Below are 72,089 nucleotides of genomic sequence, written 5' to 3' on the forward strand. Positions count from 1 at the left end.
AGGTAAGTTGTGAGGGATAAGTTAGTTCCAAAATTGCTTGGGCTGGTTAGTTCCCTAAAGAGGAATCCCTTTACCAGTCTTAGCAAACTAGAGAATCCTGTACCACTTGCAATGCCCCTGTTTTGCACTTATCTCTCTGCTGAAGAACCTGGCTTGTCATATATTCCTACTGCCTGACCACTTCCTTATTCTGCACACCACTGCCCACACTGACCTAACCAGGATAGAACTTCTCACTCAAGACCAGCCAATCCATTGGATGATTAAAACCAACTAACTGGATTCTTTCTCTTGAACATAGGAACTAGAGACCCAAAACTGTAGTCAATGCTAAACTGCTAAAGAACATAAAACTGACAGTGATCACCACAGTGGACTCTGTGCAAGCACAGCTCCTGTGTCTTTTCAATTTGCCTTTTTCCCTTGAGAGGGTATATGTTTCTTCCAACAAAGACACTTGATCACGATATCTCTTACCTATAGAAAAGAAATGCTGTGTGGTTGATTGGTCATAGTTATTATCATCCACTGTGAAACCTGCCCAAACTATTGACTTGCCCATACTATTATTCTGTTTTGGCAGCTGCATATAAATAAATTTATATCTGTGTTCAATTTTTTTTTTTAATTTCCCAAATTTGGTAGCACTCTATTTTATTCCAATACTGAACGCTTGGAGTTCTTTTGCAATTGCTTCTGATTCCCAGAGAAACTAGTGCAAATTGCTTTGTAAATCAACAACCAAAAAATCAATATCAGTAATGTCCTTTTAAAGAATTCAAAGATCAATAGTCCCCTTAAGCCATTGTCACTGTATTCTAAGGTTCAAAAGGAAATATCCTGAAAATGAAAGCAAAGGAAATCATACATTACCAAAACGTTTATGTGATAGTGAATAAATGCCAGAATATGATTTGAAACGTGAACACATTTGTTCTGAGAACAATATTAACATAATAGGAAGGTCATGATCAAGCTTTACTTTTCCAGGTCATGATTACTGATTTAAGAATTGATGCAAATAAATATTGTTATAAGAGAGCTGTTTGCAGAGATATTTTAAATCCAACATGTCTTCTTCTCATGATATACAACTGTACAATATAACAGTATGGGAGAGACTATTGAAATACATAGGTCATCTAACCAGTTATGCACTTCATGCTTGACTTCCTTCTATCTCCCTAAAGAAATGACAGCCACATGACCTTGGCAGTAAATTCACACACACACACACAAAAAAAAAGACTAAATGCATTTTGAAACACAAGGTAGGATGCTACTTTGAAATATGACTATTGTAAATGTTTGGAAAAGGAGTGCTTTTTTTTTTTTTACCCCCTACCATTTCTGAGGGAAAGGGTGTTAAGCATTGTGACAGACCTTGATTATTGTTCCCAGAATCAATTCCCCTTAATCTGCAAATGTTTACTTGGCACATGAGTACCCATAATGAAGATTACATTCTCAAGCTTTCCTTACAGCCAGGTGTTACAGTTAATATTGCCGTGTAACACATTACCCCGAAACTTGGGAGGCTTAACACAACCTTTCTATTATGCTCACAGATTATCCTGTGGGTCAGGATTTCAGCCAGGGAATGACAGGACTTTGACTGCAACTACGTCACGGAATGAAAACATTTTCGCTGTTTCTGTCACACTTGGAGGACTTCTGTCTAAGTAGTCACACGCCCATCCCAATTCACAGGGGGGTGGGAAATAAGACTTCAACTATTGATAGGGGAGTGGCAGTGACACTGTAGAAGAGCACATGATACAGGAGATAGATATGTTTGCAGCCATTTTTTGGAAGATGCAATTTGTCGCACCATAGATGTGTCCATCTGGAGTGAGTTCTATGGGGTGTGTGTGGGATCAAGGGCAAGTTCCCTTCTCTTTTCCAGTTTCCTCTTGGCTGAAATGTGGACGAGATGACTGAAAATGGAGTGGTAATTTTGGACCACAAACTGAGAATTACAGAGTAGGGGGCTGGAAAGAGCCTCGGCGCCTGATGATCATGGAACCATAGCATTCCTGAACTGCTCACAGTTTACATTATAGAGTAAGTTCTATCTTGTTTAAGCCACTGTATTTTGTGTTTTCTGCTATGTGCGAACAATGCTAATCTTAATAAAAACATCATGAATAAACACAGATAATGCAAGTTTGTCTTAAATTACTACATGTATAAAGATAATAAGGCTTATATGGTTAGAGTTTGGTTAGTATTGTAAGCCATGCAAGTGAGATCATGGTATTTATTAAAAGCTTGCCTCTTGAAATGCTTAATACTCACATTACCACATTTAAAATCACATGAGCTTGAAAAGAAATGAAAATAGAGAAAACTTTCACTTATGGAGTGAATTCACATTGGATTACTAAAAAAGGTTAGTATCAAGATATATTTTTTATAAAAGTGACTTTTTTGTTACATCTCAATTTTTAGTCTCTGAATTTCCTGAGTCCTGTATTTACTCTTTTTTGTGGGTAGAAAGATAACTCAGAATAATTAAGTGAGCTTGCCCTTGAAATACTTTATTCTATATAATAAAAGCCTAATATGCAAATCGACCAAACAGTGCAACAACCGGTCACTCTGATGTGCACTGACCACCAGAGGGCTGACACTCAACGCAGGAGCTGCTCCCAGCACGCCAAGGCAGGTGCCAGCAGGCCACCCCTCCCCCCCTCATCACCCCACTGCTCGCCCTACAGATAGGCCAGGTCTTGAGACCTGCCAGCCAGGTCTAGGGACCCTACTCATGCAGGAATTTTGTGCACTGGGCCTCTAGTTTACAAAAATATGATGGTCATTGTGGAAAATGAACTATGTGTTTTTAAATAGCACTTAACTGGTAAAAGACAATTGTATAATTCAAAATTGTAAACATTTGCGGAACTAGCCTCATTTAAAAAAATCAAGATTTCTACTTTGAAAACACACATCTCTAACTCTGTTCTCCTTATATTGAAGCATTCAAAATTAGTCAAGGCCTAAGGGAAAGTCTTAAAATGAAGAATAAGAGTCCAAGCAAGCAAAGTTTTCCTTGCTTTGGGACCATCTGTCCTAACTAGGACATTTTATTCTAGTGTCTGCCTTGTCCTATTTGAAGGGTATGAACTAACTTCGACAAGTGCCTCACAATAAATGGTGCATTTGTTTCAATAAATATTGTAGTAGTCAATGAATAGGGTGGAAATGGAATACTAGTATCATGAGAGCAAAACATAATAGACCAAACGGATAGAGAAAAACTGGATAAAATGTGGTTGGGGGGAAAAAGAAGGCGTGACAAAGATGGGAGTGGGGTGGGGGGGAATATTTCTTTGTCCACCTGAGAACCAGTGCCACTCTATGACTTTTAAATATATATATATATATATATATATATATATATATATATATATATATATATATATATATATATAATTATTTTTTACAGAGAGGAAGAGAGAGGGACAGTGTTAGAAACATCAATGAGAATCATCGACCAGCTGCCTCTTGCACACCCCCTACTGGGGATGTGCCCACAACCAAGGTACACGCCCTTGACCCGAATGGAACCCTTGACCAGAATGGAACCTGGGACCAGAATGGAACCTGGGACCGGAATGGAACCCGGGACCAGGGAGCAGGCCCATGTTCTATCCACTGAGCCAAACCGGTTTCGGCTGACTTCAAACAAAAGACGTCGCCAACCCTTATCAAGGCAACTAGATTCTCGGGAGAAGATAAAACGCCGCCGCCGCCAGCACGGAGGTGGCGACAGAAGTTTCCCGGCGGGAACGTGGCCCCGCGGCTCCCGCCCACTCCGGGGCGCGCGGACGGACAGGTGGCCGGCGAGCGCCGCCGGTGGAGCGGGAGGGACGGGCACCGCCCCGCGCCAAGGCCGCGCGCCGGAGCCGGGCTCCCAGCGAACCCGCCAGCGCCCGCCGACGGCCGCGAGCCCCGCAGCCACCGGACCGGGGGACGCGCGGCGCCCGCCGGCGCGGTTGCCATGGTTTCCGGGGTCACGTGGGCGCCGGCGGGCGCTCCCGGCCGCGCGCCTTGGAGGGCCGGGGGCGGGGCGCCGGGCGGGGGCGGGGGAGAGAGAGGAGCGGCCGCGGCGGCAGCGGGAGGAGCCGGAGATGCAGCCAGCCCTCCGCGGGCCGCGCTCGCTCCGCCGCCGCCGCCGCCGCTGCCCCGAGGAGGAGCCGCGCGCCGGGCCAGCCGGGCCGCCGGGCCCACCGCGCCGCGCCTGCCGCCGGTAGCGCCGCCGGCACCGTCCGCCGCCGCAGGGCCGGACGCCTGTCCGGGGAGGGGGCGAGGGCGGCGCGCCGGCGCCCGCCGCCCGCCAGGCCGGCAGGATGAGCATCGAGATCCCGGCGGGGCTGACGGAGCTGCTGCAGGGCTTCACGGTGGAGGTGCTGCGGCACCAGCCGCCGGACCTGCTGGAGTTCGCGCTGCAGCACTTCACGCGCCTGCGGCGGGAGAGCGAGCGCAAGGGCGCCGCGCGGGGCTCCGGCCATGAGGGCAAAGCCGCCGCCGCCGCCGCCGGGGGCGGCACCCCCAGCAAGGGCGTCAACTTCGCCGAGGAGCCCATGCACACCGACTCCGAGAACGGGGAGCCGGAGCCGGAGCCGGAGGAGGAGGACGAGGCCGCCGCGGACACGGTGGCGTTCAACGGTGAGGACCGCGGGCCCCCCGATCGCCCCCTCTCCCTGCCGCCTCCATCCCCGGGGCCCCGGATCCGCAGCTCTCCCCCCCTCCCCCCATCCCTCTGCCCGCGCTCCCCACCTTCCTGCCCACCGCGCCCACCCCCTCAGCATCCATTTCTGTCTTCCCCGCTCGCCCACCTTTCTACCCCGCTCTCCTGCCATGCTTCCCCCCCTCCGTCCCCTCCCTTGCAGGTGGGAGCTGAAAGCTACCGGTTCTCAGCCCGCCTGTCTGTCCCCTCTCCCTCCGGTGCTGGGCTGGGAGCCCGGGGGAGGCCGGCGTGGGGTGGGCATCCCTCTGCAGGACCGCTCTCCCGGCGGCTGGAGGACGGGGACCATGATGCATAAAGGAAACGGGTCCGCTTAGAGCGTCCTCGTCCAGCCCTTACATGTTTATTAACGGAGTGTCCAGAGCGAAAAGGCCAGGGGGTGTCCAGTTGCATTGGCTTTGTGGTGAGGAGAGCACCTTCTCCGAGAGGGGCGTGAAATTGCAGAACAGAATGTATGGTGACAGCGTGGACATTGTCGGAAACAAAGTAACCTATTATTTTCCCATGTGCCAATACCCAAGCGTTGTGTTCATATTGGACACACTTACAAGAGGATCCCTTTTGTAAGCCTGGGACACACAGGGTCTTTGGGATGAGGAAACTGGCTCATAATTTGCAGTTGTTGTTTTGTATAAAACAAATATTGAATGGTTCGGTGCCTTAGTGGGGGGAAAGAGTGTGTGAAAACACGTTAGGAAGTTTTCGAGAGCTTGTTAGTTGTCTTCAGAATGAAAAGCCAAGGAGGAACTGTAAGGACTGTGCCAGGCATTGAATCTGGAAAGAATGAATGGGAAAGAAAAAGGGATTTTTCTCAAAGAGCTGCTCCTGTCAAGTTCCACCCCTCCTGCTTACAACCCTCTTTTCCTAACACACACACACACACACACACACACACACACACACAGTCTCCTGCCTCTATTTACACAAACGCCTAATACCCGTCTTCGTGGCATCCCAAGCTGAAACAACATGGTGTGCGCTGTGCAGGGGTTTCTCTTTGTGGTGGAAGGCAAAGATGCGTTCAGCAGCGCGCCAGCTTGTATTTATTTACACTGCTTGTGGTTTGTGCCGGCAGCACGTCTCATGTAATGAAAACATGTTCGAGTGTAATTTTCTTGTGTACGTGCCTAGGAAGGTGTTTCTTTTCTTTGCAAGATTGTTGCAATATATTGTAAAATGAATATACCTTGAGCTTCTTCAAAACAGTCACAGAATCCCTGGAAATTAGTGCTTTGTGAAGATACAGGGAAAGATTGTTACTTAAATTTTCTTTTTTAAATCAGCCTTAATTGTTCGTTTTTGCGCAAGAATTTAATCAAGTGCTTTATTTCCCAGGAACAAGAAAAGGATAAAAGAATACATATTATAAACAGATGCGACGAAGAAGCCATTAATGGGTGACACAAAGGGCAGAGGCATCTCATACCTTTTCTTATGCTTCCAACATGCACATGCACACATGTGTACATACATATGCACATGCACACACACAAAGGAAAAAGGGACTAGTTTCCAAGGTTGGAGGAAATTAGGTACCAAGGCACTTGTTAAAGAACCTATATATGGTCAATACAATATGTTGTTAGTATAACTAAAATATTTTGCTTGAATAATGCTTTTGAAGTACTTGGCATTGATGACTTCATTTTTCCTTACAGTAATGTATGTTATACACAGCAGATTTCATTTCTATTTTGGAATGAAAAAATTACTTATTAACTTCTAAACATCAGAGATCATTTATATGGTTTTGTATTCTCCAAGGAACCTTTATTGCAAAAATTACTCAGTGTGAGTTTTAATACATAATTGTTAACCATTTGCCCTTTTTAACCCCAGACCTAACCCTGAGGACTTAAAACCTTTAACTGCAACCAAAAACAATTTGATCATCACACACATACACATACACACACACACACACACACACACCCCATCAGAAACTTCGGCAATGGTACTTCCCTCAATTAGGTGCAGTAGAAAATACCTAGTATTTTCTATTATACTCAGGTCTCTCTCTCTCTCTCTCTCTCTAACTAAATTATTTTGAAACCTGGAATTTATAAACAATTACAGGTGCCCTGGCCAAGTGGCTTAGTTGATTAGAATATTGTCCCATGCACCAAAAGGGTTGTGGCTTCGATTCCTGGTCAGGGCACATATCTAGGTTGTGGGTTTGAACCCCAGCCAGGGTGTGTACAGGAGGCATCCGATTGATGTTTCTCTTTCTCTCTCTCTCTCTCTCCCTTTCCTCTCTCTCTAAAATCAGTTTTTTAAAAAGCACACACACATCCTTAGGTAATGATTTAAAAAAACACACACAATAATTACAGGTTACTAAGGGACTGGCAAACTTTTTTGTAAAGGTTCAGACAGTAAATACTTGAGACTTTGTGAGCAACATTTGGTCTCTATCACATTCATTTTTTTCTCATGTTATTTTATTTCTGCTAATTCTCACCCGAGGATATTTTTTCCATTGCTTTTCAGAGAGTGAAAGGGAGAGGGCAGGGGAGAAAGAGACACATTTGGATTGGCCCACATGTGCCCCGGGGGTGGGGAGTGAACCCACAACCCAGGTACATGCCCTTGACCAGGAATTGAACCCTTGATGTTCTAACTACTTAGAACACAGGCCAGGCATATTCTTTTTTTTTTTTTTTAAACAACCCTTTGAACACATATTCCCACTGGAGGTTGGGATTATACAAAATTGGTCACAGACCAAGGCCATAAGTGTGCCAACTTCTGGTCAGAGATGGGGGGAAAAGTCAAAGTGGTGCCATCGGAAAACAAACCGACTGGAGCCTGTCAATTTCATGTCTAGGTCCAAAACAGTGCCAAAATATATTTTTTAAAAATACTGGGTAATTCTACTAGCATGGTAGAGAAGAAGTGCTATCAATAGAAGATAAGTCCTAACTTACTATGACACACACACAAGACCAGCTGGATCAGTTATTCTTAAGTGTTAGTATGCATGTCAAGGAAGTTTGATTCGGAAGTGAATATTTCCAGGTGCCGTTCTTAGAGAGCTTTCTTGGGCTGGGACATGGGATCCCCCTGTCCCCCACAGACATGCCTGATCTTTCTGATATTCACAGTTCCCTGACCTCACTTGGAGAAACATTGATCAGCAGTGATGATGATAATATCTTTCTCATAATAACAGTTAAAAATAGCTGCCATTTATTGGCATTCATTGTGCACTAGGCACTAGCTAAATGCTCCAATTCATTATCCCAGCCTTAGGAGAAGGAGAAGACTGTCACTTGCCCAATATTTCACAGCTAGTATGCTACAAGACCAGGATGGGAACACAGGTAGACTTGGCTCCATCCCTATACTTTTACTCCCAGCTTTTATCTCTGGGAGGGGATGGGGCTGGTGTCATCTGAGGGTTTTTTATTTGTTTGTTTGTTAGTTTTAATGTCAAGCTCTACCTTAATGTGGTTTATCCTTAAAGCTCCGAAAAATTAACTCATCCATGGTCACACACAGAGGGCTAGTAAGTAGCAGAGCCTGGTTTCTTACATCTCTCTGATCCAAGCCTATCAAGGAGTTATTCCTAAATTAAATTCATACAGGTCAGGTTTTCCTGGTTATTTTTCCACTAATGGTGATAAAATTGCATTGATTGGTCCATCTCCATTCTCATGAATCGAGAGAAGGGGCGAATAGGCAAGTTCTTGACTGTGAAACTGGTACCCATTGACTCCCGTAGGGGATCAGGCATATGACAGTGACCTCTCAGTGTGGAGGTTGAATCAAACAAGCCAGCAGGGTCTGTAGCATGGACATTGATGGCACCAGCTCAAATAGAGGGGTGAAAGTGGTCTTTACTTTTCTGCTGGTCGCTTTCCCATACCTCTCCAATTTTGTTCTAATTTTATCACTTCTAATTTCTGTTTTTCAGTTTTCTGTCAATTCTGTTTCAAAGGACAATTTTAGGTGTTAGAATAATGGCATATGGAGATCCCCCTTTTAGGGAACTGTTGAGGTCCTAAAAAAAGCTATTGCAATATAATGAAGACTCTGCCTCCCTCTGTCGCAGTGTAGAAAGTGACTAGAGCTTGACCTGTCACTTCTGAAAGGGTAGTGTCCCCAGACTTAGAATTTATTAGAAGGGTTTAGAGCTTACAGGCCAAACAGTTGGATTAAACCAATTTGTAGAGGAATCTATGGTAATTACAGGTTCCCCCCATCCGAAAGTAGAGCATTCCTATGAAATCTTTTGAAAAGTGAAAAAGCAATTACAATTGAACCTGGAACAACAGGAAGGGGGGCGGTTAGGAGTGCCAACCTCCCATGCAGTCGGAAATCCATGCATAATTTTTGAGTACCCCCAAAACTTAACCACTGATAGCCTTCTGTCGAGTGGGAGCCTTACTGGTAACATAAACAGTTTATAACACACACATTTTGTATTTTATGTGTGTTATGTACTGTATCCTTACAATAAAATAAGCTATAGAAAAGAAATTTATTAAGGAAATCATAAAGAAGAGAAAATGTTTCTACATTATTTATGGGGGGAAAAATCTTCATAGAAGTAGATTCACATACTTCAAACCCGTGGTGTTCAAGCGTCAACTGTATCATTAATTAGTATGGAAAATGTATTGACCCAAAAGGTAACCTACCAAATCATGCCAAGTAGCACATAAAACCTAAAATAACACTAACTTATAATGAAAGCAGTGCCATTCTTGCTACTCAGGGTGTGCACTACCTCTATAATGGCTTGCTGAACTGTTTTTGCTTTTCGCCTTTTTTTTTTTCTTTTTTTCTTTTTTCATGAAAACAAAAATCCTCTTTGTATTTTTTTCAGTTAGTGAAAACAGATAAGAACTAATTGCAGGTGTTTTGTAAAAGCAAAGTGGCATAAACATTAACTTTTGAAAAGAAGAGGATACCTGTAGTGGTTTTATATAGGCATCATTGTAAGATATTGCGTTGCTCAATAATTTCTTCAGTGAAATTGCTGAATTTATAAAAATTAAATAAAATTCGAAAATACTCTGATAAATTGACAAGTGGCCAGAACATAATGAATAATATATGGGTATATGAAAAGCAATCAACCTGGGAGAAAACCAAACAAATATAAAATATGGAAGTGATTTCCTATATCATGGAAGAAAAAGAGCTACAATCCCAAATGGATACACAAGCAAAAAAAATATAGAACCATACATAAGAAGCAAAGTATATAAATAGGATTTTACCATGTAAAACCTATGACTCAGACCTATATCAAATATTTGTTGGAAGATCTTACTTTTAATTTTTTATGATTTAAGGGATCCTTCAGAATCATACAGAATATTGGAAAGTTGGAGCTTGTGATGGTGGTGGAAGTGGTGGGGGTGGTGGAGGAGGAGGAGGGAGTGGTGGAGGAGAAGGAGGGAGGCTAAGAAAACATTTATTATGAGAAGACATGGTTGAAGGAGAGTTGAGAAGAATGGTCATGTGTCCAGAAAAGTTTTCTTAGATGATTGTGAGCAAATACCTGTTAGATACAGACTTAGAAGAACTAAAGCTGCATTGTGACCCGAAGAATAAAAGCCAGATTCATCTGTTGAAATGGTTTATGTGGTCTTCTTAAAATGAGCTGATGGCCAAGCAGTAAGGACAGTAGACAGATTGACTTCCCAAGAATCCGCTGTGGAAATATTCTTAACCATGCTCATCCTAGGATGAGAAGCATGTTTATTTGTTGAGTTCATGGCCTAACTGGTAGCAATCATAGCTCTAAATAATTGTTGCTTTGGTGATTTATTAAGTTCACCTCTGTGTGCCTTTATATAAGAACTTGCTTTCTCTGTGGTGACTAGAGATTATTAAAAGACAAAGCAACCAATCATCAGCTCTTGCCTCCTGCTTCATGTAGCTGCCAACAGTTGTGGCTACCTTAAGCAACTAACTGAAAGTTAAAATATTTTATATCATCAACCTCTCAAATACATTTAACTGGTTTGAAAAAAATGTTCATGAAAGTCAGCTTTTTTGGATTACCTTTAAATTCAGGCAACATTTATTTTCTTTTATATATGAAGTGCTGTGCTAGGCATGTTGATATGTTATCATACTAATAGTACCTACCTCATAAAGTTGTTACAAGGATAAATAGATTAATATTTGTAAGGCTCATAGCAAACATTTCAGTGCACACAGCAAACATTGGTTTCATGTTAAACGAATTATCTCATTAACATGAAATCTTACAGCAGTGTAAGCTTTTCTTGCAGAAGAGCAATTTGGTGGAAATTAATCTGGCATTTGCACTTTTTAGAAAGATGAAGTAGGAAATGAGTTTATGTGCAGTTCTACTTAGGATTTAATATGCAGTTATGTTGCACAGCTGAAAAACCCACATCCTTGCAACTCGTAATTTGTAGCTAAGAGCCCAGGATTTTGAATGAATGCGACTTAATTGTCTTTGGCCATTAGAAATTTATGTGACAGTTTTAAATAGATTACATCATTCATGACAAATGGCTAAAATTTTGAAGCCATTGTTTTACCTATGAACATAAAACAATAATATTAGAGATTTGAAAAATATTTTTTAGCTATAGATGGTAATGGTGATTTTCAGAGTAGATAGTTAAGGCCATTTTCAATTGATTTTGGAGAGAGGGAGAGAGAAATAAAGAAAATAAAGAAACATCAGTGTGAGAGAAAAAAAACATTGATCAGCTGCCTCCTACACACTCCCTGACTGGGATCAAAACTCACAACCTGAGTAGGCGCCCTGACCAGGAATCGAACCCGCCAGCCAACTTTTGGTGTATGGAATGACACTCCAGCCAACTGAGCCACACTGGCCAGGACAAAAACATTATTAATTTTGCTATTAGTATTAAGTGAATTATTTTAATAGTGATATTAGAAAACCAAAGGACTTAAAACTGCCCTTTTTCAAACTCTTATTCATATATATATATTTTTTTAGGTTTTAGGAAAAGGGAGGGGTGAGGTACAGGGAGAAAGGCAAGGAGAGGGAGGGATGGAGGAACCAGAATAGAGAGAGAGAGGAGGAAAAAGGAGTAAAATCAGTTAGGACTTATGAAGGGTTCTTTGAGTGAATTATACTTTGTCTGAAGACAGGGCATGGAATATGAAAACACTAAACAAAAATTGAAGCATTGGATGCTGGCATGTGTCTACTTAAGAATCAAGCCATTGCCAAAACCGGTTTGGCTCAGTGGTAGAGCGTCAGTCTGTGGACTGAAAGGTCCCAGGTTCGATTCTGGTCAAGGGCATGTATCCTCAATACATTGGTTGTGGGCACATCCCCGGTAGGGGTGTGCAGGAGGCAGCTGGTTGATGTTTCTCTCTCATCGACGTTTCTGGCTCTCTATCTCTTTCCCTTCCTCTCTGTAAAAAATCAATAAAATATATTAAAAAAAAAAAAAAGAATCAAGCCATTACTTAATGTGATAGTTATAAGCTTTCCATTTGAGGTTGCACATAAAGTAATGGACTATGTCTGGGTGGGACTGGAGCAAATACTTAATGATTATTTATTATTGCAAATCTCATTTCATAGACCTCAGTAAATTTCCAGCTTTCAAGGTTTTGTTCATAATTGTGTCAAACAACAAATGTGTTTCTTTTTAAACTGTAAATACTAGCAAGAGACCGTGGAATTGATCGATGAGTTTATTTGTAGCCCACTAAATAATTTAATAAGAGCAGTAGCAATGGAGGGGGCCTGTGGTGGAAGGTGGGATTGATATACTATGTGAGAGTGAAGAATTCAGTTAAGGAGATTGAGTAACTGACTGCGGGGTCTACTGTTTTAGTGTCTAGAGTCACATGATCCCAGAAAGGGGCTGAGACCTGGGGAAGGAATATGTGAAAGCTGGAAGGTAGGATGCCATGCTGATCCACTCATCGACTCACTGAAGAAATTTTTGAGAGTCAACGCCTCCTTTTATTTTTTAAGAAAAAATTATTATTCTCTTAAGCTTTCCATCTCCAGACTTCTTAAGAATTAGTCCTTTTGTTAGAGACTGTCTCATAGATAGTATATGTAATCTATTTTATTTAACAGGTAGAGCAGCTGGGAGCCAGGGAAGTTTCTCATTCAAATATAGTTGGTTTTGAGTTTCTTCTACAGAGAACTGTCACTTACAGTTTGAGTGCTATTTATATTAACTTATATGCTTCAAATTATTTCTGCCTTCCATCAAGGTGATAAATAAGGTTTAAAAGGCTAGGCCAGCGATTTTCAACCGGTGTGCTGTAAGAACTTTTAAAACATGCAATACCTGACTATTTAGTCGGGGGCACTGACCTCTTTTTTCTTAAATTCTAAAAAAAAAATTACAACACTCAACATAATAGCCATCCAGTGTGAAAGAATTAAAATGTATACCCCCCCCCCTTTTTTTTTTCAGGTCGGCCAAAAATAATATATTCTTTTGGTGTGCCATAGAATTTTAGTAATTAGCGCTTTTGTGTATCATGAGATGAAAAAGGTTGAAAATTACTGGGCTAGGCTAAAAAAGAAGTGCTTTTGTACTTTTGCCTTCAAAATTAACTTTTTTTTTTCTCATTGATTTTTTAAATTGCAGTGAAATCTCATTTTAGGCTTTATTTTTGTATTGCTTCAGAAGAGAGTATTGAAAAGAAAAAGAGTGCAGAGATTTTTCTGAGTCGGGTGAATTATGGTCATCAACATTGGCCCTGTTCTTACTGTCCTTGCACTCATTCATGCCATTAAGTTTTTGGTTGGGATAGTCCCACAGCCCTACAGAAAAATCTCAGTAAGATGCTAATCCTTATCTTTATTTTACGGGGGGCTAGTTTTGTGTTTCAGAAATTCAAAATGACTCAAAACTGTTCCATTATGTAATTATTTTGTGGAAAGAATTTGATCTAAAATTTGTAGGTCATGGCGTACATGAAAACAAAACAATCTTAAAAAAAGATATATAAACACAGTTGGTGTAACATTTATAAATGTTTCAGTAATAGCCTCTGCCATGTGTAGCTTAATATGTTTGGAAACTAAAATAAAATTCATTCCAGTTGCTGCTGTTTAAAAATGTTTCTGTGATTTTAAAAAAAGACATAAGGTCAAAATATAAACACATGTTCCACATAAAAGTGGAGCCAAGAAGATATACTGTATACAGTTATTCCTGTATCCGTTTGGGTAGGGACTGACATTGTTTAGTTTACATTAACTGTTCCAAGGCAAAATAGTTCATGGCAGTGATATTGAGGGGATTTTTTTTTGGATTAAAAAGAAGGAAAAAACTTCCATTTGTTTAAATATATTTCAGGCCCCAAAAGCATCATTCCAAAAGATTATCTAAATTAAAATGTGACTCAGCTGTTTCATTTCAGTTACTATAGAAAGCTAAAGTTTGTGAAATGATATTTTTTAAATTTAATAATTGTTAACATTTTGGCTGCTTAACTACCAGACATTGAGAAAAACAAAAACAAACAAACAAAACCTGCTTATACATCTTTAGCCCTCCCCAAAGTAAGTGGTGAAGTCAGGATTTGAACCCGACAGTCTGAGTTCAGAGCCTATCTCCTTAACTATAGTACATATACTTCATTTTCAGTAATTGTTATTGCAGTAACATGGCTGAAAAGAACCACATATCTAAGATTAAGCTGCCTATGTTTCCTTCTAGATATACGCAATCTAGTCCAGTTAAAATTTTTCTGTCTATTCCATTCAAATTAGCACTTCGTATACTTTAAAAACTCAATCAAAACTGTTTTGATTATGTACCCTCATTAGCAAAACGCAAAGAACATGGGTACATAGGCTTGTCTTGCTGGTAAGGAGTTCATCTTCTTATGACCTACTTAAATTTTCCATATTACTGCTTCTGCTTTCTTGAGCCTCATGCTTGTATGTTGCCATGAACCCGTTTCTACCGCCCTGAGTGCAGGCTGCCTTCCTCCCTTCACTGTGTGAATCCTGCCTGCCCCTCCAAGCTCACTGGCTCTGTGGAGCCCCCAAGTTTCCCTCTCACTCCAGCACAGACCGCCCCTTTCCTTAAAATTCACATGAACACATCTGCCTGCTCACCAGCCACCTCTCCTATGTGCTTCAGTTGTCTAAGGATAATTTTGTCTTAAACTGAATGTGTTATCTTCTGCCTCAGTTGTAATTCTTTCTTGTGCACACATATCCCCCCCCCCCCCCCAACCACCACCCCTGCCACAGTCCACTGATTTGATAGCATGATCAGTTAAAGCCTCTTCTTAAACCTGTTGTTTAAGGAGAACAATCCCATATTGCTTTTAGTTGCTGAAATTTTAGCGTAATGACAGCCCACCAGAAGGTCGGGGGTTTGGTTCCCAACTAGGTTGCCTGGGCGTGTGTGGGAAGCAGCTGAGCTGATCACTATTTCTCTCTCTTCCTCCCTTCCTCCCTGCCTCCCTCACTCCATCCCTCCTATACACACACACTTCCTCCCTAAGAAAGGAAAAGAAAGTGATGACAAAAAAATTAGAAACAGTGGAAACTTAAAAAAAAAAAAATTGTCTTCACTTTGGCACGGACTCTGGGTTTGAATGCTGGCTCTGCCGTTTATAACGTGGAATCTTGAGCAAGTTACTTTACCATTTGTGCCTCGATTTCCTCATCTATGAAATGGGAATAATGATAGTACCTACCTCAGAAGGTTGCCATAAGAATTGAATGAGCTAGCACTGTCTGGCATATGCTCATTGTTATGAGTTTCATAAGGAAAGAAGAGAGGAAGGAAGGGAGGAAAAGGGGAAAGAAAAGGAAGCGTAAGCTTTCAATGTCAGTGAGAACATGAGAGTTTTTAAAAACGAAGTTTGATGGGAAATATAAGAAACAAGAGGTTGCTTTCAAGGCAGTCGTAATAGTAACTTAAAAAACAACCACCATGCTCCTTTAAATCTCAAGCCCTCCTTTAATTGACCTTGAAATACAAGGTAAGTAGTCTGACTTTATTTTTATTTTAAAGCAATGGGGTAAAGTTTTGCTTCATTTGCACAACATCTCCTATCCTGAGAATCAGTGTTTAACTGATAGAATAAATAAACGTGTGTTTGCAAAATCTCCAAGTTTATGATTTTATTTAAGTCTTAACAAATTATCTTATAGCACCTTGGGAAATAGTAGGTAGGAATATTCAAAATCATCACTTTATTTAAATGAGGCAGATGTTTATAGTAAAAACATTAATATGTGTCTGAAGTAGAAATTAATTGGAAAAAATTAGTTGCATTAAATTGACTGTTAACATTTTTTCATGTCATAATATTTAGGAAAGTAAGTTTAAGGGTAGGACAAATTTATACTTAAGTTTTACATTAGAATGTAGTTTTATTCCCAAAACCCATAATTCTGTACTTGCTCCACTACAAATTGCTAGCGTAATAAGAGTTTTAAAAGGAAAGAAAAGACAGTCCTTTTGAATAGCTGTTTTTATGGAGGTATTCACAGGTCTTTAATTTATTTTTATTTTTTATTTATTGATTTTAAAGAGGTGGTGAGGGGGATCAAACCTGTAATCTTGACATATTGAAGTTATGCTCTTGCCAACTGAGAGCTACCCGGCCAACGCTTTGATTTCTTATTTGACTGTCATTAATAGCAGTTTAATGATTTTGATTTATAATAATTTCTTAATATAATTTCCTTAAAAATAATCCAAAGTATTTTAGTATTTGAATTTTAACATTCATTTGTGAAAAGGATATTTTGTAAAAAGTATTTTAGCAACATGTTTACCATTAAAAGGGTACAAAGTTTACCCTGGCCAATAGGGCCCAGTTGTTTGGGTGTTGTCCAGTTCACCAAAAGGTTCCTGGTTTGAATCTCAGTCAGGGCACATGCCTGGGTTATAGGCTCGATCCTTGTTAATGGGCATGCAGGAGGCAGCTGATAGATGTTTCACTATTACGTAGGTGTTTCTCTCCCTCTCCCTTCCTTTCTCCAGGAAAATCAAGAAAGAAAAAAAATCTTTTCTTTCTTAAAGGTGGTACAAAGTTTCAGCTAATGCAGATGAATGAGTTCTGGAGTTCTAATGTATATATTGGAGATGAAAGTTACCAATACAGTATTATATACTTGAAATTTCCTAAGAGGATAGATTTTAAATTAAACCTCCTTTCTCTCTTCTCCCCCCACCCCCTCTCTCTCTCTCTCACACACACACACACACACACACACACACACACACAATGGTAGCTAAGTAGAGGTGATATATAAATTATTTAACAAAGGAAACCATCAACAAAATGAAAAAACAACCCACTGAATAGAAGAACGTATTTGCCAATATATATGATAAGGGCTTAATATCCAAAATTTATAAGGAATTCATAAAACTCAACACCAGAAAACCCAAACAACTTAATTAAGAAATTGGCAAAGGATCGGAATGGACACTTCTCCAAAGAGGACATACAGATGGCCAATAGACATATGAAATGATGCTCAATGTCACTCACTAATCATGAGAAATGCAAACTAAAACCACAATGAGGCATCACCTCAACCTGTCAGAATGGCTATCATCAATAAATCAACAAACAACAAGTGCTGGCGAGGATGTGATGAAAAGAAAGCACTAGTTCATTGATAGTGGGAATGCAGATTGGTGCAGTCACTATGAGTTTCTCAAACTCAAAAACTATGGAGTTTCCTCAAAAAATTAAAAATGGAACTGTTTTATGACCCAGTTATTCCACTTCTGGGAATATATCTGAAGAAACCTAAAACACTAATTTGAAAGAAGGGGATAGGGGAGGCTGGGGGGAGGTCAAGGGGGAAAAAAAAGGAGACATATATATTATTTGTAATCCTTCAAACAATAAAAAAAAAGAAATGCAGTGAAGATTAACAACAACAACAAAAAAGAAGGTATGCACCCCTATGTTTATTGCTGTGTTATTTGTAACAACCAAGATTTCTTTTTAAATATTCTGATTCCTAATCTTCTGTTGTAATATGCACTGAAAAATTTTTTCTCACAGTCTTAAACTTTTTGTTTTTGTTTTTGTGACTTTGAGCAGAATTTCTTAAATTTGAAGTAGTCTAACATTTGTCCTTTTCTTTGCACTTATGCTTCTTCGGCCTTAAGGAATCCATCTATCCCCAATTTTTTAATGTCTTCATTTTTTAATAAATATTAAAGTCTTGAGTTTCAGACTCAAGGTTTTAGTCCATTTGTAGCTTATTTTTGTGTATGGAATGTGTATGTTTTTAATAACTGGGATTTTTTTCTATTGCAGACAGAATGGGCAAAAATAGGTTTATTGTTGTGAGTACATGAAACAGTTTATGCTTGTATTAATTGTATTGTTTTCCATATAAACAACTGTGAACCTACTTTTGTCCCAGAATATATAAAAGGAATTGGTCAAACTCGATAATAAAAAGCCCCTAATCGAACTGAGCAGCAGACTTAGCAGTGCAATAAAGAAGACATACAAATGGCCAATAAGCACATGGGATGGTGCTCAGTATTTTTAGTTACAAAGGAAATGAAAATTAAAACCACAGTGAGATGGCATGAAAGACACACTACAATGGCTGAGATAAGTTATACCTTATGTTGCCTATGAGAATATAAAATGGTATAAACACTTATTAAAACTATGGGATTTTATAAAGTTAAACATTCACCTACCTGGGACCCAGCAATCCCACTCTAGTCATTTACTTAAGAGAAGTGCATATGATCACAAAAAGATGTATGTGTGTGTGTGTGTGTGTGTGTGTATCTACCTAATAAAAGAGAAACATGCTAATTGACCATACCTTCGTGATGCTTACCAGCCAATCAGGAGTGAGAATGCAAATTAACCCAACAAAGGTGGCAGGTTAATTTGCATACACAGGTGCAGAGCGGCCATGGTAGGATGCTTGCGTCATTGCCATGGCGATAACACAGGCATTCTCCACCACCCCGGCTGTGCCAGGCCCCTGAGCAGCATGGGAAGGTGGAAAGGCGGTTCCAGCCAGAGTGAGGGTAGTGTCAGCAGCCAGGGAAAGGAAGGCCCATTCTGGCACGAATCTTCGTGCATTGGCTTCTAATATTAATATATATATATATATATATATATATATATATATATATATATATTTATTTAATATATACTGTGTTTTCCAGCGTATAAGACAACCCCCTAATTTTACAGTAAAAACATAGGTTTAGGCCTATATTCGCTGTATAAGACTACCTCCCACTTCAAAGAAAAGACTTACTTTGCAGTCAAGATCTGCAGGTAATTTTTATGCAATTTTGGTCTTTTGTCCCCGGTTTTTGGTTGACTTTTTTTTGTTTCAAACGTCGTCTTATACGCCGGAAAATATGGTGTGTGTGTGTGTGTGTGTGTGTGTGTGTGTGTATATATATATATATATATATATATATTTATATATTTATATTTATATTTATATTTATATATATTTATATATATTAAATATATATTAAATATATACCGTATTTTTCGGACCATAAGACGCTCCGGACCATAAGACGCACCAGTTTTTAGAGAAGTGAAATGAAGAAAAAAAGATTCTGAAACAAATAGTGTCCTAAAATATTTTATGTGCATTAAAACCCAACATCACAGTCATAAACACATGTAATCAACCCTGTAAAGTAAACAGCAGCATTTAGAACCATTTTAGAGCCGGGCAAGCACACAGAGACCACACAGAGCCAGGCAAGTAAAAAAACTTTTTTTTTAAAGTATATGTGTAGGCTATATTTGGACCATAAGACGCAGGGACTTTCCCCCCCCACTTCTGGGAGGGAAAAAGTGCGTCTTGTGGTCCGAAAAATACGGTATAAATTGGTTTTGTTTTGAAGGTAGGTGATTTATTTATTTATTTATTTACTTACTTACTTACAGAGGCTTTATTCAAAATAACCCAAATTAGAAACAACCCAAATGTCCATCAACAAGAGAATAGATAAGCAAATTGTGATTTACTCATACAGTGGAATACTATTTAACAATAAAAAAAAATCATTGGCTGGGACCGGTTTGGCTCAGTGGATAGAGCGTCGGCCTGCGGACTGAAAGGTCCTGGGTTCGATTCAGGTCAAGGTCATGTACCTTAGTTGCGTGCACATCCCCTGTGGGGGGTGTGCAAGAGGCGGCTGGTCGATGTTTCTCTCTCATCGACGTTTCTAACTCTCTGTCCCTCTCAATTCCTCTCTGTGTAAAATCAATAAAATATATTAAAAAAATCATTGATTATTGATCCTCTCAGTAGCAATAATGAATCTGACATTTATATGAAAATCGAAGATAGGTAAAATTAAACTATGGTGATAGAAATTCTAACAGTGATTTCCTGTGGCATAGTGGGTATTGGCTAAATGGGGGCTCATGGAACCTTTTCAGAGTGTCAAAAATGTTTTAGATTTTGATTGAAGTGTTGGTTACATAGGTGTATATGTTTGTCAAGACTTACTGAGTTGTGCATTTCATTGTATGTCAATTTTTCATCTTGATTTTTAAAAATGGAAACATGAATGTCCTTGAAATCTCCTTTTCAGTATTTTAATAGAAATGTTTCATTGCTTTCTGCACTAATTATTTTTGTTGGACACTAACATCTGGGTTATATTTTCATAATTATGGGGCATAAATTATATTGCTTTTTGCTACTTGTACAAAAAGTCAAAGGCAAGTCAAGCTTTACTGCTTTTAATTTCATTTTATGTTTCCAGTCAGTACTGTGTTTTAATTTATGAGTTATCACTCATTTTGTACCTATATAAGTATCACTTGCATTTGTCCACACAATCTTCAGATGTCAGAGAGAACATCCCCTGCTGTATTAATTTTTCATTAGCACTATTCATTCAGCATTTGTCAAGCCTAATATTTTATATCAAGTGATGTTCTAGGCCCTAGAATACAATAGTGAAGCAGGCAGACAAGGAAGGACCCAGCCCTCACAGAGCTTGCAGTCTAGTGTGGGAGGAAAATAAGGATAATATACTTGACTAGAGGACCAGTGCATGAAATTCATGCACTGGGCGGGGGTGGGGGGTGGTTCCTCAGCCCAGCCTGTGCCCTCTGACAGTCCAGGAGCCCTCAGGGGATGTCTGACCGACAGCTTAAGCCCGCTTCCCACGGGGAGCATCACACATCCTTAGTACTGCCGTGGAGGTGGGAGAGGCTGTGAGCCGGTCATTCTGCTGTTCAGTCGATTTGCACATTAGCCTTTTTCTATATAGGATAGATAGCACTGGTCAGAGTGAAGGAAATGAGACGGGTGGATGCGGGTAAGGAGGCAGGTTGGGACACCCCGAGGCATCCTCTGGCTTTGCGTATAAAAATTAGAATAAACTGAAAGAGGGTGGTTATACATTATTTCATTTAGAACACATATAAATTGGTTTTGTTTTGAAGGTAGGTGTTAAACTGGAATAGCTATTATACCCCAAAGAATGGGACTGTTTTGCCCTTCCCTTGATAATTCCTTTGTTGTTGAATTTTATAGAATCTTAATTTTTTTAATCTTGAGAGATTAAACATAGCCTTGTTAAGAAAACAAAAATTAAACTGTAACCAAAAATTTAAAGTTCAAAAATAAAATTTTAAAAAAGGCAATAAAATAAGTGGGGCAAGGAGCTCGCTCTGTTGGCTTCGCAGAGCATGATGATTCCTGGCACCGGTATTTCCTCGGGCTCTGCTCCGCAAGGCCCTGCCCAGGCTTTGGGCACAGAGAGGCGGGGAGACCAGCAGGTCCTGCTGGCACCAGAGGAGACGCAGGTGTGGGAGGCTCTGGGAGTAGAGAGGCTCATTCATCTACTCCAAGTCATGGAGGGCTATTCTTGTGAGGATGCATCAGGATTAAAGGAGGCTTGAATCAGTTACACTTCTGGGTCTCCTGGGACCCAAGGACTTGAGACTAGTTCAGTGGAATATGGTTTGGGAGCTGAGGGGGTTTCTGGTTAGACAAGAGGGAAGATACTCATAGAAACACAGAACTCTATTCCACTAGAATGGCATTGGGGAGAAAATAAAAACTATATGAATATTTCTGCATTTTCCCTCGAGGATTCACTAAGATTTTAGCTATATCTCTTTAAACTATTAGCAGTTTAGTATATTCTTAAGTCACATTTCATTTTTCTCCAGGCAGATAATACATTTTCTGCTAGTGTTTTTGTTTTCTGTTTTGTTATTGTTGTGTGTGTGTGTGTTGGGGGTTTATGTGTATAAATACATTCACAGAATATTTATAGATAGGAAATACTAAAGGTGGAAATCAGGAGCCTGAGAAAACGTAATTTGACTTACCCCATTTTAAAACCATCGGTTGCCCTGGCCAGATGGCTCAGTTGGTTGGAGCATTGTCATATACACCAAAACGTGGCGGGTTCAATTCCCAGTCAGGGCAAATACCCAGATTGCAGGTTCAATCCCCAGTTGGGGCGTGTACAGGAGGCAACCCACCATTGCATCTCTTGTCAGTGTTTCTCTCCCTTTCACTCTCTCTGACATCAATAAAAACATGTACCTGAGTGAGGACTTAAATAAACAACACCATCTGTTAACCATTGTGAATTTGTACTGCTGTTTACTTTGTATATGTTAAAGTGGTAATATTAAAATTGGTAACATTTGCTCACAGTAAATAAATACTAGTCTTTTACATTTGAATAGTTTACAGACACTTTCAGAGGTGTTTATATTTTTTCTTCATAAAATCCCCTTGAAAGAAGGAAGGCAGATCTTATTTTATAAGTTGAGAATTTAAGTCATGATTCATCCAAGGTTTCCCAGAAGGGAACGGGGCCAGCAGTGGATGGAGCCTAAGCTACCCTGGTTAGCTAGACTGAAACATCTAGGAAAATTGTGAAGGTTCCCATTAGTTTGCCAAAAGGTTTTGCAGGAAATGTGTGCCTCATCCTTGCGAGTAGATATTGAGGAATGTGGATGTGATGGATTGAATTTTTGCGTTCACGTCGTCTCCTGCATATCACTTGCCTGGTGCAACCATCTTCTTAACTGCCTGATCCCATGTCCCATTTCCTACCGGGAAATGGAAATCATTCTTATAACCTGTCTACCCACAATTTAAAAATTGATATAATTTCTAGCAAAAATATAAAGGAGAAATACAGGAAAGCAGTTTGCAGTAAGTAAAATGTACTTTGGTAGGTATGTGCATCAGTATGCACATAGGAAGACATACTGTGGTTAGATTTTCCCACTCACATGGAAATCACTAAGAGTATGAAGTAGCATTTCAGCAGTGACATGATTTTTTGAAATGAACATCTTTGAGTAAAATTCCAGACAAAACAAAACACAACACCCCCACCCCAAATTCATTTCATGTGTGTTGTAGTTGTGTTGTGGAAAATTTGATGTATATTAAAACTGTATAAAATCATCATGTCTACATAGCACAGTGTTCAGATCTAGGCTCAGATGGTTATAAACGGACTTTTTGGCCAACATGAATGTCCAGTGAGATATTTGAAAGTAAAAAAAGGACAGTAGTTGTGGGATTCAGAAGAGTTCTTTGTGGTACAGGCCTGTCCTGTGTGTTGTCTTCCAAATGCCAAGGATGTCCTCTGCGTTCCTGAGACAATGAAAAATCACCCCCACAAATTCAGAATACAACTTCTAGGTGGCAGTGCCACTGTGTCGAAAACCTCTGCTTTCAACACTCCAGGAAGACACAGAAACCTAAGGGACCCAGCATTTCCAACCAGAAGCTTGTGGTGCTGTGATGGTGATGTCATTGTCCAGAGACGCTGCAGAGGCAGGAGGAAAAAGTCTGCTCTATTTTCCCCAAGGCTGAGATTTTGCCTTCCCTTTGCCTTTACCAGCCTACACTGTTCCTGTCCTGCATTCCTGTGGTTGAAGCTGTGTGCACCCCTGTCCTTGTAGCTTTCTGGGGAGGCTTTCTTTAGACTAGGTTCTGAAGGAAATGTGAAAAATGGGTTTGAAAGTATGCAAGAGGCTGGAACCGGTTTGGCTCAGTGGATAGAGCGTCAGCCTGTGGACTGAAAGGTCCCAGGTTCGATTCCGGTCAAGGGCATATGCCTTGGTTGCGGGCACATCCCCAGTAGAGGATGTGCAAGAGGCAGCTGATCGATGATTCTCTCTCATCGATGTTTCTAACTCTCTATCCCTCTCTCTTCCTCTCTGTAAAAAAATCAATAAAAAATATAAAAAAAAAAAAGTATCCAAGAAAACTGATGGAAGAGTAAATAAATATACATAACATTCAGTTTACCCAACGAAAGGCTTTTATGGAAGTAAAGTGTGACTTTGTAAATATATGGTTAAATTATTTTGGTATGTAAATTATGAGACTATTTCTCCTGGTTAAATTTTGTTTCCTTTTTTTTTTCCATTGTAAAAATTATGCTGCTGAAGTTATAGTCATACATTGTTTTTGTGTTGTTTTTTTTCTTCCTCTAGTGGTATTTCTTTAGGATAAATCTTTTAAAATGGAATTGCTCTTTTAAAGGGCACAAACCTTTAATGGCATTTGATGTAGTTGCCGATTTATTTATAAAAATATTCTATAGATTTACACTGTCTTCAGTTAAGTAGATTAAGTTGTCTATAACAAAGGTTGTGTTTTTTTTTTACTAATTTAAAGTGTTTAAACTGATTGAACAAGGTGAAATATTTTAATTTGTATTTCTTTGGCTACAAGTAAAATTAAACATTTACCGTATTTTTTGGACCATAAGACGCACTTTTTTCCCCCCAGAAGTGGGGGGGGAAAGTCCTTGCGTCTTATGGTCCAAATATAGCCTACACATAAACTTTAAAAAAAAAGTTGTTTTACTTGCCCGGCTCTGTGTGGTCTCTGTGTGCTTGCCCGGCTCTAAAATGGTTCTAAATGCTGCTGTTTACTTTACAGGGTAGATTACATGTGATTATTACTGTGATGTTGGGTTTTAATGCACATAAAATATTTTAGGACACTATTTGTTTCAGAATCTTTTTTTCTTCATTTCCCTTCTCTAAAAACTGGTGCGTCTTATGGTCCGGAGCGGCTTATGGTCCGAAAAATATGGTAATTTTCATACATTTGTGGTATTTCCTCTTGATTATTTATTCACTTTTTTTTTCATATTCAACTTAATAGGATCACTTAACAATTTAGTTTCTTTTCATGGCTGTGGCTAAAATTAGATTTTTATCTGATATTATTCTGCCTTTTTTTTCTTTTAGCTGCAGTAATAAACCGGTTCACGAGGCGGGCCTCAGGTAAGTCTGACTGATTTATGGATTTTGCTTTCTAATGGTGACTTTTCAAATGACTGCAGTACTGGAGAAGGTATGAAAAGAGTAGTTGCTATAGAGCAGCGATTTTCAACCAGTGTGCCACAAGAATTTTAAAACATGCAATACCTGACTATTTAGTCAAGGCACTGAGCCCTTTTTCCTTAGATTGTCAAATTCAAAAAATGACAGCAGCCAACACAACAAAGCCATCCAGTGTGAATGATCAAAATTATACCTATTTCTTTGGTCAGATTGGCACAAAAAAAAAAAATTAGTTTTCCTGTGCTGAGAGTTGAAAAAGGTTAAACATTGCTAATATAGGTGGGCTGGTGTAGCTCAGAAAGTCATGGTTCAATTCTGGCCAGGGCATATGCCAGGCCGGCTGGCTCGATTCCCAGTGGTGCACATGTATAAGGTAGCTGATCAGTGATTCTTTCTCATCATTGATGTTTCCATCTCTCTCTCCCTTTCCCTTCCTCTCTGAAATCAACAAAAATATATTTAAAAAAGAAAATTACTGCTATAAAGTAGTATTTTATTTGTCATTTGCCCAGAAAAACATAACCTGTGATATGCAATAACTAGGAAATAATTGGAAATAATTCTCCCATGGGCTAAATTTAAAATTGTACTGTGCACTGAGGCTAATGTACCTTTTTAAATGGAGACTCTCACCCTAGTTTGTTTCTTCCTGCTCTTGATGCATGATTATCTGCATGGTTATCTGGCTGAGGAGCCACAGTTTAGAAGCAGTGATTTAGAAGATTGGCTAAAGGACACTACAAACAGTGTTTAATGACAGTTTTTAATAAAGGACAAGAAAACTTAAAATGCAGTTACCATAAGAATTTGTCATCATGGGCCATTTAGAATCAGAGAAAATTGCTTTATATTTGTTAACACCCCTGTGGTTATTGCTGTCTTAAAGATACCACAGAACCTAATGCATGTTCAAAGTGATAGACCTTCGCATATTAGTGAGTGCTTAAATTAGGTTCACTACCTACACTGGTAGGGAGTACAGTTGAGAGAGCATTTGTATCCAAAATGAAAAAGAAATATTCTGCTTTTCTTCTTTTTTAAACCCATTTATACTCTTAGTAATTACTTCTTCTCTCTATCTATATCTTTTTAAATACACAGAAGTCATACACAATCTATTTTAGAATTGAAAGTTTGGGGTTTAATTTTTCTTTAAGCTTATTGTAGAATTTCTGTTTTGGAAAGTGTTTCTTTTTGGTGGAAAAAATAGAAATATACTACTTATTGTTGTAATTATGAAAAATTGTCTGTGGTGGTAGATGTAGTCTCTCCAAAAAACTCTGAGAGTAAAACCATGCAAACAACAATCTTGTTTCATTGGTCATCTATATACCTTATGGGAAAGACCCTAGCCTGGGAAGTTACACACACTTGAGTTCAAACCACCCATTTACTCTGTGAATTTGCATGTGCTTTCTTTACCTCATTGAGTTTTACTTCCTCATTTTCGTTTTCTTTCAGTTTGGGATCATACCAACTACAATAATACTTGTGATGGTTAAGTTAGATAGTTTTTATAACGCAGAATGACTAGGCTCTCAAACACGTTAGCGGTTCTTCTCTAGAACATTGTTTAAAACAAAAGAAAACAATAAAATCCTCAGCTCTGTGCCTTAGCCTATTATTTAAAAAGCTTTAAAGAATTATATATTTGATAGTCATCCTTTAATATAGGCATCTTTTTTTATTACTTGTACTAAGTTATTTTTTAAGAATATTATAATGGTTTTTCTCTATGGTTCTTCCCCCCCCCCAAAAAAAATTAAAAAAAAAAAAACATGTCTAGAAGTGTCCCATTAATCTTGAAACAGTGCCTTGTAGCATTGAGGTCATGCTTCTCTCTGAATTCTTTTAACCTCAGGGTTTTGTTTTGGAAAAAAGTCAAGTTTATAGGCAAATATAAAGAATAATTCAGTGATCACCTTTATCTAAATTTCTCAATTGTTAATATTTTGCCAAATCCTTCCTTCCTTAAACATGTATGTACCCACCCTTTTGTTTTTTTACTGAACCTTTTAAGAATCCTAAGTCCTTCATGGATATCTCCTAAGCACAAGGGCATTCTTCTAAATAATATAACACAATGAATTTCATCTTGATAAATGCTATTGTATTAACTAATAAACAGTCTAGAGTTCCATTTTCTCAGTTGTCTTGATACATCCCCTCTCCCTCTTTTTTTTTTTTTATATTCAAGTTCATTCAAGGCTTTTATGTTGCAACTCTTATCTTTCATAAATTGACTCCCTGACATATTTGCAATCTGCTCTTTCAGAGTTCCGAAGGTTGTCCCTAACAGTGAAACAGCTCATGGTATCGCCTGATATGAATTCTTAGGTTGCGTGGGCACATCCACTGTCTGGTCATTATGCCCCATTGCTATTCATGAAATCTTTGTATTGACATTTAGTGTTGCTTTCATGAACTAGTGTTGAACATCACTTGCTCTAATACATAATTAGTTCTTATAATAGAAGTGAAAATCTAATTCCAAATTATGAATTTGCTGACTTTCTCTTCTCATGTGGATAATTAACCACATCTAGATTTTTAACCATAACATGAGCATTGAATTATACAGTATATTTTTAGCTGAGTTAAAATTTTCTGTTTTTTCTTAAATGAGCATTTAGAATAATTCAGAGGTGAAATTAAGTTCTTAAGTCTCACAACCCACTGGGTAAAATGACATATTAAAAATTCTGTGAAATCAGCCGAAACCGGTTTGGCTCAATGGATAGAGCGTCAGCCTGCCAACTGAAAGGACTTGGGTTCGATTCCGATCAAGGGCATGTACATTGGTTGTGGGCACATCCCTGGTAGGGGGCGTGCAGGATGCAGCTGGTTGATGATTCTCTCTCATCGACGTTTCTAGCTCTCTATCCCTCTCCCTTTCTCTCTGTAAAAATTCAATAAAATATATTTTTAAAAAAATTCTGTGAAGTCAACAAAACAATTAGTTTCAAAGAAAATGGTGAAATAGCAGAAGTTCAGATCTTGTCTTGAATCTGAGTCAGGGAACATATGCTTCCTTTTGTTTCGTTTTGTTTTGAAAATATGTTGTAGCCATGGTATTCATTATTTTTATTCTGAAGTTATTTGATGAAATATTTATCCCCCCAATGATTTTCCAGGGATCATTCTCCAGTTGTCAAACTATTTTCCTGATATGACTATATTGACATTTATATTTTTGAAATGAGCATTTTAGAAGTTTATTTCAAGCTTGGTAATCACCAACACCAGATGGATAATGCACATTGGGAGAATACTTCTTTAATTAATTAATTAATTCAATAAACATTAACTGAGTCCCTACTATGTGCCAGATACAGTGGTAGGGATGCAAGAAGAGTCAGATACAGCCCTTGGGAAGTTCATAGTCTAGCAGGAAGTGGACTGTGACTCAGTGTGGTGAATACCACAATCTACACAAAGGGAAAAGGAGAAAACATCATTCTTTCAGGGAGTGGCTCACTGATAGGTGCCATTTGAGCTGATCTTTAAATTAAGGCTCATAACATGGGTTTGAATAGGAAAGTAAGGGGAACGGTTGTGTTTTATTACTAATGAGTAGCTATTTTATTATAAACAGTCTGTTTTCATAGAACTCTGCTCTGCACTCTTTCTGCCAGGAAGCACCTGTCGCATGGAGTAAGCAGATGCCCAGGCCATGGCCAGCAGGGGCTTAAGGCCAGGAGTTACTTATGCCTTTAACTTAGTGTTGTTTTAAAATGTGAGTGTTTCGCCCTAGCAGACTGAAGGGTCCCAGGTTCAATTCTGGTCAAGGCCACGTGCCCAGGTTGCGGGCTCGATCCCCAGTAGGGGGGCATGCAGGAAGCAGCCAATCACTGATTCTCTATCATCATTGATGTCTCTCTCTCTCTCACTTTCACACACATACACAAACACTCTCTCTCTTCTTCCCTCTTCCTCCCCCCGTTCTCTGAGATGCCAAAGCACAGTCTCTGGGGCTCTTTGTCCTGGCTTCTCCTTCAGATGAAGTGCAAGTAACAACCATACCACACACCTGTTATCTGTCTTGTGCCCAGGCTGATATTAAAATGGGTTCTCCCCTGTGAATCGGTACAGATAACACCAAATGGACACTCATCCCTAGCCTCTTCCCTGTCTTCCTTCCTCTTCTAGCAGTGCTCATTTACTGCTACTTTTTAAGCATGCTGTGTTCTTGCAGGCCTTAGCCAGTGGAATCTATGGGAAGTGTTGAGTCTGGTTCTTCTTTGTTAGGCCCAGGAATGCTGGTAAACTATCTTAAGGCCAGTGAGAAATTCAATTATCTCTTGAATTTAACTATATTTTCTCCAGAGTTGTCTTCAAGTTCTCTAGGGAAGAGAGAGAGGAATGCAACTGTAAAAGCATGATATAAACAGCCGAAACTGGTTTGGATCAGTGGATAGAGCATCAGTCTGCGGACTGGGGGGTCCCAGGTTCGATTCCGGTCAAGGGCATGTACCTTGGTTGCGGGCATATCCCCAGTAGGGGGTGTGCAAGAGGCAGCTGGTCGATGACTCTCTCTCATCGATGTTTCTGACTCTCTATCTCTCTCCCTTCCTCTCTTTAAAAAATCAATAAAATATATTTTTTTAAAAAACAAACATGATAAACAGTTCATGGCAAGGCAGGGTGGGATATCTCCTGCTCCTGTGTCCACAGATTCTTCACACCAGCAGACTCAGGGATTTAGAAAGTGACATGGGAAAGTGCATGTGTCCCTTAGCCCCTTGTGTGTCCTGATTACTGGCACTGCCTATAAAACAGACACGAGTAGATAGGATGGACATTGGAACTTATAACCACTAGAGGCCCAGTGTACAAATTTGTGCACCAGTGGGGTCCCTCGGCCTGGCCTGCAGGATCGGGCCAAAACCAGCTCTCTGACATCCTCCAAGGGGTTCTGGATTGTGAGAGGGTGCAGGCTAGACCAAGTGACCCCACCGGTGTACAATCCGGACCAGGGAGGGACATGGGAGGTTGGCCAGCCAGGGAGGCACTGCAGGAGGGCTCTGGGGCATGTCTAGCCCATCTCGCTCAGTCCCAATCAGCTGGACCCCAACAGCAAGCTAACTACCAGTCCGAGCTTCTCCCCCCTGGTGGTCAGTGCACATCATAGTGAGCAGTTGAACAGCCTTAGCATATCATTAGCATGTTATGCTTTGATTGGTTGAATGGTCAACTAGACAACCCAACACTTAGCATATTAGGCTTTTATTATATAAGATTCTCTAATTATGATCAGAGTTTAGGTCACCGATCCATAAAATTTTTGTATGAAGGGCCAGTTTCTCCCCTAATCCATTGCTGACCAGTACTTTTGTAAAATGTAATAAAATTGCCATGGCAGAATCAAATAGCTATAATAGTTCCTACACACCTACACACTCTGTACTTATGTCATCCTGGGCCATTGTGGTTTGGGCAACATGACCTGAGTATATGCTCTGTATGAGATATGAAAGTTCTCGTAAAAAGCTTTTATAAGGGAAAATCGCTCATTTATCTAAAAGAACTGCTTAGTAAAACAAAACGAAAGCTTTTTACCCCTTTGGCATTTTGTGAGGACAGACTGCAATGTGAACATGCCCCACAGGGTGGTGCAAGGGTGGAATGCAGCAACCCTGCTCCAGGCCCATGGCTCACAGATGGTTACTGCTGCTGCCTGGCGTGTGCTGCTCCCATTTGGAGCATTCCACAAACTCTGCTTGTGTAGCCTTCCTGCAGTTCACACTCAGCCCAAGCAGGCTCCTTCTCCCTCAGCATTCTTTCTTTCTTTCTGGATGCCATCTGTACAGAGAGTACATCCTCCTGCTGCTGTTACTATTGCACATCCTTGATATTGTAGTTTGTGTGACTCTTTTCCTCTGCTAAGACTGAGCATCATGACAAACATCTACATTTGTCACAGAAAAGCACAGAAGTGAGACTACTGGAGGATGGGAAGATTTGGCCAGACATGTGTAATGAGGTTTAAGATTATTAAAGTAGGACCAGCATGTATGTAGTTACAGAGTGAGACTGCTAAAGCGGATGAAGTTTTTTGTTGGCGTCAAGGAAGCAAACACAATTTGAGGTTGGGCTTGGACATTGAAGTCTTTTGTGATGAGATCAAAATTGAGGATGGAAAAAATTGAGTCAGCTACCAATCAGGAGGGCTGCCTGAATGCTCTGAATCTCAGAGAAGCACAGGTGTTTGCATAGGAGGACCCAGTAGTGGTCTGGGTGCCAGAGTGAGGAGCCATGAGGGTCCCTCACTACCTTTGGACCCCACTGTGTGCAGAGAGTAGGTCTTTCTAAGAGAAGTGGTGTTCTTGGATTGGAATCGAACCCAGGACCCTTTGGTCCACAGGTCAATGCTCTGTCCACTGAACTAAACATTCTTCAATAGAACAAAGTACTATTATCACCCCCATTTTATAGATAAAACTGAGGCACAGAGAAGTTAAATAACTAGTCCAAGGTCCCTCGGCTTGTCAAAGTTTGTTTCCTCCAGATGTGGGCCTTTGCACAGCCTTTCTTTGGGGCTAAAGTCCTACTCGGATGTCATCCTGAATGAGAATCTGTGGGGTGACTCAGTTCTTCAGTGAGTGACACATGATACCTACTCTTTACTACTACATGGGGGAGAGTGCCTCTCCCAGGAGCTCATGTTTCAGCCAAGATGTGGGAATCAGTGGGTGGCAGGGTTTCGGGTCGGGGGAGCATTCCAGGGGATTCTATGTGCAAAGGCCTGGGCGAGTGTGCTTACTCTACTTCATCATTACCTGTGTGAGCTTAGGCCACAAATACCAACATGTTTTTTAAGGTTTATTCCTCATGTGATTCCTATACAGCTGGCATCTATTTAATCACAGTCACACAGTGAGGTAGTTTATAATAGTCACACTTTACATATGAAAAAAAAAATTGAGATTCATAATGCTTAGTAATGTACAAAGGTCACGCAGTTAATAAGTGGCAGGGGGAAAAAATGGCAAAGCTGAGATATGCCTCACTCTATCTGAATCCTGTGCTTTTTCCTCACACTGTATATCAGTCACTCTCTAATCACAGATAATAATTTATACGACTGCCTAAACAGATAAATTAATCTCCCTAAGCAGCTTGTACGTTAGCAGAGTGCAGAGACCCTGTTTAGTGCTTAGTTCTTGCATCTGTCATAACACCAAGCACAGCTTTGCAAATAGTAAGAGTTGTTTCCATGTGTTGGTTTCACAAAAATTAGAGGCATTTTGCATATGATAAGATAAAGTTTTATTCGTTTACAAATGAGTTGTTTGCAGGGTATATGTGTCATTTTTCATAAAAACAGTAAAAGCTATTTTTTTAAATATCAGTCAGTAGTTCTGAAATCCATGGAGCATAAAAACTAAATTGAAGACCTAAGCTCATGATTGTTGGTTCTACAAGATAGCAAAATTTGGTGGCAGGGAATACTTCCAATTTTGTTTACTACCTTTATCATTTACATTCCCTGGTATCATAGATGAACAACTGTGGGTACTGCTGTCAGAACCACACATGGCCCCGGATTACATATCATCCACTTTTGTTGTTAGAATTTCATTGAATATTCCCAGAGTTTTCACTTATTATTTTGCAAATACCACTTCCTTGTCAATGACTGCTCTGTGGTTTTATTCTTAGTTATTTTTGGTAACTAGTGAAACCTTTATTATATTGTTTTCCTTTTGGTTCTGATCTTTTTAAACTAGTGTTAACGTTAATTTCTGATGTCTGCTTCCTTGTGAGCTACTGAAACATATTGAATTTAATTAACTGAAAATGAAAGAAGTATTGAAATGTTGGGTGTGGAGGGCAGGAATGTGCTGGGCTTGGGCTTTGAAACGCTGTTAGGGATCTCTCCATCTCTTGCCTCTACTTCTCTCTCTGGTGTGGGCTGCTTTCTCCATGTGGTGGGACATATGGCCACCACAACTCCACCCTTGACAGTAGCCACCAGAACGAGACTGACCTGACGTTCCCTCTAATTCAAGCCCCCCATAATCTTAGGAAATCCAGTCATCCTGGATTGACCTGGAAGTTGTCTCCTTTGTCCATCTGCTGTGACACAGGGCTCAGAAATCAGACATCCCTGGCACTAATTTTAATCGATCCGTTTTGGATGATTGGAGTCATGTCTGCTAGCTGATTCTTAGTTTAGATCAGCCGCCCTGAAGAAGCCCTCTGTCTCTCTTTGTGGAAGGCAGCATCTCTGTTGGGCCCCTCGGAGGAGGGGGCATATGCAGTGTCTGGCACATTGGCAAATCAGAGACCGCTGACAAGCCCTGAGCTCTGTGCATGAGGGAAACTTGTTTCACCACCTGCTGGTGCCACTGCAGGTGACTCATTTGGATGTGTCTCTTTCTATTGAGGAAAAATTACTATTTTGTGGTACAATAATGCTTCACATGTAGAATGACAAAAATACCAGACAAATGTTACTTCTCTTCAAAAGAATGAAACTATTACCTTGCATATCAATTCATCTAGCTACTAAAGGAAAAAGCCCCAAAGGAAAAAGGAAACTTTACATTCATCCCACAAGTTTTTCAAAGAGATAAAGTGGAAGACTAAAGGTCACTGTAATTTTCTTCTTACAAACTCTTTTTCTATGCTATTGCTTCAGAACATTAAGAGCAACCAACTGCCCTGAGAGGTCATGATTCAAATTCCCGGTCAGGGCACATATCTGGGTTTTGGGCTCAATCCCCAGTAGGGTGTGTGCAGGAGGCAGCCGATCAATGATTTATCATTGATGTTTCTCTCTCCCTCTTCTTTCCTCTCTGAAATATATATATATATATATATATATATATATATATATATATATATATATATATGTATGTATGTATGTATGTATGTATAATTTTTTTTAAGAGCAGCCAACCACCTGGTTCTCTTACTATGCAAAATTACTACATTTTAAAATCAGATTTGATGTTTTTTTCTAGATTTACAAGTGTTTTTAATTTGTAAGAAAACTTTTTTTGTGCAAAAATGATTGTTTTAGGAATGCTTATTCTCTGATAACTGTAAAAGAGATGGTTTTCTGTCTGGTTGTTTGTACTATCACTTCAGTAAAATTAAAAAAGATTTATTATTAACTCACTATTTGCAAGACTGTTCTGTGCATACTGTTGAGATTGCTGAAGACGAGGAAGGTATAGCTTGTGCCCAGGTCCCTGGAACAGCTGGCAGTACCCAGCACTGTCCTAACAGGCAGTTGTAGGACAGCACCGCAGAGTTGGGTCATGGTCAGGGCCACCCCCGCTGATTCCAATGCACACATTCTAACAGAGAGCCTGAGTGCAAAGGAGCAGAGACATTCCACTCGGCGAGTCTGTGCCCTCATGGGTGAGGCAGGGATGTGAAGCTACCATTCCTGCTGGCCTGCTTGCAGTGCCTGCATGCTCTCAGAGTGTGAGCACTTCTTGGGTTTTTCCACACATGCGGCTTCCGGAGGTAAGCCAGCATCTAGTACTCAGCAGAAGAAAAAATCAGTCATTCTTACTGCTGGAGGGAAAAACCGTTATTGTGGACTTATTGTGGGGCCTTAGGGCCATGTTGAGCAATGGCTTCCTATGAGATTTTCAAGAATAGCATTTACTATCAGAGATTTTTGCCTCCTATGTTATATTTAGAATTTACCCCCACATAATTTGTGATTATACTGAAGTAAAGGTATAAGTGAGGTACATTCTGTGTTCCTACAGAGAAGGAAGCTTTAAACTAACTTCTGTGCTTGGGGAAAGTGTCAGGGAGGATGTGGCATTTGCACAGAGTTTGGGGAAAGAGTCTGATTTTGATAGCTGGAAAGGTGGAGCAGAAAGGATATGTATCCTATTGAGCAAACCACATGAACTATTGTATTGAGGGAATAGTGAGTAGTCTAACAAGTCTAGAATTGTATGGACTTTACAGGTGTCGGCAACCTGCGGCTCCGGAGCCGCATGCGGCTCTTTTTGTTAAGTGAAAAAATCCTTTTTCTGCACGATCCGGTATATAGCATTAAGGTAAGAAACAATATATGCAGTGTTATATTTGTTTTAAATGTCGCAATGGTTTTGCGGCTCCCAGGTTTTTTTTTTCCTTCGAAAACGGGTCCAAGTGGCTCTTTATGTCTTAAAGGTTGCCGACCCCTGGTAGTAGGAGGAATGTATCAAAAAACAGGTTTGAATTAGGTCATGAGAGACCCTCGAAAGTCTCGACATGAGTGTGGATTTTATTCTGTATGTTGTGGGAAGCATTACAAATTTTTGCCAGACATATACCATGACTAGCTGGTACAGGTCTGGATGGAATCCCTGTTATTCTCCACACCTCTTTCACCTTGATCACCACCCAGGAACAACCTGAGAAGAGGTGATCTCTTTCTGGGCATAGCTTCATGTAACCATCAGACTGCTTCGCTTTACTAAGGTGTGTGAACTAGGAGGAATTGAGTGAGGTAGAGTTAGGCTGCCATCCCACTGTGCTGTTACTAACATGTATTATATATGTTATACACCCAACAGTTTAGTGTTATAATTATTGCTTTATGCAGTCTTGTCTTACAGTTAAAAGGAAAGGTATGTGTTTATATAGTCTTATGTTTACTCAAATATTTACCTTTTCCAGTGCTCTTCATTTCTTTCTGCCAGATTGAGTTAGCATCTAGTGGCATTTCCTGTTAGCCTGAAGAACTTCCTTTAGTATTGCTTATAGGGCACACATCTGCTTGCAACAAATTCTCTCAGTCTTTGTTTATCTGAAGATAAACTCATTTCACTTTCATTTTCTAAGGGTCATTTTTGTTGGATGTAGAATTCTTAGGAAACGTTTTTCTTTTTCTTTCAGGAATTTGAATATGCCATTACTGATCTCTGTTGTTTCTTTTTCTGTTTTAATCTTCACCTAAGGATATTTTCCCATTGATTTTTAGAGAGAGCAGAGGAGAGAGGGAAAGACAGAGAGAAATATCCATGTGAGAGAAACACATCTATTGGTTGCCTCCTGCTTGCGCCCTGACCAGGATGCAGGTGGGAGAGGAGCCTACAACCACAGTGTCCTTGATTGGAATAGAACCTGGGACCCTTTGGTCTGCAGGCCTATGCCTAATGCACTGAGCCAAGTCAGCAAGGGCAATTATTGTTTCTGACGAATTGTGTTTTTGTTCCCTTGTAGAATCTTTTTCTTTTTGTTTTGATGATTTTCTTTCTTTTTGTTTAATGATTTTTTTTAATAGTTTGACTAAAATGTGCCTAAGAATTTCTTTGTGTTTATCCTAGGCTAAACTTCATTGAGCTTCTTGGATCTGTAAATTGATGTTTTTCATAAAAATTTATAGTATTTTAACCATAATTTCTTCCCATTTCCCCAATTCTTGGTACAGAGCTCCTAAAACCTTATAACTTTCTAAGTGAAAAGAGTACTAGTGTTATCAGCATAATTAGCTGGTTAATATTAATAAAGAAGCTAAGGGAGGCCAGACATCATAAGTGTGGTCATCTGGGCAGCTTTACCCTTTTGGGAAGCTGTTAGTTTTATCAAAGGATCAGAATTCATTTTTTTATTTCTCTTTGCTATTATTAATTTCTAGAAACCCATAACCATCAAATATAATGCTCAAAAATCTTTATTAGGCCCTTTTCTGCAAAGCACAATATAATTTCTATTACATGTCCTCTAGTACAGGCAATCCACTTCCTGACTGCTCCTTAATAGTTCTAGCGACTATCATTGAGGAATTGTAGTGATTAGTAGCAAACATACTTGGTGTTTAAAATATTAATGGTCATTCAAATATATCCTCAGAATTATTCTTCAGGCTCTTGCAATTGTACCTACTTATACTCTGGGTCATTTGTAAATTTTTATACTTTTTCTTTAAAAATTTTACTTGAAATAGTTTATTTGAAAAAATATCCTACATGCTCTTGCCCTGTCTTGGATCTGGCACATTGTTAATTTTCTTATATCCTTACTGATGAAAGGAACATGAGTAGTTATGGGAACCACTGTTTCATGTGAGAGGGCGTGAGGGCTCATGGTGCTTCTTCCGGTCTCTGAACCCCACAGGCTACACATAGTGTATGAATAATAGAAAGTGTGTGAGCCTATCAAGTTCTGGGTTCATCCTCACAGGTACATTCTGTATTGACATGATTCTTTTTTTTTTTTTTTTTTTTTAAATTATGCGGGGCATCCTGCATAACAGCACAGTTGGTAGGAACCAGGCCCAGGATGCCAGCCAGCTTTCGGCTGCTGTTCTCCCAGCAGTGTAACGCTTCCCTAGGTACAAAATAGCCCAGGCAGCTGCCTGTGGCTTGATTCTTTTTATAAATCTGTTGAATGGTTTGTTCTCCAAATTGTGCCATACTTCTTATAAATGAATGGATTATTGAAAGAGGTGGTGGATTCACTTTCTTTCCACTTAAAGACTAAATGCATATGTGGTCATGTAGTGGAAAGAAAGTGAATTGGGGCTAGATGCAATGATTGAGTCCACATGCTTCATAGCTAAAGTTTTTAAATACTTTGGATTCCAAGTACAGAAAGCTAACATAGTTAAGGCTTCTCTCACCCTCCCCCCTTTGAAGGACGTTTTGAAGAAAAATTCACACATTTTTGGAAACAGATTAAATTGTTTTATTTTCTGTAGCTTTAATAATAGGAGAATAACAAATGAAGAAATTCTCATTTGTCTGAAGCCCTCTGTTGCTGCTTGTTTATGTATCTTGGGGACACTGATCCAATGGTATCTTGAGCATGATGGTTTATTTGTGAGGTATGAATGTTTCTTGATTATACAGTCACTTAAAGAGGAGTGGTATACAGCTGGGAGAAACTTGTTTTTAGGAATATAAAAACACAGAAAGGAATTGGCAAATTATGCAGTCTTATTGAAAATACCTCTTTTGTTAAAGTACAACAAGAATAATGGTTTTGTAATGAATCAGGGCAGTTTAGTGAACTGTTTAATACAGTACATGAAATACTTATGAGACAATAGAATGTTTTATAAGGAAAGCAGCAGGGAAAAAATTTATAGGTATTTTTTAGGATTGGTAATTATATGTCTGGGATGATTTAGGAACCTACTTGAATGAAGTTTAAAACATAATTTTGTAGAGCCAGAGGTGTTTTATGAAGAGCTGATTCTTAAAGCCCCATTGATAACCCTGGGGAGCGGTAGAACAAACTAGATTAAGTGGAAAAGGTGTTCTATCATTTTACCAAGATAAGGTTATGCAGTCTTAACTAAAATCCTTTTAATACTATTCTGCTGCCATGAACATACTGATCTGTCATTAAATATTCACTTAAGTACTGTTTAATGAAGACTGCCAACATTCTGCAAAATAAGTACAGGGTGTGTGTGTGGGGGGTCGGGGGGGAGCAGTCAGACATCCCTCGAGGGGTCTCAGATTGGAGAGGGTGCAGGCTGGGCTGAGGGACACATACTCCCATGCACAAATTTTGTGACCGGGCCTCTAGTGTGTTTGTGTGTGTGTGTGTGTGTGTGTGTGTGTGTGTGTGTGTGTGTATGTATATAGCTGTAGCTAATTAATTTTCTTTCAATGTGCACGAATCCATGCACCGGGCCACTTGTGTGATATATATTCCTTCTTAGCAGAATTGATATGTATCACTTCTAGGCAAAAGCTTTAGGAATGTAGGGGAGGAAAAATTCACCTGTACCTTCTTTGGGTCTCTAGCTGGGCCTAAGTATTAAAGTGACATAAGATTAACAGGAGAAAAGCATACAGATTTTGTTGATTTTTTTTTTTTTACATTTATATGGGAGCCTTCATAAGAAACAATATTTACAAACTGTATGTAATGGCATGTAAAATTATTAAAGAAGGTTTAAAATTGCATATGCAGCATGAACTCAATCCAAAATAGGAATAGAATATGCAAAATGTTATAGTATTTGCTCCTGGAAGATTGGGTTATGGGTAATTTGTAAAATTTACTTCTAACTATATAATTAAATTGATCATTTCATAGCAGACTTAGACTTGTTTTGCTGTTTAGGTAATTTTTAAATTTTATGCATTCCTATAGCTTAGGAGTGAAGGTGAAAAAGGATAGGCTATGTTTCTCTGAAAAAGAGAAAACAAAAAGCAATGGTCAGGTTCTGGCCAGTCTGGCTATGTGTTTAGAGCATCAGTCCATGCAGCAAAGGCTCCTGGCTTCAATTTCCATCAAGGGCCAGTACCTGGGTTGCAGTTTCCATCCCACATGTGGGAAGCAATCAATCAATGTGTCTCTCTCACCTCCCTTCCTCCATCCTTCTCTTCCTCCCTCCTTCATTCCCTCCCTCCCTTTCACTCTCAAAAAAATCAATAGAAAAAATATTCTCAACAACAACAAAACAGTTGCCAGTGTCTTAGTAGCTCTGTTATTATATACATTCATATATATTACAAGAGGAAGCTGGTTTGGCATATACTGCTTGCCCTGGATGAGGTGAATTAATGGTTTTTAGACCATCATGGTACTCTTCCTGTTTATTAATTTTTAAGAGGTATTTATTCTAGTATGTTTCTTGATAAAGGAATCTTTAAAATGTCCATTTTTATTTGTTATAGTATGTGCAGAAGCTTATAATCCTGATGAAGAAGATGATGATACAGAGTCCAGGGTATGTAATTTACTGAATAAATTAATTTTAAATTATTCCTGTATTTGGATAAGGAAAATAATAATAATAGCAAAGATGTCAACAAACATAATGGTATTATTTTGACTGTTTCTTTTCCTAGTCTTATCTCTATAGCTTACTTCTCATTCAACTTCTATAGAATTACTTTAACCTAGAAATCTCTTTGGCTAAAGGAAAGGTGAGTATAAAAAAATCAGTGCAGTTGTGGTTTTATTTCTTTTGTAAAAATACAACTTCTCAGTGATTCCTCCAACTTTGTTCTTCTTTCTCAAGAATGCTATGGCTATTTGGGGTCTCCTGTGTTTTATATAATTTTTTTGGAATTTTTGTTCTACTTCTGTGAAATACTCCATTTGTATCTTGATGGGAATTATGTTGAATCTATATACTACTTTGGGTTTACTTGTGGGGTTTTTTTATTTCAGAGTAAGCGTCTGTTATTATAAATTAGCAGGAATAGAAGTCTCATCCCAGTATTTTTCTAAACTAGAAATACTAAGAAAAAAATTTTTTATCACTTGGGAAGGAGTCTTGACTTGGAATGGTGAACACACAATACAGTGTGCAGATGATGTCTTGTCGAATTGTGCACCTGAAACCTGTATATTTTTTTTAATCAGCGTTACCCCAATAAATTCAACAAGAAGGAAATACAGGAAAATAATACAGTAATTACTAAATAATAATACAAGAACAAAAAAATCAGAGTACAGTAACACCTGACGTGTCAGTATAGCAGTTGTTATTCTTTTTAAGTCTATGAGTCTTTATATTATAGTTTGCTCAGAAACTTATTTTTTTGGAGGTCCTAATGTTTTTGCAAAAATTGGTTCATTTTTATTTGAAGCAAATTTTTAAGCTGTGTTCTTTAACTTTGTTTTTCTATTATTTATTTAATAAAAAGTAAGCTAAATTAGAGATTACACTGCCTGGAAAATGGAAGTAATAATTTACTTTTTTTCTTTTCTTTTTTTCTTTTTACATGCTTTACAAAAGTTCTCCTTCTTAATTTGGCCTTTAAAAATATAAATAAAAAATATATTTCTGTAGCTTTCAAAAATACTTCAGTAAGATTGAGTTTTAATATAGAAAAGCAGATACTGCATCCCTATGTCATAGCATCAATAAGCTTCCTGAAATATATGTAAAACCCAGTGGTACTGTGTTTCCCCGAAAATAAGACAACCTCTGAAAATAAGACCTAGCGCAACTTTGGGAGAAAAAATTAATATAAGACACTGTCTTATTTTCGGGGAAACAGGGTGCAAGATAAGGAGACGTAAGTGACTAGCAGATCTTCAAGGAACTCCCATTTCACTCCTTAATGTGGCTATTCCAGCACCAGGAGGGTTGGGGGGAAAGATAGAGAATGAATAAGGAACAAGGACATTGATGAGAGACCAGAGCTGGCCAGAGCTGATGTTCATTAATGTTTAGCCACCTGAGATGGGCTTGAAGTTCTGGTTTTCATTTTCCATTTTAAGTTCTAATAGGTCCATGGGCATAAAACACACCACTGCCAGAGTTTGAACTTGCTAACCTAGGGGACCACTCCTTTGAAAAACATTCAAGTGCTATCCAAAACACTAAGTAGAAAAGATAGAGGCACCGCTGTATCTATTATGTTCATTCTTTACTATAGCTAGGGAATGGAAGCAACCTAAGTGCAGGTCAATAGATGATTGGATAAAGATGACGTGGAACATGCAGGGTGGGGCAAAAGTAGGTTATCATTTGTGAGTGTGGTAGACAGTTTATTCCTGTATTATGATTTATTGTATTATTTTTCCATGTGAATAACTATTAACCTACTTTTGCCCCACCTTGTATATACAACAGAATATTACTCGGCCATAAAAAGCATGAACTCTCACCACTTGTGATAACATGGTTGAATCTAGAGGATATTGCACTAAACGAAAGAAGTCATAGAAAGACAAATTCCACTTGCTATTACTTACATGTGGACACTAAAGAAGAAAGTAAATTAACAAAACAGGAAAAGACTCAGATACAGAAAACAAACTGGTGGTTGCCAGCTGGGAGAGGAGCTGAGGGACTTGGTGACAAAGTGGAGGGATTAGGAAGTACAAAGTAAGTTCAGAATAGTCATGGAGATGTACAGTACAGCCTGGAGAATATAGTCAATAATATTGTAATAACTATGTATGGTGTCAGATGGGTACTAGACTTAGAGGGGGGATCACTTCATAAATTATATAAATGTCTAACCACTATATTGTACACCTGAAGCTAATACAATATTGAATGTCAGCTGTAGTTGAAAAATTAAAAACAACAACAACATTCAAGTGTAGTAATCAATGTGCAACCCCTCCCTGAGACAAATTGTATTATTTTCCCCTGCTTAGTGGGCTGATAGGTGTCTTGTCACTGAAGTAAACCTAAGCACTCACAAATCTTCCTTCTACCATCCTACTAGGAAATTTTGTTCCTCACAGGTAAGAAGAGTAGACTAATGGTTTATTTAATTTAATTTAATTTAATTTAATTTATTTTTATTTTTATTTTTTAGATTATATATCCAAAAACTGATGATCAAAGAAATAGATTGCAAGAGGCTTGTAAAGACATCCTGCTATTTAAGAACCTGGATCCGGTAAGATAAATCTCAGGAATAGAAACGGTTTTTTTTCAGCATCTGTGTGAAGAACTATGTAGGGTCTCTCGGCCTCACCCGAGGATTTAGAAGTCTGGAGGAGAAAATGAGTTGAAGACAAGTACAGAGTGTTAGCACCAGAGCCTCAAGCGGAAGGCATCCAGAGGTGGGAGCTCAGATGTGTGTTCCGTGACCATTTTTGAATGCCTCGCTGTAACAGGGGACATGTAATGGATGCTGTGGGCAGGAACAACCACATTTTAAGCAGAGGATGTGACAATCAGATGTGTCTAAGGTCATGGCTGGTGGCAGCGGAGAGGGTTGAGTTAAAGACAGGAGAGTGACAGGGCAAGGACACAGGAATGGAGCTCGGTGGGGAAACAGTGCCATGATCCAGGGGGGAAAAATGGGCCCAACAAGGGAAGGGGGAAGGGATGGTTTCACAGAATACTCAGGATTAGCAGGAGGTGGAACTTGATGGTGGAGTAAATTGGGACCTGACTGGAAGAGTCTGGGATGACGCCCAGTGTCCAGCTGGAATGATGTGAAGAAAACTCCACAGAGGGGCAGGCAGCAGTCATCACTGACTAGCGAGAACAGCAATTTTGGCTTCATGTCTGCTATCTCGTTTGAGTTTCCTGAAGTCATTGTTTATCCTGGAAATCTTGCACCTCTTAGGCCTCAGAACATTCTTCCTTGGAGTGCTTTATATTCATACGCTAAACACAGCATTTATAATTATTAGTCTCTTTGAAGATATTCTTTTCATGAATATTTTAATGCTCAACTCAGTAGGCCATTTTTCTTCTGAAATATTTCTAATATGAGGCAAACTGAAATAATTTTCCTAAGCTATAGGATACTCTCATTAATGGAGAGTAAATTGTAATTTTTTTAAAATATATTTTTATTAATATCAGAGAGGAAGAGAGAGTGATACACGTCAATGATGAGAGAGAACCATTGATTGGCTGCCTACTGCATACCACACACAGGGGATGGAGCCCACAACCCAGGCATGTGCCGTGACTTCCCGGTTCATAGGTCGATGCTCAACCACTGAGCCATGCCAGCCGTGCTAAATTGTTATTTTTAAGTGAGTCGGAGCCCTTTTACTGAGCTCAGCCTTGAAATTGCATTCTATAGGAGAATAATATGTGTATTTCCTACAGTAGTTGTCAGTCATTGTGATAAGCCTCAGCATATTAACTATTTCCTACGTTCTTTCCAGTCTGTGCATAATTATGGGGAAATTATATTTTGATTGACTAGAACAGACACCTGTCACATGGAGAAGTTCTAAAAGAATTAATTGCGCTGTATTTTTTCAGGAATTGCTTTTTTATATATCCATATATGCATTCTTAAGCTTTATAATGTTTTAAAATGCAGCTAATTCAAAGATAGCAAAAATCCTTACTATAGCCGTGTTTTTCAACTGTGTCTCCATTTGACAATTACAGCCAGAGCTAATCAATAAAAGTAATATTACCCCTCCATCTGCCCTAAAAGAGTCGAAACACAAACAGTAAGGGAAACAAAATATTAGTAAACCACTTAATCAAACTCTATAATTTTGACAGGCGGCCATATGTTGCCTGGCTCGTGAACTCGTCTGGGTAAGATGGCCCCTGTGGGGTCCATTAGCACCGCAGTGAGGAAGCACCGTTTCACGGCCGCCTTGGCATCATCCTCTCCAGCCCTGGCTGCCGGTTCAGGAAGAGGTGCCAGCGCTCACACAGAGGCCCAGGGCCGGGGAGAAAACCACTTCCTGTCCCTTCACCGTGGTCCTCCCAACCGTTTTTCTTGGCTCACATGAAGATGCAATGCTATGTTCTCGGTTTAAGTGGAGAAGCTGTTTTTTTAAGGAATTAGAAATGCTAAATCAGTATACATATACAATTTACAAAAATTCAAAAAGAGCAAAGGAGCAAAAATTCTAAAACAACAAAAGAGTAGTCAGTGAAAGGAAATCTCCCCGTCATCCCTGTCTCCCAGCAGCCCACTTTCTTAGGAGCCAGTTTTTTTAGCTCTATCATGAGCATTTTCCCAGGGCTGTACTATGTATATGTAAGTATAACCTTCTAAAAGTATTAGTGGCAGCAAATTCTACACAGTATTCTGCCCAGATCTCTCTCTCTCTCTCACTCTTTTTTTTTTTTTTTTACTTAGTAATATGTCTGTATTTGTAAAGATTTCATAATCTTTTTTTTAAATATTTTTATTAGCATTAATTTATTTGTAAAAGCTAAAATTGGTAAGATGTATTAAGAAACTAAATCATGAAAATATTAACATTTTGCTGTTGTTTAATGTATTAAAATTGTATATATAACAAGGGGGCCTCAATAGCAAAAGAATATTGAAAAAGAAGAACGAGTTAGAAGATACACTTGCCAGTTTCAAAACTTTTATTGCAAAGCTACAATAATCAAAACAATGTGTTACTACTGCCCTCGTTTGTTTGGCTCAATGGATAGAGCATCAGCATGCGGACTGAAGGGTCCCAGGTTTAATTCCAGTCAAGGGCACATGCCAGGGTTGTGGGCCTGATCCCCAGTAGGGGGCGTGCAGGAGAGAGCCGATCAGTGATTCTTTCTCATTGATATTTCTCTCTTTCTCTCTCTTCCTCTCTCCCTCCTCCCTCCTCTCCCTTCCTCTCCCTCTTTCTCCTCCCCTCTCTCTCCTTCCCTCCCTTCCTCTCTCCCTCTCCTTCCTCTCTGAAATCAATAAAAATATAGTTTAAAGAAAATATTTAAAAAAATGTGTTACTGCTGGGACCAGTTTGGCTCAGTGGATAGAGCGTTGGCCTGCGGACTCAAGGGTCCCGGGTTCAATTCCAGTCAAGGGCATGTACCTTGGTTGCGGGCACATCCCCAGTAGGGGATGTGCAAGAGGCAGCTGATCAATGTTTCTATCTTCTCCCTTCCTCTCTGTAAAAAATCAATAAAATATATTTATTAAAAAAAACGTGTTACTGGCATAGGGATAGACAGAACAATGGGTTAATGGAGAGTCTAGAAATAAACCTTATACATCTATGACTATTTGATTTCAACAAGAATTTCGTGTGTCAGGCCCCTAGTTATTAGCTCATTACTCTTTGGTTGGTTGAATGGCCAACTGGTTGACTGGACACTTAGCATGTTAGGCTCTTATTACATAGGATTGATTTTTGCCTGGTGGGCAAGTTAGTGTTGTACCCTTTTAATACCCATAGAGAGTTACTTGATCAAGTGTTCAAAGCTAATAAGTGGCAAAACAAAAAATCCTCTTAAGTCTTTTGACTTTTCTATTACTATGTATCATACTATGTTTCCATATCCATTTGTTTTGCCTGTTTGAAGCCCTTTAAATGGTTTCTGTGTTTGTTCTAAGGATTTCTTTTACCTCTTATTTATTCTCACTAACTGAAGTCTATCCTTAATCCTGCTAAAGACAGCTTTTGGATAATAGATTTGATGTTTCTGGATTCAGTTTTAATAAACCTTCTCTAGGGTGGTAAATGGTTGCTTCTTGAAGAGAACATTAATGACCAAGAATAGTGATAGAATATTCACCACAATCACTTTTGGTTTTTGCTTTTATTTTTTAGTAAGTATATGTATTTTTAAATATATGTTTTTATTGATTTCAGAAAGGAAGGGAGTGAGAGAAACATCAATGATGAAAGAGAATCATTGATTGGGGCTGCCTTCTGTATATCCCCTCCTGGGGATCGAGCCCACAAGCTGGGTATGTGCTCCTATCAGAAATTGAGCTATGACCTCCCAGTTCATAGGTGACACTCAACCACTGAGCCACACCGGCTGGGCTGGGCTGTCTTCCTTTCTTCCTTCCTTCCTTCCTTCCTTCCTTCCTTCCTTCCTTCCCTCTCTCCCTTCCTCCCTCCCTCCCTTCCTTTTTTTTTTTTTCTTTCTTTCTTTCAGTTTTTGATGCTAGACCAAAAAGGTCTGGAGTCAGGATTTAAATTCACTAAGTAATTACCCTTCTATGCATAACCCATGGACACAGGCAATAGGGTAGTGAAGACCTGGGGTGGGTGTGGGATAAGGACTGAGAAGATGGGAAAAGGGAGGAAATAGGAGATATCTGTAATACTATTAACAATAAAAATATATAAAAATGTAAAAAGATGTAATTGAAAGAAATTACAAATGTAAATTCATTAAGTATTTAGGTAATCTCCATATAAATTGTAGTGATGACTAATATAGGGAAGGTTTAAAAACAGATTTTTTAAAAATATATTTGCAGTAGTTCTTTGCGTAACCTGATCATTTTAGTTGCTAGGATTGTATTTCACAAAGTTTATGTGGTTTGGTGGTTGATTTTTCATGTTAAAGTGGTGATAATTGCAAATATTCTGAAATAGACTAAATATAATTACTTTCATTTAGATATTGAACATGAGTAAATATTTAATCATCTTTGTATGTGGTCAGAAAGACTGCTGAGTTTCTTTTTTGACATGATTTAATAGCAATGATGATATTTCCAATTCTTTGCACTTGTTCACAGAAATATAAAGCTAATTATGATTACTTAAGAAAACATGTTCTAGAACATAAAGATTATATATTTTCTTTTTTTTAAAAAATAGGAGCAGATGTCTCAAGTATTAGATGCCATGTTTGAAAAATTGGTCAAAGAAGGGGAACACGTAATTGATCAAGGTGATGATGGTGACAACTTTTACGTAATTGATAGGTAAGTTTTGCCTAACTTCCCTACTGAAATATAACGAACCTTCCATGTAAAATTTCAATTGTTATAATGATAGCCAATTAATATATAGTTGCTTTTGCCTCTTTACTTTTATTATTACCTAACAGGCACCATAAACCCGCTCTGAATGCTTTTAGGGGTAATTAGGTGAGAGTTCTAAAATGTAAGCGAGCAGTCTGATCTGAGCCTTTATTTCTTCACCTTTGTAAGCGATGGTGACGAGTGTATGAGCCAGTTGGTATCCCCAGCCCTTCTCGCTGTGTGGGTCACAGATCGTCTCCAGCCTGATTCATTGCATCACATTTGCTTCTCTGGGTACAACTGTGTTCAACACAGAAGTCTTGTGGAAAATCGAGAGAGGATCCAAGATGGCTGCTCGGGTAGACACCTAACCGCAGCAGCACACAACAATTTCAATGGAATACAACTAAAATGTAGAGTGGACATCGCCCAGAGCTACAGGTAGCCGACTGACTGAAAATTCTACAACAAGAAGGAAAGAGAAAACCAGAAGGAAAATCAGAGGAGCTGAAAAAAAGCCTAAGGTACGGAGACATGCTGCGCGCTCGCAAGCACGCATGCGCACGCGGAGAGATCGCAGCCGGAGAGGAGGAGAGGGCTGGGTGCTGCCTGGTGTTCCCTAGCAGGAAGGAAATAAAATCCCCAACCTGGGCTAAACCCCCGAATCGGCAGCGCTGACCCCCCAGTTATGAGCCAGACCCTGGGGACCCAGGCTCCGGCGGGGGAGACGGGGCTGTGAAGCGGAATCCCAAGCGAGCAGCGAAAAGCAGGGCCCCCGGAGCCGCGCGCACATTGTGCGCAGAGGACTGAATGTTGACTCTGATGCTGGATTACCCTAGCGTGAAGAAACAAAGCCTCCGGCGGCGCTGAGCCTCAGTCCGGACTGCTCTGAACCCCAGTCCTGGACCAGACCCTGGGGACCCAGGCTCGGGCAGGGGGAGACGGGGCTGTGAGGCGGAATCCCAGGGGAGTGGCGAAAAGCGGAGCCCCCAGAGTCGCGTGCACTGCGCGCAGAGGACAGTCTGTTGACTCTGATCCTGGACTCCCCTAGCGGGAAGGAGAAAAAAAAAAAAAAGCTCCAGACTGGAGGAATGCGACAGGGAGCAGGAGCCCCTGCCGGACACCAGCCAGCAGGGCGCCGGCAGGGAGCCGGGCAATGGGGTCCCCAAGGGGGGGGGGGGGTGCCCCTGAGCCATCGATCTCTGAGCACGGGCAACGGAGCCAAGGCCAGGGGCTGCTTCCTGGGCGGTGCCGACCCTGGCAACAGGCTGGAGCAGTGCGGGAGCCCACAGAGAACAAAGGGGTGCCACAGGCCAACCTGCTGAGCTCCCAGGACAAGGAGGAAGAAACCAAAGTTCTCAATGTGAAGAAATCAAGTGAGAGCAAAAGAGTAAAATTACTGAAGAAAGAATATAAAGATCATCTTGAAAATTCAAAGACTAAGTCAGAACTCAACTCACCAGCCAACATTGCAACATAAATGCGTTTAAATAAAGGACAGAATGTTGGAATAGCAGCGGCCAGGCCTAGAGTGCCCAGGCACAAAGCAATGGCAACTGGGCCCAGAGCAACAACGGCCAGGCCCCACAGCAGCAGCAGCCAGAACCAGAGCAACAACAGCCAGCACTGGAGCAGCCAGACCTGGGGCAGTGGCAGCCAGGCCTGAGGCGGAGGCAGCCAAGCCCAGGGAGGCCAGTCCAGGAACACCCAGACCCGGAGTGGCCGGGCCCGGAGAAGCCGGGCCCAGAGCAGCCGGGTTGGGAGCAGCCAGGTCCAGAACAGCAGTAGCCAAGCCCGGAGCATCCAGGTTGGGAGCGGCCAGACTCAGAGCGGCCGGGCCCGGGGCAGCTGGGTCGGGTGCGGCCAGGCCCGGAGCAGCGGCTGCCAGGCTGGGAGCGGCCAGGCCCGGTGCAGCCGGGTCTGGTGCGGCCAGGCCTGGAGCAGCAGCTGCCAGGCTGGGAGCGGCCAGGCCCAAAGCAGCCGGGTCGGGTGCGGCCAGACCCGGAGCAGCAGCAGCCAGGTCCAGAGCAACTAGGTTGGGAGCGGCGGTGACCAGACCCGGAGCAGCTGGTTGTGGAACGAACCAGAGCAACAGAGGCCAGGCCCGGAGCAGCCAGGCCCGGAACAGCTCGCTCCTCGCCTGTCCCTGCCCCACGGCTGCCTCTCAGACATGGCTGGAAACTTTTGTGGGAACTTGAGGGTCTGCTGAATCAAGTGATGAAGGCTTAGATCTGGATGTGTTGAGTTAGTATAGGGCTGGGGTGTTGACCTGTGAGTGCCTTGGGTGGGGCCTGGATGAGGCTGGTTGACCTATTTGGAAATGTCTTTTGTGTGAAATGTATCATTGGGTAAGTGGTGGTATTATTGATATGAGAAAATGCTAAGTAACTGATTTACTATCTGAAAAGGGATTTACTATCGGGGAAAGGGAGGGAGGAAGAGACTGAACATAAACTGCTCCTATGGATGAGGACAATGGGGGATGGGGAGGGGGCGGAGGGTGTGGTGGGAACCTGGTGGAGGGGGGAAGAAATGAGGAACCTTTGTAACAATATGAACAATAAAGATTGATTTAAGAAAGAAAAAAAATAATAATAAAAAAAAAGAAGTCTTGTGGAAAATCATTTACCATCTGCTTAGTCCTCATTCCTTGTTCCTGACTCTGGGTGCTGCCTGTCATAAATCAGTAGTGCGTGGTCTCTGGATCATGGGTTTTCATTGATGCCTCCGTTCCCTCATCCCCCATGCCCCGGTGACCTTAGGAAGCTGTTGCCAAGGCAGTTGTAGCCAGGGCCGTGGTGGAGTCTGCTTTTAGAACCAGATAGTGTCCCTGGCATATGTTAATGACCTTTTACTGCTTATTGTCATCAGAGGGGAAAGGGAGGCTGGGAATGAGATTTTATTGCATAGGGCTTTTCTCTCAAATCAGGTTTTATTGGAATGAGGTTTTACCTGAATTACTTTTACCTCTTATTTTCCCTGTGCCCAACAGAGGAACATTCGATATTTATGTGAAATGTGATGGTGTTGGAAGATGTGTGGGTAACTATGATAACCGTGGGAGCTTTGGAGAACTGGCCTTAATGTACAACACACCCAGAGCAGCTACAATCACTGCTACCTCTCCTGGTGCTCTGTGGGGCTTGGTGAGTGAGGATTTAGTTAACAGGAATGTACTATATATGTGAAAGTTGCTAAAAGTGAATCTTAAATGTTCTTACTACAAAGGAGAAATGTTAATTATGTGAGGTGATAAAGGTAGTCATGTCAGTGTATAAGTCAATACTGCGTATACTTTTAAGTTAATTATATCTCAAAGTTGAGGTGGGGAACAGTGCTGGTATATAGTTTTGTAAATGGTGCAACAGTGCCACCTTGTGGGGTTAGCCTAATTACATGGTGGTAAATCTGAATTAAAAAACTGATTCTTTGTTAAAAAACTGAATATAATATTTTATATGGCTCTACATTTTATGCTAAGAGAAATAAAAATCTTAAGTAACATTAAAAGTATAATAATATTTTACATTCTGCCTTTAGGACAGGGTAACCTTCAGGAGAATAATTGTAAAAAATAATGCCAAAAAGAGAAAAATGTATGAAAATTTTATTGAGTCACTGCCATTCCTTAAATCTTTGGAAGTAAGTATATGTTTTTATTTTGTTTTAAAAGCTTCTGTGTTCCTTAGGAATGTTTATTTCTATACAAAAGTTTCCTTTAATAAAAAATCCGTATTTTCATTGAAAGATTAAATTACGATTTTTGTTTAGCTCAGTATTTCTTTTACTACCTATAACTGCATTTGTCTTATTGTTTATAAGTAATAGATTCCTGCGAGCACCTATAGCAGAGGTAGGTGGTCCCTTTCTGGAAGCAGACTTAAAATAACCATGTAAAAGTCAGCAGTAGCTACTAGTTATACCTTTACAGTTAGAGGTGATCTAAATACACAATGCCAATATTAACTCAGTGTAGTGAATATCTATTAGAAACAAATCAGGGAAAAGAAACAAAAAATAGAACAAAATCTCTCCCTCACCAAAAAATAAATCCTTCCAGTTTAAAAAAAAGCCCTCATGTCCTCACTGGCCTCCTCTTCTCAGTCACCTTTGCTCCTTTATTCAGGCTACTCTTATCCACCTGGTGAGCTTGTCAGGTCCCCTGGCTTTAAACACGGTGTGCTCATGTCTTTTAAGACTGACGTCATCGGACAAGGCCCCTCCCGAGGATGCCAGACTCGCTTACCTAATTGCGTATTTAACGTTTCCTCTCAGACCTCTCAGACATCCCAGGCCTCACGCCCTACATCTCCTCTGCCCCTGTCTCGTATTGGCGGCTGGCAGCATCATCCCTCCAGCATCTGGCCAAATACTTGATAGTCAGTACTGACTCATCTACTGAAGTATCTGTGCTGTATTGTCAGTTTATGCCTGGCAGAACTTCTGGCCACATTACAGAATGCATAACAGGCAGCTGGTCTTCTGTAGCAGCATCTCTCTAAATAAAAATACATCAGGGGTTGGAAATACAAATGCACTCAGAGTGAGGCAAGTAGCATAAAAAAGAAAAACCGAGCCACGAGGCTGGGGTTTTGGGAAACTGGAGAATATGTGCTCCGTCTAAAGAAACAGCTGCTGCTTCGCCTCAGTTCGTTGTTGCCAGGTGGAAATGCAGGCTGAATGTTGCTGGCTCTCCTGATTTTTCAAGAGAAGCTGGAAATTCAAATTTTTTGCGAGAAATTTATTTTAAAATACAGGCTGTTAATATCAGACACACAAACCCACATGCTGCTCGGTTTATTTGGCTTTTAAGGCTACCAATTTTTAAACCTCTGAAAGAGGTAAGATTTCCCAGTTAATCTATTAAGTAGTCTTCTTTTTTTCCTTGGTAGGTTTCTGAACGCCTGAAAGTGGTAGATGTGATAGGCACCAAAGTATACAGCGATGGAGAACAAATCATTGCTCAGGTATAATCGTTTTTACGCAATATAATTTAAGGTCCTATCCCAAAAGGTTCTTATATGTTGTGTATCTTGATGAATTTTAGCATGTTGTGATGGATTAAATGAATATTATTTTTACCAAATGACCAGTTAAAAATGGTTTAATTTATAGCCATTAAGCTATTTGAATACTTTTATTTATATAACTAGGGGCCCAGTGCACGAATTTGTGCACCTTGAAAGGAACTGTGGGCCGTGAGGCTGCAGTGGGCACAGGGTGGGCCTCAGCCCCCCTCCACATCCCTGCCCGGTGCCCTCTCTGCCGGCAGCCCCGCTCCCGCTGCCACAGCTCCCACGCACTGACAGTGCCAAGCCTACTTGCACCCACGACGGTGCCATCAGTGGGTGTTGCAACAGCTGCTGCCTGGATCGCTCCTCTGGTGCACGGGAAGGTGGAAAAATCCCTTAGGAGCAATCAGGGCTGGCAGCCACTGCTCACACCTGCTGATGGCCCCAAGCAATGGGGACTGGTGCCAGGTGCCGGCAGTGGGTGGGAGTGGACCGGTGCCAGCAACAGGTGCAGATGCCAAGCGGGACCACAGCACGCAGGAGCAAAGACTTTTCACTAACCACCAGAGGCTCACTCCAATGACAGTGATTGGCGCCCTGTCTTGGTCTGGCTCCCTCTCTCACCTGCTCCACCATCCCACCACGGCCAATGCCCACCATGTTCCACGCACTCCCCCTGGTGGTCAGCACATGTCATAGCGACCGGTTGTTTGGTTGTTCCGCCATTCCGTCTTTTTGCATATTAGCCTTTTATTAGATAGGATTAACTCCTAATGAATATATCTTAAATCATCAAATGCGTTTTCTGCATAATTTTATATTTGTACACAACCTGCATATAAAGAATAATAAGATGCCATTTATAAGAGGAAAAAAACCAAGTGAAATTAATAAGGACTCAGAAGGTACACTGGAAAATACCAGAATTTTGTATGATCAATTCATAATGACACCTGAGGCTTGGAAAAAATAAACCAAGAAGGGAACACACTGTACCGTATACTGTGTTGGTTTCCAGATACTAAATAAGGGCTAACATGCTATTTAACCACAAATCTTTTTTAAGATCCATTGGAGTCAGTAGTATTAATACATGCCTTGGTTAGAATACAGCTGGTAGGAAGTAGGATTTATGAAGACAGTTCAGAAATAAAGCATGTGGATAGTACCTTATTCCTAGATATATTTTTGGATCATTGAGCAAATGATTTAAACAGATTTTTAATAGATTCTGTAATTTTTTTTTAATATACTTTCATTGATTTCAGAGAGGGGAAGAGAGATAGAACCATCAATGACAAGAGAGGCCCCCCACTAGGGACTGAGCCTGCAACCCAGGCGTGTGCACTCGACCGGAATCAAACCCTGGACCCTTCAGTCCGCAGGCCAACACTCCATCCACAGCCAAACCGGTTGGGGCTAGATTCTGTAATTTTTATCATATATTATGTTGTGTGGTACTATTTATCTAAAATATTCTCTCTTGCCCTGGCTGGTTTTTCTGTGGTTAGAGCACTGCCCACGGACTGAATGGCACATACCTTGGTTGCAGGTTCCATCCCCAGCCCATCTGGCCATCTGGGCTTATTTGAGAGCCAACCAAGTCAATGTCTGTCTGTCTGTCTGTCTGTCTGTCTCTCTCTCCCCCACCCCCCCACCCCATCACTCCCTTCTGTTCTGTCTAAAAACCAATGGAAAAAATATCCTCAGGTAAGGATTTTTTAAAAATTAAATATTGTGTCTTCTTTGGGTATATGTGAAAAAAGATTCAAAGTCTGTGAGGCAGAGGAAAGAATAATTGTTTTAGAAGTCAAGTAAGTAAATCAATTTCTGTCCTTCCACCCCACACACTTACAGATTAGAGCAGTGACAGGTTAGGAAAAAGTGGATTCAAATTAGAAAACAGGGCTAAGATTCTACTATATAAATTGATTTTTTTTTAAAAATAGAGAGAGCACTTTTGAAATGATTTTATTTTAGCCTTTTTTTTTTTTTTTTTTTTTTTTTTTTTTTTTTTACACTAGAGGCCTGATGCACGAAATTCATGCAAGGGACTTGACCCTTGTAGCCATGGCAGCTTGCCTTGGCCCGATGCAAGCTCAGCAGCTGCCTGGGGCCTCCCAGCCCCAGCTTCATCCAGAAGGTAGTCCAGAAGGACGGCCAGAAAGATGTCTAGTCTAAATTAGCATAATACACTTTTACTATTATAGATAATTATAGCTTCACAGGAAGTTGCAGATATAGTACAGAGAAGTTCCATGCAATCTTCACCCAGTTTCTCCCAGTGCAGCTTGCATCAGTATAGCACAGTATCAAAACTAGGAAACTGCCAAAACCGGTTTGGCTCAGTGGATAGAGCGTCAGCCTGTGGACTGAAAGGTCCCGAGTTCAATTCCGGTCAAGGGCATGTACCTTGGTTGTGGGCACATCCCCAGTAGGGGGTGTGCAAGAGGCAGCTGATCAAAATGACTCTCTCTCATTGATGTTTCTAACTCTCTATCCTTCTCTCTTCCTCTCTGTAAGAAATCAATAAAATATTTTTTTAAAAACCAAAAACTAGGAAACTGACATTGGTCATAGACCTTTTCTCAGATTTTACCAGTTTTACATGGATTTAAAGCATGTTTTAAAAACTAAATTCCACAGCAGTTGACAGACCTACTATGATTCAAAACACTTGAAAAGTTAACATGAAGTGCTTATGAAAACCTGAAATAAAGATAAGAGAAATGGTATATGTACACTTTACTTGGAGTTCATTAAAAGTATTAAAAGGGCAATCAGGCCAGCAGGGGAGGGCAGTTGGGGGCGATAAGGCTGGCAGGGACACAGTTAGGGGGTGATCATGTCGGTAGGCAGAGGCAGTTAGGGGCAATCATGCAGGCAGGCAGGCAAGTGGTTAGGAGCCAGCGGTTAGATAGATGTCTGAGGGGTCCCAGACTGGAGAGGGTGCAGTCTGGACTGAGGGACACCCCCCCACTCCAGCATGAATTTCATGCACTGGGCCTCTAATATAATATAAATCGACTCAATATTTTGTAATGTAATCTGATCATGTATTTCTAGAATTGTAGTACTAAAGAGTTTTGAAGTAACTAAATTTCTTCAAAATCGCTTTGAGAGACAGGAAAAGTCAGTATCTACTGTCGTTTATATTATACTAATTTAGAAGGCAGCATTGGAAATCAAAGCAGAGTTTATTCAAAAACACCACCAAGTCCCTGGCATGGCTCAATGGTTGAGCATCGACCTTTCAACCAGGAGGTCATGGTTTGATTCTTGGTCAGGGTACATACCTGGGTTGAAGGCTCAATCCCTAGTGTGGGACATGCAGGAACATCTCTCTCATCATTGATGTTTCTCTCTCTCCCTCTCCCTTCCTCTCTGAAATAAAAATACATTTAACAAAAAAATAAACCACCACCAAGAAAAAATGGATATGCAGTTAGATATGATACTTTCTCTTTTTTAAGGGTTTTATTTTTTGTTTGTTTGTTATTTTCACTTAACCCCTTCATCTTTTTCACCCAGCTCCTAAAACCTCCCAGTGTTTTTGAGGCCTTGAGGTGGATTGTCAGTAAACTGGCATCTTTGGCTCCTAACTGCAGTCAAAACATCAGGACCCATATCTACAGTTTCCAAATAAGTATGGGTGAATTCTCTTGGAAAGTTGATGGCCTATCTTGGGCTACCATGCTTATACTTGTTACATGAGGACAACACAGCGTGCGCAGCACCTGATGCCGTTCCTGCTGACTGAGCAGGTGCTGCTGGGAATGGTGCCGCCTTTTCCAACCTCTCTGCCGTTCTCCAGGCTGACATCTGGGTGGAATTCTTACCCACCGTTACTTGCCATATTTTTTTGACTCAAATGCTATGGTAGAGAGTATATTATTTCACAAATGAAATCATTACTATATGATTGTCTATTGTAACCTCTCTTTAGGAAGATAAAGTCTGTTCTCCATGAGGATTCACTTTCCAGGCAAATCATCTGTATATTGGGGTTGGATTGACTTCAGGGTTTGGGTAGGCAAGAGGATTTTTGTCAACTAAATTTGCATTTTCACTCTCTGTTTTTGTTTTATTCTTATAGGGAGATTCGGCTGATTCTTTTTTCATTGTAGAATCTGGAGAAGTGAAAATTACTATGAAAAGGAAGGTGAGTTTTAAAAATTCCACCTATTAGCTAGGAACATAACCAGTTTCCTTTTCGATGTTTAGACTAAGGTTAACTTTTGTTTTTTCAACATGCAGAGTCACAGCTGACGCTTTTAATTACCTTGTCAGGGCAAAGCGGAAGTGGAAGAGAACGGAGCGGTGGAGATCGCCCGGTGTTCTCGGGGACAGTACTTCGGAGAGCTTGCTCTGGTAACCAACAAACCTCGAGCAGCCTCTGCACACGCCATCGGGACCGTCAAATGTTTAGGTAGGACTCACCACGGTGGGCATGCTTCCCCTGGCGGATTTGTGTCTGCATTTTATGTATCCATGCTATACAGATTAGTTTATAGGGTCGACAGGTTTTATGTTCCCCAACATAGCAAAGGAAGCATTCATTGCTTTATACAATCAGTTTGTGGAAGCCATTTAAAAAAATAATAATTTCATATAACCCAGCCGGAGTGGCTCAGGGGTTGAGCATCAACCTATGAACCAGGTTACGGTTCGATTCCCAGTCAGGGCACATGCCAGGGTTGTGGGCTCAGTCCCTGGTAGGAGGTGGCCAGTGGAGGATTCTCTCTCATCACTGATGTTTCTCTCTCTCCCTTCCTCTCTGAAATCAATAATAATAATTATTATTATTATTGTTATTTCACATACATATATATTGTATTCTTTTTTCTAGGCATGAAATAACATTTTAATACTAGAGGCCCAGTGCATGAGAAATTGTGCCCTCGGGGGTGGGGGGGACCTCTCAGCTTAGCCTGAGCTCTCTTGCAGTCTGGGAGCTCTTGGGGGATGTCCAACTGATGGCTTAGGCCTTCCTCCCAAGCCAGCAGTTGGACATCCTTAGTGCTGCTGCAGAAGTGAGAAAGACTCCTGCCACCACTGCTGCACTTGCCAGCAGTGAGCAGCTCTTTTCATTCATTATAACTTAGGCATATTCTCATTTTATTACATTAAATTGTAACATTTTGTTAGGTAATATGCACAGTGTAAACTATTCAGTGTTCCGCCCAGTGTCCCTCCTCTCCCTCTCCCTCCCCTACACACACTCTGGTAAATATTCCAAATGATTTTGGAAGCGGGTTTTCTTTTTGTAGCGTTTGATAGATTGTATATTGCCAAGTCATTTTTATTTGTGCAAATTTACATGCTACCAGCAGTATAAGAATGGCCATTCACTCTATTTTTGTAAGCCTTGCTTTTTACCTTTTTGAAAGGGAAAAAAAAAAAAGTGAATTCTAATTTGTGGATAGTTCTGTGGTTAAGACTGATCATATTTTCCGTGTGTGTATTATAAGTTTAGTTTTTAGACATGCATGAGACAGGCAGGTAAAGTGACTTAAATAGAGAAGTGGACAAAAAGCATTATTTTAGTTGCCATTTTTAAGTGACTAGACAAAGTTATGAGAGTAAAAACTATAGAAGGTAACATCTGGTCTTCCAAACACTGCATTGTCCACCCTGAGGGAAACGGAACATGCTCCTGGCAGCTCTGAGGATTCTGTGTGTACTCAGGTGTTGACATCACTGTTTTTGTTGTTGTTTTTTTTTTTTAATTCTAAGGCCTTGCCCTTAACAGTCCCTCATTCTTTTCCCAGCCTGGATCAGAACCTCCCGCCAACCTTGCATTGCACATCACATTCCCAGGGACCCTACTTCCTTTGGAAGTAGAACATTTTTATCTTTACGCCTTTTTCTTGTATGTTTATCTAATATAATTGCATTTTCCCCCATTTTTTTATTAAGGTATTACATGTGTACATATCTTACCATTGCCCCACCTCACTCCCATACATGCATGCCCTCAAACCACCCCCCTTCCCCAGTGTCTTGCGTCCATTGGTTATGCTTATATGCATGCATACAAATCCTTCGGTTGATCTCTTATGACCCCCACCTTTCCCATACCTTCCCGCTGTAATTTGACAGTCTGTTTGATGCTTTACTGTCTCTGTATCTATCTTTTTGTTCATCAATGTATAATGTTCTTTATTATCCATAAATGAGTGCGATCATGTAGTATTTTTCTTTCATTGACTGGCTTATTTCACTTAGCATAATGTTCTCCAATCCTATCCAGGTTGCTGCAAATGGTAAGAATTCCTTCTTTTTAATGGCAGCATAGTATTCCATTGTGTAGATGTACCATAGTTTTCTGATCCAGTCACCTGCTGATGGGCACTTAGGCTGTTTCCAAATCTTAGCTATTGTAAATTGAATAATTGCATTAATGACATCGGCAGAATACCATAAATGACTCAGTAATTCTGTCGATTTTCAATTAATGTTATTCATGTTTCTTTTATTCTCCCCTTGTTTTAGCCATGGATGTGCAAGCATTTGAAAGGCTTTTGGGACCTTGCATGGAAATCATGAAAAGGAACATCACCACCTATGAAGAACAATTAGTTGCCCTGTTTGGAACAAACATGGATATTGTTGAACCCACTGCATGAAGCAAACGTACTGGAGCAAGAAGACCTATAGGGACAAAATTACACAGTAGTGGTTAGTCCACTGAGAATGTGTTTGTGTAGATGCCAAGCATTTTCTGTGATTTCCGGTCTTTTCCTTTTTTTACATTTACAATGTATCAGTAAACAGAGTAGTGATTAATAGGCAATAGGCTTTAACATCACTTTCTAAAGAATAGATCATAAAAAATATCAGCATACTGATAAAATGATTTTCTACTCCACAAAATTGACTGAAAGGTTTATCCAAATGATTGTAATATACTGCAAGTGTCTGTTTAAGAAGATAATTAAAGGATGTTATCATAGGCGATCTGTGTTTGTTTTGACTTACTCAGAATAATATGTCAGTGACTGTGCCCGTGTCAGAGGGAACTCGGCAATGAATCATGCTACACAGCATGGCATCACATTCTTTTTACAACTCATTATACATATAGTAAGTACAATTTTAATCATTTTTCTTTCAAAGTTTTCCTAGCTTGAAAAGTGATATGCTAGCCTTGGCCTGTTGGTGAAATGGTATAAAACAGCATATGCAATTTAAAAACCTTTTATATTTTTGCAATAAAGTACATTTTGACTTCTCCGGCATAATGTCAGTAACCGATGGTTTTAAGGACAGGCAACTGAATCACTGTAATAGGGAAGAATCTTTTTTAAGTGAGAGACCATTAACACTTTTTCCCTCTGCTTCCTTTTTCACTTGCAATTCTCTGTATTCTTTATCTTTAAAAATTTTAGTTTGACATATAATGTCACAAGTTTTTTTTGGAAAGTTATTTAGATTTACTTGTTGTCTTCTAAAAGTCTAAGATCTTATATATACTACCAAAAAAAACCTTTACTAAAAATAATTTGGGATCCTTAACATGCCCACAGAACATTTTTGTTCTTCATTTGTATCCATAGTAGCTTTCTATCAGACATCTGCTCCCATAGGGTTTCTCCAAGGTGGTAATAAAACTTTAGAGACAAAATCATATGCAAAGATAAAAGGAATTTCTGCCCATGCCAAACGTACCATTAGGCTTTGCCATTTGCTTTAGTGCAGAATGAACTCAACCAGAACAGATTTTCATTGGTCATTTATAGACTTGTTTTTGGCCGCGTAAGATGAATTAAATTCAACCAAAGCAAGATAGCCTTACATTTCTAGCCTATATGACCCCAGTGTCTAGATTGATTAATTCTAACCACTTGACTTTTAACCAATCAATTCCACTTGAGAAACATGTTTTAAAGAAATATATAGACAAGTAAAATTACTCTGTGGCTAGTGTGGTCTTATTAGAGAATGTTTACGGTCTTACTTGTATAATAAAAATGTGATTTAAAATGTGAACCAGATAATATATATACACAAGAAGTTGTAAAGCATAACTTCAGCCACATTTTAGAACACTTTAACATTTTGCAAACTTTTTTGTAGGAAGAGAACTTACTACATGAAGATGACTTGTCTTTTTCTTTTTTTGTAGACTGGGAGGTAAATGAAAAGAGCAGTGTTTTCTATGCATTCATCTCCCTTAGCCTGTATTGCAATGTCCCAAAATTTAATTAACAGAACAGGGAAGCTGCCCTGAAACTAGCTCAATACTTTGGATAACATGACTTTTCTGTTTGATTTTATTTTAAAAGCCATGTTAATAAAAAACACACAGAACTCCAGATTTCTCGTTTATCATTCTGTATTCTTTATTCACTATTTTGTTACATAAGCTCATTGCTAACTATTCATGGAATAGCAAAAAAAATGCCTGTTTAATAAAGAACTCTGAGGCTGTGCCAGTTACATTATTTTCAGTATTGGTTATATTTAAATTTTCCTTATTAATAAAGCACACTTTTATAATATACTATGTTAATTGTATTTAATGAATTTTTATATTTTGCCTTTTAAAAAAAATTTCACCTGACAGTATTTTTTTTTTTAAATTGATTTTAGAGAGGGAGGAAGGGAAAGAGAGAGAGAGAAACATTAATGTGAAACATAGGTTGCTTCCCATACATGCCCAGACCAGGGATTGAACCCACAATTTAGGTATGTTCCCTGACCTGGAATTGAACCTGCAACCTACCAGTGCACAGGACAGTGCTCCAAGTCACACCGGCCAGGGCCTGAGGATATGTTTGCATTGACTTTTTTTTTAGAGAGGAAGAGGAGAAATAGACATCAATTTGAGAGAGTTACATCCATTGGTTGCTTCCCATATACACTGCAACCAGGAATCGAACCCACAACCTAGATATGTGCCCTGACCAGAAATCAAACCCACTACCTTTTTGGTGCATGGGATACTCCAACCGAGCCACCCGGCCAGGGCTGGCTTGTTTTTTAATATGACTTCCATAGTGCAAGCTGCACCATGTGGAAAGCCTGAGAGAGTGAGCATAGGTGAAAGCTAACAACCTGAGTATAATGTGGCAAGAAAGTGTGGTTCTGAATGGCAGTAGAGTTTTTAAAAGTTTATTCATAAAGTGATGTGTTTATATAATTATGGTATATTAGATTACCAAATAAACCTGGCTAAGGAATTTATGTCAAAGTATCTAAAATGCCTCCTTTGACTTGTGGATGTTCTTAATCACTAAGAATCCTTACTACTATCTGGAAACTCTCTGTTGAAGTTTCATTCAAGGATGTATTATGTGTGGCTCAGAATTCTCAGAGGCTCTGACCAGGTAGCTCATTTAGTTAGCATGTCGCCCCAATATACCACAGTTGCAGGTTTGATCCTGTCAGGGAACATATAATAATCAACCGATGAATGCATGAAACAAATCGATGTTTCTCTCTTCCTTCCTGCCTCTGAAATCAATTTTTGAAAAAAAGAATGTCTCAGAGAATACTCTTTTAACATAAAGGTTTTCCCCCTTCATTATTATTATTCTGTTGTTAATCCTCACTCAAGGATATTTCTTTCTTTTTTTTTTTTAGAGAGAGAGAGAGCATGGAAGAGTGGGGAGGGGTGAAGAAAGAGGGAGAAGAAAAAAGAAAGGGATAGAGAAACATCAGTGTGAGAGAGATACATCAATTGGTTGCTTCCCACAAATGCTCTGACTGGGGCAGGGGATTGAACCTGCAATCCTGGTACATGCCCTTGACTGGGATTTGAACCTGCGACCCTTTGGTGGGTGGACCAACGCTCTAACCACTGAGCACACTAACCAGGTCACCCCTGGATTATTTTAAATAACTATAAAGAGTGTGTATATGCTACCTCCAGGTCCATATGAACTAGGGCTTGGTGCATATAACTTAAATAAATACAAACTGTGACACAAGACAGTATTTGATTTGCTGTTATACACTTGTACAGTGGTTGGCAAACTCATTAGTCAACAGAGCCAAATATCAACAGTACAATAATCGAAATTTTTTTTGAGAGCCAATTAAAAAAATATATTTCTTTTATTGATTTCAGAGAGGAAGGGGAGAGATAGAAACATCAGAAAGGGGAGAGATAGAAACATCAATGATGAAAGGGAATCATTGATTGGCTGCCTCCTCCACGCCCCACACTGACAATCAAGCCCGCAACCTGGGCATGTGCCCTTGGCCAGAACTGAACCTGGGACCCTTCAGTCTGCAGGCCGATGCTCTATTCACTGAGCAAAACTGGCCAGGGCAAGAGCCACATTTTTTAAACTTCTAATGCCACTTCAAAATAGGCTCACCCAGGCCGTGGTATTTTGTGGAAGAGCCACACTCAAGGGGCCAGAGAGCCGCATGTAGCTCGAGAGCTGCCGTTTGCCGACCACGGCACTTGTAGGAAGCAGACCATGTACTATGCTCAGAAATGTTGCCAGTGAAACATGGTGCATGAAACAAGGGACTATGCATTTTACTGAAATATGTGAGATTAAGTCCTTTTCCTTTCTAAAGTATCTTTAAAATGATGTGATTTTCCCTACTTTTCTCGAGAAATGTTACATCTCTGGCAAGGATTAGGTGACCTTTGGCATTCTTAAAGAAGATTAATAATATATAAGCCTAGAGGAGTAATACATCTGGATAAGCCAAGGCTTTGTTAAATAACAAAGGAAGGATTCTGGTATGTATCTATGTTAATGCCTACAATGATTAATATATGATGGAGAAATAGAATTACGGATTCCAAGATGGTGGTGAAGTCAGTGGAAGTTACACTCGCCTCCCAAGACCAAACTGGATTACAACTAAATTAAAGAACAATCATCCTGAATAACCAACTGAAGACTAGCTGAAGAGAAGTCCTATAACCAAGGATTTTCAGAAGCCACGTCGAGCCTGGAAGAAAGGGTGGAGATGGGAATAGGCCTGGCCCTGCTCCCATGGGCAGGAATTGAAGTTCTGGAGGGATATCTCGGCTCCCTGTGTGTGGTTCCCCTGAGGAGTGTGGGGCCTCCACCACGTACTCCGCAGTCCAGAGCACCACAGCCAGGAAGAGATGCCCATATAGTATCTGGTGTGAAGAGACGCAGGGCTTCTGTCCAAAAGGGAGAACAGAGTCCACTAGAGACACAGGCATCTCTTAAAGTGCCAACACAGAATTTCATTCACAGTCACCCAGGGTGCAGCAGAGGGAGGACAGAGTGCACTAGTCTCGTCTAAGGAGTGTCCAGGGTTTGTGGCCCTGGGGCAGGAGCTAAGGTGGCACTGGCCAGGACCCCTGTGCTGAGTCATTCACCCATATCACGAATTCCATCCTTTTTTTGGGTGGGGCATTCTGGTTCCTGTGGCACCAGCCAGGGGAAAGCAACAGCTCCACACTCTGGAAGCCCACTTGCCCTACCCTGGGGAGTTGAGGCCCTGCTGGGGAGTCAGCAGCGTTGGCCAGTGGGTAGAGTTCTGGGCAGACTTAGGGGGTGTCAGTGACAGCTGTGTGGCTTTGAGGTGGGGGCCATTCCACCACACTTTCCCTTGAACCTGACTGATACTTCTCCCTCAAGGGAGATCCATTTGTGCCCACATCCCAACTCTGCCTGAGGCTCTTTCAGTGACTGAGCCTAACAGCCAGCCAGCAGGTAGAGGCAAGCAAAGACGGATCTTGTCAGGGTGCCTGGGGACTTTTGCTGAACTGCCCCTCCCTCTCCCCCCAGATGTGATGATGGTAAAAGCTGACTTTAGTGCTCAGCTTGGTCCTGCCTGCCTGCATCCAAGCCCAGCTATCAGTGGCCCCACTCTCTTGACTCTTGGTGGCTCCACCCTACTGAAGTGTAGGCAGAACCTGGGACAGTCCGAGTTGTGTGGCTCTGAGGTAGGGGCCTCTCACCCCAACTTCCCCTAAACCTAACAGGCACCTCCCACTCTCTTTACTCCAAGGGGCCCCTCTCTGCTGAGATCAGGCTCTGATAGAATCTTACCAGGGATTGAGGTGCTTGGCTCTTGATGGGAAATTTTCCTGTCATATGTCCTGTGCAAAGCCTTCCCTTCACCAGGTCAAATCTTAGGCCTGATAAACTCTCTTAGCCTCACCTTGATGACTCTCTGAGCCCTGCCATACCACAAAGGGGTGTGAGCACCTAGCAGGTGGCAGCTAGACTTGGTGTATCCCCTGGGACATTTGGGTCTTAGACCCAGCCCTGGCACCAAGATTGAACCCAAGTATTTCTGGAGAATACCTCTCACCCTACTTAGTGATTCACTGAGAACCTATTGCATGCGACACCAGTACTTCCAGAGGCTCTTTCAGTGACTGACCTAACAGGCGGCTGGCAGGCAGAGAGAGGGGGAGGCCGACCTCACGGTTCCCAGGGAGCTTTGCTGACCTGCCCCCAGGTACAGTGCTGCTAACAGCTAACCTGGATGCGCAGCTGGATCCTTCTTGCGCACACGTAGGCCCATCAGGAGCCGCCACAAACTGGGTTGCTTTGTTGCTCCAAACAAGTTTCCTCAGGGCCAGTGACAGGCAGTGTCGGACAGGAACCTGCACCAGAGATGACCCTCCCAACAGGCCCCCAAACCAGCACACCCAGAGGACAGCTTCAGGCATCAGAGCAGCATCCAATGAGCTTCACCAGCAGCATATCTGAAGAGACCTTGGCAGGCACCAGACACCCTTCTTTTATGAGTAGACTAAAGTGGAATTCTACAGAAAAAGCTGTCTACTGTCTCCTCCTCATGTGGGGGCCTCTAGAATTGCTTATTTCAGCAGTACCCCAAGAACCCCACTTCCAACAAGCCCCTCTCTAATAACAGTCCTAATAGTACAGTGGTCGCCAACCCTGGAATATTTTTTCCTACTAATTTTTAGAGAAAAATGGAAGGTGGGGGTGGGGGAGAGGGAGAGGGAGGGAGGGAGAGAAGAGGGAGGGAAGGAGGGAGGGGGAGGAGTGAAAGGCTGCTACAGGCACTCTGTTTGTGTGCCCCATGCTTCTAAGAGAAGGCCAATATTCAATACATCAGAATTTGGAGTAAGGGAGCTCAAGAAGATGAGAGAACCAATACTCAAATCCATCTTCAGAGAGCTCAAAATTCAGGCTTCTTACATAGCAAGGGAAGAGTGGATATCTATAGCTGGAGCTTTTAGCCACAGAGAGAGGAAGTATTTTACCCCCTTACAAAGCTTTCAGTAAAACTTACAGGTAGAAAAAACTTTTTAAAGTAAGGTTTAGTCAAAAGCAGACCTCACAGTTTATACCCAAAAGAAGGGAAAGGAGTGGCTCAAGCTATTTTGAGAACTCATTTTTTGGGGGGAGGGGAAGGTTTTTCATTTCATGGAGGGAGTTAGACATAAATATCTCAGGTTTTAATTTTAAGTGGTGAGGTGAATAATATGGTTTTTTTTTTATCAAGAAATTTAACATTGAAGTTTATATTTTCTTTTTTTTTTAAATATATTTTTTATTGATTTCAGAGAGAAAAGGAGAGGGAGATATAGAAACACCAAAGATGACAGAGAATCATTGATTGGTTACCTTTTGCATGCCCCCTACTGGCGATTGAGCCTGTAACCCAGGCATGTGCCCTTGACGGGAATCAAACCTGGGACCCTTCAATCCGAAGACCAACACTCTATCCACTGAGCCACACCAGCTAGGACTGGAGTTTATATTTTCAATTCTAAAGCACAATGAACCTCTACTGAAAAAACTAGAAGAGGAAGAAAATAAGGACATACAGAATTGCACAGACATAGTCCAGTTCTTTTTTGGTTCACTCTATTAATCTCTGAAGGATGATACATTTGAATTATTTTGTTGGCCCTCTGAATTATTTTCAGAAAAAAATGTTTGATTACTATTTGTGAATACAGAAAATAAACCTATGATCACATAGTAGGAAGGACTATTGTATAAATAATTCACTTAAGAATTCAAACAGGTGTCAATGTAAAATAAGTCCAAACCTGTAAGAATTTTCACGTATTTGAGCCAAACTGACGAAAACTGCAGGGAAGCAAAATCTCAAGGGACTGAGAAAATGCTCCAGAGAATACACCTTATTTTACATATTATAATCACAGGAGGAAGCCAGAGAAGATCACAGGAAATTACTAGTAATTGGTGATAGATTAGGGTTGTGGGAGAAAACAAAGGAGATGGGTGTGTAGGGGAATCTCTGAAATTGGATAATAGGTAAAAAAATAACCTGTCTGGCATGGCTCTATGAACCAGGAGGTCATGGTTCAATTCCTGGTCAGGGCACATGCCTGGGTTGTGGGCTTGATTCCCAGTGGGGGGCATGCAGGAGGCAGCCCATCAATAATTCTCTGTCATCACTGGTATTTCTATCTCTCTCTTTCTCTCCCTCTCTGAAATCAATACAAAAAAAATTTTTTTTTAAGGTAAAACGAATAGACATCTTCTTTTAGAAAGGTGGGTATAAAATAGGTAAAGGTCAACTATCACCACGATTTGTGGTCTCTGCTCTGGTGGTTGTGCCCTGAGGGGTAGGGGTAGAGGGTGAGTTGGGGGAAGGAAATTACTCAGTCTTTACAAATGTATATTTTCTTAGATATGAAAAGACAATAGAGAGGTTTAGTTAAGGTAAAGATTGACCTTTATCAGTTAAGATGTGGGTCTAGGACAGGCTTACCTTCCAAGGCCTTTTTGCCAGAAAGTTTTAATTTCAGCCCATCCTATGTGGTCACTTTAGATCTCAGAGTTTGTAAGGCCTGCCATGCTGGCCTCAAAGAATTTGAAAACTCTTTTCACCATATAAGTGTAATTTTGGATTTCTTGATTTGTTAAATGGCTTTCAGGCCAGATTAAAATTTCAAGCAATGTAATTAAAGAAATAATCAGCTACGATTTCAGGTTCTTTTCCAAAGTTTGACTTTACTGATTTCTTAGTATTAAATTTTCCTCCTCTTAAACTTTAAGCTTACATACAATGATCTAAAGATATAAAACCTAAAGCACAGCTTAAGCGATTAAACATTAAAGGCTCAGAGGGAAAAGACTTTATAGTGGCTTTATAATGTGAATGGTAAACACATCAATTATATACTAGATGGGCTGTGATGGATAGCCATGTTTGAAGTGAAGGTTACTGTAAGGCAGAGAAGCCTTCCTCTGGTGAGTCAGACAGAGCATTAGTAATTTAAGGAGGAATTCCTAGTGGGAAGACATTCATTCTTTCAACAATGGGAAAGCCCCAGGAAGGGGGGAAATGGTTACCAAAAACTCACCAGAGAAACTTAGATAATGATTTACAAATTATATCAGTTTACGTCACATTATACCCCTAGAGAAACTTAGATAATGTTTTACAAATTATATTAGTTTACGTCACATTATACCGCTCTGTATTACCGTAATCAAGGAGCAAGCTGGTCAATATGGAAAACATCAATGTCACTTCCCTCAATTTCAAAACAAATACTAGTAATCGCCCCCCCCCCTTCTCCCCTCTTACAGCTTTGTAAATTCTCCAGACCCTAAGCTTCTCTCTTTCAACCGCCCATTCCCAAGTCTCTCAGTGCCTGGCATAGAGCCACAACAAACCTTGGGTGTAACTACTACTGAGTTGGCAAAGAAATCTTAAGGTACTGTCTTGGGAGTGATGAAGGCAGGCTCAGAATAAAGAAAATCTAGTGTGTGTGTTTTTTTCCCCCTCACGGGAGCCTAGCACCCCCTTTATAGTCCTCATTATGACTGGGACCGAGATTTGTGGATGACTAGGTCCCTCCAGAGGCTGCACTGCTTCCGCTGGCGTGTAGTCATCTCCTTCCCCTAGCCCTGAAACAATGCCTTGGCCAGCTGCCAAACCCTGAGCTGGGAGACACTTTGGCTGTTTACCGCCGAGAACGGGCGCTGCGAGAGGCTAGAAGCCCTTCCAGGCGCTAGGACAGGACCAGAGAAAAGAGAAGGGGCCAAACCTTTAAAACACTCCCTTCCTCCGCCTCCTCCCTTTTGTCCCAGACACCAAAACAAACCAGCTGATACACGTGTCCCTATGACTCTTGTTTACTATCAAGACTGCGCGGCACACGCACCTCTGGGATATGTAGTCCAGCCTGCTCCTTCGGCGCGCTGCCTCCCAGAGGGACGAAGCCGGGGCTGGGACTACAAACCCAAAATCCACTTCGGGTGCAAAGTTTGGCGTTGGTCCCCGGCCATCCAATCCGAAGCGCTCCTTCTAGTGACTGACACGCCGTCTCCTCCAGTAAACACAACACAAAAGTCAACACAAGCCCGCCCCCCGAGGCAGGCCAAGGTACCACCCAATGGGAAAGGGGAACGCTTGAGCGGCAGCTCTGCAGACCAGTGAGAGGGCGGAAGAGCTGGGCGGAGGCTCAGCCCCCAGGGGGTGGAGGGGAGGGGGAAGACGAAGCTTGAAAGACTTGGTAATGGCGACGGGTTTGGTAAGTAGGAAAGTTTCGGGTGAGGAGTCAGCGCGGCGGCGGGAGCAGTCATGTACGCCGGGAGGCGGGCGCCGGCTGGAGACGGGTTACGCGAGCTGCTGGCGGTGTTGTCGCGGCCAGGACCAGCCCTGCCCGGGCTGCCCGCACTCCGCGGCGGGTTTGTTGTCTTTCACTTCGGGGAAGGGTGGGGGTGGGGAAGGGAGGGGCAGGATCCCGAGGGGGACGGACGGCCGGTCGGCCGGACGGCCGGGCGAGCTCGGGTCCGTGTTCCTCGGCTTCGAGAGAGAGGCTGCCCTCACGGGGGAAGACGATTCACCACCCAGCGAACGGCCCGTTGAAACCCCGCGGGACCCGCGTCCCCCGCGAGCTCCCCTGGGCTCCGCGGCGGCAGCGGCGCGGCTCGGGGGGTCTCGGGGGCGCGGGCGGGAAGGAGGAGGAGGAGGGAGGACTTTGCTCCGAGCCCGGGAGCGCCGTGGGTGGCCCGACCTGGTGCGGACCGAGACGCGGCGGACCGGGGGCCGCGGGACCCACCGGCCGACGCGGCGCAGGGGCTGCTCAGGAAAGTTTGACTTCAACTCCGCGCGTGTGGGCGGAGGGTCGGAAGTCGGCCCGCGGCGGGGGACCGGCCAGGGAATGGGGGGACCCCGGAGCGGCGCGGCCTCCTTCGGGGGGGCGGCGGGGCGCGAGCCCAGCTGGGGAGCCCGCGGCGGCGCCGGGGGCCCCGGGCTCATTGTTACGCAGTTCGAATGAATGGGCTGCGCGGCGCCTGCGCGGTGGCGCCGAGCCGCGGGGAAAACAAGCCTCTGGTCCCGGCCGCGGTCACATGATGGGGGAGGGGAGGGGAGCGATGAATGGCGAAAGCGGTGGGGGATGGACTTGGCGTGCACCGAACCTGCGGGCGGGCGGGCGGGCGCTGCCTCCTGGGTGACCGGGCGCCGAGACTTGGCAGGCGGCTGCAGTCCCCGCCTTCCAACCTATGCCGCTGCCCCGGGCCGATTAAAACAACAACAGAAAGAATCCTGGCGGAGTCGACCGCGGCGGGGGGGGGGGGGGGGGGCGGTTTTTTGTAACTTGTTTGAACGCTGCCTAGGCTGCCTAGGCTGCCTAGGCGAGGGGATTTCACTCGCTTCTGGGCATTCTGTCATACGTATTTAGAATCCATTCTTGGGAAGTTTTCGGGAAGAATCGTTTTTTAAAAAGGAGCACTGACAGCAGGGCAGTACTCCAAAGAGTTTTTTTTAGCTGAGGGTGCCACTGATGGGTAAAAAACACCCCCAAAAAACAGAGGGGGACTGTGTATACTAGGAGTAATTGTTAGAGTCCTACCAATAATGCCAACCAAGGGCTTTAGCTTGACATAACCGTCTAAGTCAGCTGTAGCTGTTGACTCCAAACTGGTTTTGAAATTAAAGTTAACTTTTGAGAATTAGGGTAATTTTAACATTGTGCATACTTTTCTTTATTAGTAATTTACATTTGTAATGTATTTCTAGAACTTCTGGTCTTTGCCTTTTTTTTTTTTTTTAACTATTTTGTTTTCTCTAACCAAGAGTGGTGAAGGGATTAGCCGAAGGGCATATGGCCAGAGGGAAGGGGGGTGCTGGGGCTTGGGGTGGAGGAGGGCGAAGTGAGGGGAGGATGGGGACACGGTAATAGTGCCAACAATAAAAACAAGGCTAAAAACATAAAATGTTGATGCTAAAAAAAAAAAAAAAAGAGTGTTAGGATCTTCTGTTACCCAGTTATTGCTGGGTTGGCAATATTTGACACGTTTTCAGGAAATTTGAGTTATATTCAAAAGAATTGAATCCACTCAAGTTTTGAGGTTATTTATACTTTTGAGGAAGCCACTACAGCAAAATATTGCAGTTCATTCTATTAACTAATACATTATTTATAGAATGAAAATTTGGTTTCACTTTCTAGTCCATGCCCATTACCTTCTCTTTCTGCCTGCAACATCCTTCTTCCCCTTTGTTCACTTCTCAGACTGTTCCTTTCTATGTACATTAAAAGGTTACCTTCTACTGGGATTTCCCTGCACACGTCGCCATAATCTTACATGCTTCACAGTTGCCTACCTCTCAGACTTCAAACATGGTACTTTCACTTTAAGGAATGGTCTCCTCCACTGTATTTTCATTTCTTTGGACTCTTGTCACTGTCCAAGTGCTCAGTAGAGGAGGCAGATATAGCTTGGGCTTAATGAATGAACAAACTGCAAGGCACTGAAGATTTCCTGGAGGGGAGAATTGCAAGCTGGTATATTTATTTCTGTTTGAAATGAAGGTATCAGTATGTTTTTTTCCTGTCATAAATTATAAGATATTACCATGTTAATGAGATGTATTTTGCATGTATTTTAAGTATGAAAGTAAATATTTATGTAGAATGAAGATACAAATCACAATAAATTTTAAAATTTTAAAGCTCACAGATACCTTATATATTACAAAGTTCAGGAAAAATGATATTATTAACTGACACATCAGTAATATTCCTTTCATAACAATCAAGTTTAGGAAAACAAGTTTCAAATATGAAATTTATATTATTTTAATTGACAGTCCTCTTTTAAATAGGTTTGTGCATGGCTTCTTATAGTGGTGTATTGTGGTTTTCTGTTATCTTCACCAATATCAGCATTTCGTGTCAGATCAGCTCAGAATTCATAAGAATTTGTATAGATGTCATTTGGTGCTGTCCAGCAAAGGGAAGGAATCAGTCCGAGTATCAGTGACCGATAGGGTACAAGAGTGCATGTGGGATGCAGTATCTTTATACCTACAATAATTATAATAGGAAGATAAATACCTGCCCCACCTATCTATCTACTATATATATAAAAGCCCAGTGACCGAATGGTGGAACTACCAGAATAACCAGTCACTATGACGAACAGTGACCACCGGGGGCAGAAACTCAAAGCAGGAGCTGCCCCTGGTGGTCAGTGTGCTCCCACAGTGGGAGTGCTGCTCCTGCACTGAGCGGGAGCCGCTAGCAGGCCCAGGGTGAGGCTGAGTCTGTACCTATCAAATACCTGAGACGATCCAGACTCTGGCCTGAACCTGCCAGCTGATGGCAGGCCTTCAAAGGTGTGTTCTAGAACAGTGGTCACCAACCTTTTGGACCTCGCAGACCACTGTTTGGCGACTGCTGTTTCCTAAAAAGAGTACCCGGAACTGGCATAGGTGGATGCCAAGATGGGATGTGACTGGACGCCCCAGGGAGGCTGTCCTGATGGCTGAGGATCCTGGAGCATGGCTGCCCTGAACATCCCCAATGGTGTCACCGACCTGGCATCATATGCCAAGGACATTCACCAAGTGGCTTTGGGGTGCTCTTGGCCAGGTCCCTCCAGGACACAGAACACACCTTTACCTAAGACATTACCCTGAAATACCAGCTCAGACTCGTTTCCTCATTCAGCAGCTGCTCAGAGGGCGGGTGTACAGCCACTTGACTGAGCGGCGCTCTCCCTGGCTGGTCCCTACAGGCTATGCCCCACACCAATGCATGAATCTGCGCACCAGGCCTCTAGTTTACAAATAAGAAAACAG

The 72,089-nt window shown here is 41.1% G+C and overlaps 2 protein-coding genes and 1 non-coding gene across 7 annotated transcripts in view; 2 read left to right on the top strand and 1 right to left on the bottom strand.

The window, feature by feature from the left end:
• The first annotated feature begins 4,100 nt into the window (after positions 1–4,100).
• Positions 4,101–60,530, top strand: PRKAR2B (protein kinase cAMP-dependent type II regulatory subunit beta). 2 transcript variants are annotated; one of them, XM_036429724.2, is made up of 11 exons: positions 4,101–4,671; positions 24,944–24,979; positions 39,634–39,686; positions 42,244–42,327; positions 46,931–47,037; positions 50,069–50,222; positions 50,617–50,718; positions 51,969–52,043; positions 56,185–56,250; positions 56,339–56,517; positions 58,584–60,530. In XM_036429724.2, exons 1-11 carry the CDS (start codon positions 4,353–4,355, stop codon positions 58,603–58,605), a joined length of 1,197 nt encoding a protein of 398 aa, XP_036285617.1. In that variant the 5' UTR covers positions 4,101–4,352; the 3' UTR covers positions 58,606–60,530. The 2 variants fall into 2 exon arrangements, with proteins under 2 accessions (XP_036285617.1, XP_036285616.1); XM_036429723.2 differs by having other exon boundaries at positions 4,106–4,671; positions 56,379–56,517.
• On the bottom strand, positions 60,209–60,342 carry LOC118714619. The gene has a single exon (XR_004986625.1). It is a non-coding gene; the product is annotated as a small nucleolar RNA SNORA36 family (small nucleolar RNA).
• Positions 60,531–68,420: 7,890 nt separating the features above from the next.
• The window catches only part of HBP1 (HMG-box transcription factor 1), a 30,197-nt gene continuing 26,528 nt past the window's right edge, over positions 68,421–72,089 (top strand). For 2 of the 4 annotated variants that reach the window (XM_036429727.2, XM_036429731.2), the window contains exon 1: positions 68,421–68,529. In XM_036429727.2, coding sequence (XP_036285620.1) covers positions 68,515–68,529 — 15 coding nt within the window. In that variant the 5' untranslated portion in view covers positions 68,421–68,514. Of the gene's footprint in view, positions 68,530–68,562; positions 68,687–72,089 lie in introns of those variants that run through there. The other 2 variants (XR_004986590.2, XM_036429730.2) reach the window with 2 other exon arrangements.

This window comes from Pipistrellus kuhlii, unplaced genomic scaffold (genome assembly GCF_014108245.1).
Source record: "Pipistrellus kuhlii isolate mPipKuh1 unplaced genomic scaffold, mPipKuh1.p scaffold_m20_p_10, whole genome shotgun sequence".
Classification (NCBI taxonomy): Eukaryota; Metazoa; Chordata; class Mammalia; order Chiroptera; family Vespertilionidae; genus Pipistrellus; species Pipistrellus kuhlii.

Coding starts and splice junctions, on each gene's coding strand:
- PRKAR2B (XM_036429723.2), top strand. CDS start 4,353: ATGAGCATCGAGATCCCGGCGGGGCTGACGGAGCTGCTGCAGGGCTTC. Junction 50,223..50,616: donor CTGGTGCTCTGTGGGGCTTG/GTGAGTGAGGAT, acceptor TTCTGCCTTTAG/GACAGGGTAACCTTCAGGAG. Junction 52,044..56,184: donor GAGAACAAATCATTGCTCAG/GTATAATCGTTT, acceptor TTATTCTTATAG/GGAGATTCGGCTGATTCTTT.